Below are 72,089 nucleotides of genomic sequence, written 5' to 3'. Positions count from 1 at the left end.
GGCCGTGATGGGACCCAGTTCCTGAAGCTGCGGGCAGTGGAGGACGGCGGCGTGGGAGCGATCGGATGGGGCTGCAGGAAGCCCCAGGTTTGTATAAAATATTTTTAATTTTACAGTTTTGAGTCCCTTTAAAGGAGAACTGTAGTGAGAGGTATATGGAGGCTGCCATATTTATTTCCTTTTAAGCAATGCCAGTTGCCTGGCAGCCCTGCTGGTCTATTTGATTGAAGAAGTGTCTGAATCACACCAGTAACAAGCATGCGGCTAATCTTGTCATATCTGTCAAAATTGTCAGAAACGCCTGATCTGCTTTATGCTTGTTCAGGGCCTATGGCTGAAAGTATTAGTGGCAGAGGATTAGCAGGATAGCTAGGCAACTGGTATTGCTTAAATGGAAACAAATATGGCAGCCTCCAGATACCTCACTACAGTTCTCCTTTAAGGCCCTTCCACACTGAAATTTTCAATCACAAACAACCCAGAAGCGACCCGGGAGATTATTAAAGCAAAAAAGTGGAACATTCTTAAATGGCCACATCAATCACCTGATCTTAACCCAATTGAGCATGCATTTCACTTGCTGAAGAATAAACTTCGGATAGTAAGGCCCACAACCAAACAGCAACTGAAAGACACTGCAGTAAAGGCCTGGCAGAGCATTAAAAGACACTAAACAGACCTAAAAAATGGAACACTGAACTTACCTGGGGTCTCCTCCAGCCCACGTAGCCTGGCAGGTCCCTCTGTGTCCTCTGGGTCCCTTCCATTCTCCCGCTGGCAAGTCCGTTAGCTACGGGGCCCAGCCGGGAATCGCACACAATTGCACATGTGCGGCCCATCCACACACCCATCTTGATCATGCGCCCGTCCCTGTGAGCCCTCTGTGAATGCGCAATTCTTTCTTTCATGAATACTGCATGAGCTGAGCGTTTCAGGCAACGAGAACGTGACTGAGATGGGGGTGTAGACGGGCTGTACATGCACAGTTGCACACAACTCCTGGAAGGGTTGCCCAACTAATGGAGCCACCAGCATGAGAACAGAGGGACCCAGAGGATGCCGGGAGACCTCACGGGCTACTTTGGCTGGAGGAAGCCCCAAGTAAGTTCAGTATTCCATGTTTTAGGTCTATTCATGGTTCCTTTAAAAAGGAGGAAACCCAGCATCTGGTGATATCCGGCTGTCATTTCCAGCAAAGGGTTTTCAAACAAGTATTAGAAATTAAAATTTTATGTCCAGTTATTTAATTTGTCCAATTACTTTTGAGCCCCTGAAACGAAGGGAATGTTTTAGTTGCCTCACACTTTTCGTTTTGTCCACCACACTGAATTAAAGCTGAAAGTCTGCACTTCATACGGCATCTGAGTTGTTTCATTTAAAATTCACTGTGGTAATGCACAGAACCAAAATTAGAGAAAAAGTTGTCTCAGTCCAAATATTTATGGACCAAACTGTACATTTGCTATGGTCTGTGCAGCTAATCACTCATGGGAAATGGGAAAATACTTTGTTGTTTGTACTAAAAATAGTGCAACCCAGGTTATAGTTTTGATCCCATAAAAGTACTGCAACCTGGGTTACATTTTTGGAAATTGACGTCTGATATCTTAATCAGGGACGGATTTACAATAAGGCACTGTAGGCACGTGCCTACAGACGCCTGATGATTCAAAGGCGACTCACTCCCCTTCTGCCTCTCTCCCTCGTTTCCTATGCAAAGACTCAATCATGGTGCAAATGAGAGGTTTACACATCCAGCTCTCGGCATTCCATTGATGAGATCTCCCTTCAGTTGGGGGCATCTCTAGCTGCTTAATTCTGAGGTTCCTCTAGCTACCTAATGCTTGGTGCACCTCTAGCTACTTAATATTGAGGGTACTTCCGGCTGAAGCTACCTATGGCGGGCAAGGGAAGTAAGAGAGAAGTGACAGGTGAGCCAGCCACACACACTTGCAGTACAGTTCGCTGGGTGTTTGTAGGTTCATGGAGGGCGAAGTCTAAGGTGCCAGGACATCTGTGCCTATAGGCTCATATGATGTAAATCTGGGGCTGATCTTAATGGAAGTGTAACAGTCATATTTAATAATATTACATTTCAAAAAACATCAGCACAGCTCTGTTACAAGTTTATAATACAATTTTGGTGACAATGGATTTTAATTTTGACAAAATAATCATCTTTGAAAGACAATCAGAGGACTTTGACAAGCAGAGAGCTTGCAGTTCTGTTTATGTAGGTCTCCCATTTGCACACTAGAAGGAGTCTATATACAGGTATATACAGTGGAAAGTGGAGCTGAACTCTGAACTTCCTCTCTGCTCTAAAAGATAAGCAACAGCATAATAACCTTTAAAGAAAAACATTTCTTTGTTACAGCTGATACAAATCCTGCAGTAAATGTGCAGCGCATCTACTTCCTGCTTTCATAGAAGCAGACATCCTGTCCTCTTAAATTAGCCTCCGTGCAGTGGCAGTCAGCTGACACAGCTGAGGGATCAAATTACAACTTGTGACTAGACACAGATGAGGGGGAATTAGACCAGCTAAACTCTCTAACTACATACAGGGTGCATTTCTCTATGCTTTCCTTCTGTCCTGTGCAAAAGTTCAGATCTACTTTAAATGGAATGGAGTGTGGCAAAGGTGCCCTGTAAATGCTAATAGTAGAATATACTGTAAAACTGGAACTGCCTTGTGACCTGACTGGCATGTGACCTGACTGCCATGTGACCTGACTGGCGTTGTGTTTTCTGCGGTTCATGGAAAATAGCATTGTTAGTTTTGTATAAAGATAGCACCTCTTCCCTGTAATATATATAAATAGACATCTAGAATGTGGATTCCGGAGACAGCTGTTACTGTAGAATCATCACATGACAGTTGTAGCAGCAGCTTTCAATCCTATAGAACAACCTGACAACATTACACAGGAAATATAACCAGTGACCCCCATTACACCCGGGGTGGTTCTCCCTACGGGAGCTTGCTCTCTTGTTGTCCTTCCTGCATCTTATAATAATTAATAAATCTGCGGAAATCTGACCAATAACCAGTGTTGCACCGACCACCCAACCGATGCCTAACTCAAAATGCCCCCCCACCTGGTGCCTAACCCTACCGAACCCCACCCTCCGCAACAGATGCCTAACCTCAAATTGATGCCTAACCCTAACTTAACCCCCAACCTATACCAAACTGATGCCTAACTCTAACCCTTCCCTCCGCCCGCACTGGAGAAGTCTGGGCATCGCCATAGGCACACATGTTAATTACTGGGATTACTGTTATAACTGGAACTTTAGATGCCTTGTCCACCCAAATAAGTTGTGGGCATCGGGGCCACCTGGTATACAAACTATGGCTGCAAATCTCACTTGCTATTTGCAGCCACAGTTGTATATTGGGTGCCTCTGGCACTGTTTGTCTCTTCCATGAAGAATATAATGTATGTGGACATTTTTTGGTAACACTTCCTACAATGGGAAGGGAATCATCAGATTGTTATTTGGCCAGTATGAGCTGTTCAGCCCACAAGATGAACTCTGACCTGTGGTGTCACCAAGTTCACACGTGGGCCCAGTGCACAATGCGACCCACATACGTACATGTCCCGGGCTGGAGGGTCCACAAGGATAATTAAGGGGGTTTGGCTGGCACTGTTTCGTCAGTTCAATGTTGCATAATTGTAAAAGGCTTCATTGATCTCCCCTTCGCCCAATTAACCACAGACAGAGAACTCATTGTCCTTGTCTCACATAATCACCCCTCACTGCAAACTGTTTATTATTCCTCTGCCTGTTCCACTTCTCATTTATTTTACAGAAATTTCAACAACTTCTCTAACAAAACTTTTCCTTGTAAAGCAATGGCTTCAGCAAATACGAGGAAAGAAAAAAAGAGAGGTTTCACTTTTCTGCACAGGGCATGGCCCACTCCAGATCACTCCACACTCATGAATGAAATTCTAATCAGCCCTGGTCTTCTGGAATGGCAACCTGGGCCACGGCATAAGGGGGTTTATTCACTTGTGTCTTTTTACTGCATTTTTTGCTGAGATATTGTATATTATTACTGATATTTAATTGTAAGTAGCCACTTTGACAATGTTTTTTCTTGCATATTTTCACAAATACACACAAAAATAAGACATCCTAGATCTGAATAAATGAAATATTCTTAATAAATACTTCATTCTTTACAAAGTCGAATGTGCTGGTAACAGAATCACACAAAAATTATCATTAAAAATCAAATTTATCAATTTGAATTTGGCATCACGCTCAAACGTAAAGTGGAAAAAAACACTACAGGCTGATCCAACTTTGATGTAATGTCCTTAAAAGAAGTGAAAATGAGGCTCAGTAGTGTGTGTGACCTCCAAGTGCCTGTATGACCTCCCTACAACACTTGGGCATGCTCCTGACGAGGTGGCGGATGGTCTCCTGAGGGATCTCCTCTCAGACCCTGACTAAAGCATCCACCAACTCCTGAACAGTCTGTGGTGCAATGTGGCATTGGTGGATGGAGCGAGACATGATGTCCCAGATGTGCTCAGTTGGATTCAGGTCCATAGCATCAATGCCTTCGTCTTGCAGGAACTGCTGACGCACTCCAGCCACATGAGGTCTTAGCATTGTTTTGCATTAGGAGGAACCTGGGGCCAACCGCATCCGCATATGGTCTCACCAGGGGTCGGAGGATCTCATCTTGGTACCTAATGGTCAGGTTACCTTTGGTGAGCACATGGAGGGCCGTGCAGCCCCCAAAGAAATGCCCCCCAACACCATTACTGACCCGATGCCAAACCGGTCAAGCTGGAGGATGTTGCAGGCAGCAGAACGTTCTCCACGGCATCTCCAGACTTTCTCACGTCTGTCACATGTACTCAGTGTGAACCTGCATTCATCTGTGAAGAGCACAGGGTGCCAGTGGCGAATTTGCCAATCTTGGTGTTCTGTGGCAAATGCCAAATGTCCTGCATGGTGTTGGACTATAAGCACAACTCCTGCCTTTGGACTTAATACCACCCTCATGGAGTCTGTTTCTGACCGTTTACATGCACATTTGTAGCCCGCTGGAGGTCATTTTGCACAAAGGTGGAGGTAGCGGTCCTGCTGCTGGGTTGTTGCCCTCCTATGGCCTCCTCCACGTCTCTTGATGTGCTGGCCTTTCTCCTGGTAGTGCCTCCATGCTTTGGACACTATGCTGACAAACACAGCACACCTTCTTGCCACAGCTCGCATTGATGTTCCATCCTGGATGAGCTGCACTACCTGAGCCACATGTGTGGGTTGTAGACTTCGTCTCATGCTACCACTAGAGCGAAAGTACCACCAGCATTCAAAGATGACCAAAACATCAGCCAGAAAGCATAGGAACTGACAAGTGGTCTGTGGTCACTGCCTCCAGAACCACTCCTTTATTGGGGATGTCTTGCTAATTGCCTATAATTTCCACCTGTTGTCTATTCCATTTGCACAACAGCATAGAAACTGATTGTCAATCAGTGTTGCTACCTAACTAGACAGTTTGATTTCACAAAAGTGTGATTGACTTGGCTGGAGTTACATTGTGTTGTTTAAGTGTTACCTTTATTTTTTTGAGCAGTGAGTGTATATACATTTCTTTTGTTTATTTTAGGCAATATTTGAATTATATTTGGAACACAAATGAAGCATGAAGCGAGAAACCCCCAGTATCTGTAGAGCTTGCATCCAGAGAGACCACCATGTTCAATCCCCCTTCCCCGCATCCCCGGATACATATGAATTGGCCGCTGGGAGACTTGGGCGCAGGATACAGCCTGTATGGCTCACCCTGCTGCTGCACAAGTTCCCGGCGGCGTTAATTACTATTCCCCCTCCAGGTCCACGTGGATGGTGGGGAATGATGTAATTTGGCTTCCAGCTATTGCTGGCAGCCAAATTAGTGTTTTAAGAGCAACTTCCGCTCTGTCTTCTGACGGCGCCGAAGTTACTCACTGTGCACCGCTATAGCCATAATTCCTATTACGGCCTGTGGTGGCGCCGGCTGCGCCCAAATCTCCTGTGCTGTTATTAAAGCACTTGTCCCCACCCCCTTTCCGGGCATTCGAATCTCACCTGTTCCAGCTGCTCCTGGTCTCATCCCCTCTTTCCCCAGCTGTGCGGTATTCAGTAACGCTGCTGGTTGCAGGGGGCACACAGCAATTTTACCAGTACTACCAGCAGTGAGGTAGTATTGTGTGTGATACCCTGGTACCGTTCACGTTACCTAGGTAATGCAGGCCATACTGATTGCGCAACATGAGCTATCTTAGGCCAGGTTAAAACATAAATCTGCACATTTCTGTTCTGGTCCAGTACTGGCCTGTCCTGTCAGTTTTGAATCCGTTTTCTATCACTTTTACCTGACTGAACCGGAAATGTACACCTTTTATGTGTGAACACAGCCATAGAAACGCGTACAAAACTGACAGGACTGGACTGGAAATGTATACCTTTTATGTGTGAACACACTCATAGAGAAAATAGTCAGGTGTTCACAAAACTGATAGGACTGGACCAGACCAGAAATGTACAGATTTATGTGTGAACACAGGCATAGAAACACACACAAAACTGATGCCAACTGACAAAATCTGACAGGACAGGTCTGGACACCTCTTTTTGTGTGAACCAAGCCTTACTTTTGTTTGTACCAGTTAAATGCTGTGCGCTCTCTGCAGTTTAACCACCTTTTACTGAATACACCCCAAGGTAGCCAGTGAATTATAATGATATCATAGAACAGTGATGGCTAACATTGGCACTCCAGCTGTGACAAAACTACAAATCCCATTATGCCTCTGCCTCCCCGAGTCATGCTTAGAGCTGTCAGTGTATTGCAATGCCTCATGGGACTTGTAGTTCCGCCACAGCTGGAGTGCCAAGGTTAGCCATCACTGTCATAGAAGGTGTGAACTGTTGGTCCACAGAGATTTACCATCAGAAATACCAAAGGACGCAGTGCCGATTTCTCCCACTAGATGAATCTCAATACAAATTTGCTTTGTACACATTTGAAAACCCCTTAAGGATAGAACTTTCATGTAAAGTAATCTCTGATATTCCCATTGTAAGCAATACAGTGTATTTCTGTCTGATCCTGCACACTGCCCCGTTCAGCGGTTTGAACCAGGTCTATACTACAATGCAGAGAAACACACTGGTAGTGCGCTTCAGTACTAACACACAGCCACCTGCGCTTTCTGGTGGGAACTTGCCCCGACAATGATAAACTCAACTCTGCTATGTAATTTGTTTATGCAGCAAGATAATGCACACATACATAGCATTCTTCTATACAGGAAGCAATTGGAGAGGTGTAACTGTGACATACATAGGGCTTCTGTACATAAAGGAACTGGAGATGTGCAATGCACATAATGTTCCAAGATATAGGAAAATTGGAGATAACAATGTGAAATACACCCTAGGCCTAGGGTGACATCGCTGGTCAGTCTGTACAGAGGTGTGTCAGCTAGCTGACAACGTGTTCTGTTGCGATGCTAGGGGGCGCAGGGACAAAGGAGTGTCCTGTGTGGGGGAGCAGCGCAGATAGTGTTGGGCGAACACCTAGATGTTCGGGTTCGCGAACGTTCGCCGAACATCGCCGCGATGTTCGGGTGTTCGCGCCGAACTCCGAACATAATGGAAGTCAATGGGGACCCGAACTTTCGTGCTTTGTAAAGCTTCCTTACATGCTACATACCCCAAATTTGCAGGGCATGTGCACCTTGGGAGTGGGTACAAGAGGAAAAAAAATATTTGAAAAAGAGCTTATAGTTTTTGAGAAAATTGATTGTAAAGTTTCAAAGGAAAAACTGTCTTTTAAATGTGGAAAATGTCATGTTTCTTTGCACAGGTAACATGCTTTTTGTCGCCATGCAGTCATAAATGTAATACAGAGAAGAGGTTCCAGGAAAAGGGACCGGTAATGCTAACCCAGCACAAGCAGCAGAACACGTGATGGAACAGGAGGAGACGCCGGAGAAGAAGGCCACGCTTTTTGAGACAGAACATCCCAGGCCTTGCATGAGGACAAATAGCGTGCGGATATAGCAATGCTTTTTGCCGCCATGCAGTCATAAATGTAATACAGATGAGAGGTTCAATAAACAGGGACTGGAAACGCTAACCCAGGCCAGCAGCAGCAGCAGCACACGTGATGGAAAAGGAGGATGCGCAGGAGGAGAAGGCCACGCTTTCAGACACAACAACCCAGGCCTTGCATGAGGACAAGAAGCGTGCGGATAGCATGTTTTTTGCCGCCATGCAGTCATAAATGTAATACAGATAAGAGGTTCAATAAACAGGGACCGGAAACGCTAACCCATCACAGATGGTCATTGTTCATGTTACTTGGTTGGGGTCCAGGAGTGTTGCATAGTCGTTTCCAATCCAGGATTGATTCATTTTAATTTGAGTCAGACGGTCTGCATTTTCTGTGGAGAGGCGGATACGCCAATCTGTGACGATGCCTCCGGCAGCACTGAAACAGCGTTCCGACATAACGCTGGCTGCCGGGCAAGCCAGCACCTCTATTGCGTACATTGCCAGTTCGTGCCAGGTGTCTAGCTTCGATACCCAATAGTTGAAGGGTGCAGATGGATTGTTCAACACAGCTACGCCATCTGACATGTAGTCCTTGACCATCTTCTCCAGGCGATCGGTGTTGGAGGTGGCTGAGCGAGGTACACAGAGTGGCAGTAAACACAATGCTATATAGTGTGGCTGAGCGAGCAGTGTACTACTGTTCCCAGCACACACAGAGTGGCAGTAAACACAATGCTATATAGTGTGGCTGAGCGAGGTACACAGAGTGGAAGTAAACACAATGCTATATAGTGTGGCTGAGCGAGGTACACAGAGTGGCAGTAAACACAATGCTATATAGTGTGGCTGAGCGAGCGGTGTACTACTGTTCCCAGCAGACACAGAGTGGCAGTAAACACAATGCTATATAGTGTGGCTGAGCGAGGTACACAGAGTGGCAGTAAACACAATGCTATATAGTGTGGCTGAGCGAGCAGTGTACTACTGTTCCCAGCAGACACAGAGTGGCAGTAAACACAATGCTATATAGTGTGGCTGAGCGAGGTACACAGAGTGGCAGTAAACACAATGCTATATAGTGTGGCTGAGCGAGCAGTGTACTACTGTTCCCAGCAGACACAGAGTGGCAGTAAACACAATGCTATATAGTGTGGCTGAGCGAGGTACACAGAGTTGCAGTAAACACAATGCTATATAGTGTGGCTGAGCGAGCAGTGTACTACTGTTCCCAGCAGACACAGAGTGGCAGTAAACACAATGCTATATAGTGTGGCTGAGCGAGGTACACAGAGTGGCAGTAAACACAATGCTATATAGTGTGGCTGAGCGAGCAGTGTACTACTGTTCCCAGCAGACAGAGTGGCAGTAAACACAATGCTATATAGTGTGGCTGAGCGAGGTACACAGAGTGGCAGTAAACACAATGCTATATAGTGTGGCTGAGCGAGCGGTGTACTACTGTTCCCAGCAGCGACACACAATGACTGGGGGGACCCTGGCTAGCGTGGCTGGAGCGCGAACTACCCTGCCTGCCTACCCAAAGCTAAACCCACAGACAAATGGCGGAGATATGACGTGGTTCGGGTATTTATTTACCCGAACCACGTGACAGTTCGGCCAATCAGAGCGCGTTCGGGTCCGAACCACGTGACCCGTTCGGCCAATCACAGCGCTAGCCGAACGTTCGGGGAACGTTCAGCCATGCGCTCTTAGTTCGGCCATGTGGCCGAACGGTTTGGCCGAACACCATCAGGTGTTCGGCCGACCTCGAACATCACCCGTTCTGCAGAACCCGAACAGTGGCGAACACTGTTCGCCCAACACTAAGCGCAGACAATACGATCCTCCGTCGCAGTAGTGAGTTGATCCGCCAGGCAGATTGCTCACGAGTCGGTGGCCGCTGCACTGGTGCCTATCTACTCAGGTGGACATTATCTCCCGCCTTAGTCAGGTGTGTGTGCGGGCCTTAAGAATTAACTGAGCAAGGCTGGAGTAACCTAGACTTGTAATTGCCTAGGTATCTCTTTCTCTCATGGTGTATTCGGTAATCTATGGTTTGGACACCTACCGTACATTTTGGGTGTAAAGTGGGGGTTCGGACTTTCTGCAGGTTATATACCCTGGATGACAGGTGGGTGTGGCCCCGATATGCAAACTGCACATTGGAGCGCGTTTCAGCATGTATAGCTACACGTCCTCGCTCTGGCTTACATCCTCTAGCTTGGCGATGGCGTTCCAATAGCGTGTTCAGAAGCTGGATGGGACACTAGATGATGCAACCCGGAATAAGCACTCTGCACCTGCCGGCATGTTCCAATGTGTACTCTGCATGGGGGGTACAATGGCACATTGGCGGATCGGCCAGTTAACGGGTCATAGCTTTTGGCCTATTTTTTAGACCAAAAGTGGGGAAGGTGTGGGGGTATACGCTGGAGATTTTATCCATACATATATACGGTTAAGTATTGTATTAGCTCTGTTACCAGCTTCTCCAGTGAATTCTGGATTTATGATCCTATCTTTCTAGGCCAGGTTACATTCCTGGGCATATGAGAAAAACACAAGAGGTCTTATCTATTTGTCAGAGATAACCTTACAACATTTTAGGAATTAGCAAACAACCATGCATGCGCTCTTTTGATGTAATTAATGCATTTTAAAGAGGAACTGAAATAAAAAAGAGCTTTGAACATATTGCACCCGACAACATTATACATAGAAAATACAACAATAATCTAATAATATTCTAGCTAAACCTCAACCACTGTTGAAAATATTTAATGAGTGGATTGCTGCATCAAATTCAGGCTGCAACCATCTTGAAAAAAATGCAAATCCATGCAACTTGATTGCATTTGCAAGTCTATTAAGTTAACCAATATATGGTATTATTCTGTTTTGAAACATCAAACCACCTGTATAGTAAGTGATTAGGGATGTAAACTGAGTTCTCCACACAGGAAGTAATTGGTAACACTGATATGTTCCTGCAAGAGCAAAATCATGTGCAATCATGTGACTTAAAGGATACCCGAGGTGACATGTGACATGATAAGATAGACATGGGTATGTACAGTGCCCAGCACACTAATAACTAGCCTGTGTTCCTTTTGTTTCTTTCTCTGCCAGAAAGAGTTAAATATCAGGTATGTAAGTGGCTGACTCAGTCCTGACTCAGACAGGAAGTGACTACAGTGTGACCCCAACTATAAAACACTTTCCTAGCAGAAAAAGGCTTTTGAGAGCAGGACAGAGATAAAAAGGGTCAATAATTCATAGACTTTAGCTCTGGCATACTTCAATGAATGTGTCATTGAGCAAAAACAATAAAACAGTTAAAACTTATAAAAGTACATTTAAACATAAAATAAGTGTGGAATATCTTAATAAGTCATTTTTAGGAGAAGGAAGATAGATACAATCGTTTATTTCATTCGTTTATTTTCACCTCGGGTGTCCTTTAAAGTTAACCTGTGACTTTTTAAAAGGAAAAAAATGAATACCTACCTCGGGACAGAGAAGCCTCTGGATGCTAAATAGGCATTCCCAGTCCTCATACGTCAGCCCGTTCCACTACTAGGACCCCCGAAAAGTGGCCTCCTTGTGCATGCACACTAGCACCATACAACTTGGCCTCCAGAAAATAGTCAAGCCTGATCCAGTCTGTTCTACTGCGCAGGCAACATGATCCAGCCTAGCTTTTTTCCAAAGAAAGATACAATGATACAATGCTATAACATTTGTAGAGCGCTTTCATCCAATAGGACTCAATAGCACATAGATGTGTCTCAGATCAGTACAGGGTTCCAGGCTGGACTGTGTTACAGAGGATATAGTCAGGTGTTCATAATTGCCTAAACAGATGGCTTTTCAGTTTGGACTTAAAGGCCAACTGTAGTGAGAGGTATGTGGAGGCTGCCATATGTATTTCCTTCTCAGCAATATCATTTGCCTGGCTATCCCATTGAGCCTCTGCCTCTAATAGATTTAGCCACAGGCCCTGAACAAGCATGCAGCAGATCAGGCATTTCTGACATTATTGTCAGATCTGACAAGATTAGCTTGGGGCAGAGCAATAGCCATGGGGCCCTGGAGGGTAGGGGGCCCAGGTGGTACTTTATGTATTCACCATTAACTTTCTTGTGTTCCTCCACCCTTGCAGTACTCATGGACTATATGCAATATAGATTGCACGAGAATGTAAATTGCCAATTAACTCATATCTATAGGGTTGGGCAGGTGGCATAGCTAAAGAATGCCTACATTAGAGGGAGGGCCCCATGAATGTTTTGCTATAGGGCCTCATAATCTTTAGCTACGCCACTGGATTAGCTGCATGCTTGTTTCTGGTGTGTTATTCAGACATTACTGCAGCCAGATAGATCAGCAGGACTGCCAGGAAACTGGTATTGTTTAAAAGGAAATAAATATGGCAGCCTCCACATATCTCTTGCTACAGTTTCTCTTTAAATGCTTCCACGGTGGATGGAGATGTCCTGATTGGGTGTGGCAGGGAGTTACAAAGTGTAGGGGCAGCATGACAAAAAGGCTCTGTCTCCAAAGGTGTTGAGGTGGACTCAGAGCTGGAACGGGCCTGCAGACGCTTCAGGGTCACTTCAACTGAGGGCTGTTTTGTGATGTAACAGTTTCAATAGATATTTCTGTCCACCAAAGGCGTAGATAAATATTATGGGACTCCGTTGTCATGGTATAGCAGTTGTTTGTGATATTGGGATAATACAGAAGCATATTTTTCATTTTTCTGTCGGCTGTGTACTATTTCAGATGTGTATGTGTTCAGAAGCCAGCTGGCTTTGGGGTATAATTGGGCACCAGGCTGAAGGAAGCTGCTAATTATATTGTCTGCATGGCCATGTAAAGTACATTAGCATTCAGTGTCAGTGTGTGACACTGGGCCCTCCAGCAAGGAAACAGGTAATTAGGTAACGACCCTCTATTCTGTCCTGAATCTGCTAAAAAGGTGTTGCATTGCTTTGAACGTTGTGTATATGTAAACAGTCAATATACAATCGGGCTGACAGAAGTCTGCAAAGTTCAAAAGTGGGACAGGAACCTTTAAAGTTTGCATATCACAGCCAGCAAGGATATGACAAGCATTTTGTGCGAACAATCTGGGAAATGAAATTAAATCTGGACTTGTACCCCCCGGGCTACAAATCGGACTATATAAGTCAGCCTAGGACAGTCACAGATCATCTTCTCTTAAGAGGTAGCGCATAGCTAGAGATGATTCTGATCGAATTAGAAATTCGTACCCTCCCACGACCAAGTTAGACATCGTACTGGTAACATTTAATTCCCGTTTTTATTTTTGCAAACTGTCTTGTGTGACTTTGTAATTTTTACTTTGTTTTTGTAAATCTTTTTGTACATATTCTTGTCTGCACTGTTCCACTTTGGAATATTAACCCTCTGGGCTATACAATTATATCGCCCAGGAGGGGGCGCAGCACTTTTTTAAAAAATTTTCTTTTTTAAATCATGTAGCGAGCCCTGGGCTCGCTACATGATAGCCGCTGCGCAGCGGCATCCCCCCACCCACTCCGATCGCCTTCGGCAATCAGAGTAAGCAGGAAATCCCGTTTAGAACGGGATTTCCTGCTGGGCTTCCCCGGTCGCCATGGCGACGGAGCGGGATGATGTCACCGACGTCATGGACGTCGTGACGTCAGAGGAAGTCACGATCCACCCCTCAGCGCGGCGGGTAGCGGCAGATCGGCCGCGATTGGAAGTTACACGCAGCTAGCAGAGTGCTAGCTGCGTGTAACAAAAAAAAATTTGGCAAATCGACCCACCAGGGCCTGAGAACTCCTCCTGCGCGACATACCCCGAGCTCAGCTCGGGATTATCGCTCAGGAGGTTAAATATTTATTTAATAAGCCTGACTTCTGATGTACTAACAGCTCATAGCCTAGAAAGAGACTCCAGTGTAATTGGCGTTAGAAGTTCAGTTCCTGATTGTGCCTTGCTACTGTGCGAATGTATTGTGTGTATGGCGTTCCCGTATTTGGCCTAAAGCGCAAAGCTGACCCAAATACGAAAACGTGCAGGCCACTCGACAGCAGCGTGGGAATTGTTGAAGTGTCTAGCAGCAGCTAGTGGTGGCAGTGAGAAGTGTGTTGAGGGGTGACAGCCTTGTGTTAGCTTGAATAAGGCTGCTTCCCCTCGCGATCTGGTCAAACCCTCCTTCGGGAACCGCTTCTGCAGGCGTGCCGCGGGGCCGGTTCCTGACACCCGGGGAATTTTGATGGGGCCATGAGACCTAGGCACTTTTTGAGCAATGCCACCTGCCCCTATGCTATTAGATATAAGTTGACTGGGCAATGTTCATTCATATGCACTGTACACTGCAAACAGTGTATGGACACTGAGATTAGAGTTGGGCCGAACCTCCGATTTTCGGTTCGCGAACCGGGTTCGCGAACTTTCGCGAAAGGTTCGGTTCGCGTTAAAGTTCGCGAACCGCAATAGACTTCAATGGGGATGCGAACTTTGAAAAAAAAAATAATTATGCTGGCCACAAAAGTGATGGAAAAGATGTTTCAAGGGGTCTAACACCTGGAGGGGGGGATGGCGGAGTGGGATACATGCCAAAAGTCCCCGGGAAAAATCTGGATTTGACGCAAAGCAGCGTTTTAAGGGCAGAAATCACATTGAATGCTAAATGACAGGCCTAAAGTGCTTTCAAACATCTTGCATGTGTTTACATCAATCAGGTAGTGTAATTAAGGTACTGCTTCACACTGACACACCAAACTCATCGTGTAACGCACCGCAAACAGCTGTTTGTGTAGTGACGGCCGTGCTTTACTGGTGCGCACCATGGCGAGAGTGCAGGTTTTGGTGGCTTTACAGCCCATATGGTCACCTGGCTGATGTAGCTGAATGACAGAACAGTGACTGTCCAGCTGATCAAATTTGGTCTGACCACAATGAGGCAACGACCTTATTATCGTGGGTGTGCCCCCCGAGACACTCATCTAGGCGCCGGTCATTGCTCCATTGTGATACGCAAGCCCCTTCACCACGGCAAGGTAATGATCACGAAGGGGAATGGGCGCATGTACATGCCTTTTCTTTTGTTGTTGCAGCTGCCCGCAGTGCAGCCAGAAAAATTAGGCAGTCATGTACACGCACCCGAAAAATTATTACAGCGGCCGCTGCTAGCAGCGGCCTAAAAAATTCAGCAATCCGCCTGGAGTCCCGGACCCTGTTGGTGGTGGCGGAGAAGGTAGTCAAGCGGCCTGCAGGCAGACATGCTGTGTGGAGGGACTGGGAGCGACTTAGTCTTCTTGGGGCAGGCCAGGCAGCCAGTCACACGGCGTGCAGGCAGAGATGCTGTATGTGCGGGGACTGACTTAGTCTTGGGGCGGGCAGCAGCCCTCCGGGATCCATGCCTCATTCATTTTGATAAAGGTGAGGTACTTAACACTTTTGTGACTTAGGCGACTTCTCTTCTCTGTGACAATGCCTCCAGCTGCGCTGAAGGTCCTTTCTGAGAGGACGCTTGCGGCAGGGCAGGAGAGAAGTTGGATGGCAAATTGGGACAGCTCTGGCCACAGGTCAAGCCTGCGCACCCAGTAGTTCAAGGGTTCCTCATCGCTGTTCACAGCAGTGTCTACATCCACACTTAAGGCCAGGTAGTCGGCTACCTGCCGTTCCAGGCGTTGGTGGAGGGTGGATCCGGAAGGGCTACGGCGAGGCGTTGGACTAAAGAACGTCCGCATGTCCGACATCACCATGAGATCGCTGGAGCGTCCTGTCTTTGACTGCGTGGACACGGGAGGAGGATTAGTGGCAGTGGTACCTTGCTGGCGTTGTGCCGTCACATCACCCTTAAAGGCATTGTAAAGCATAGTTGACAGCTGGTTCTGCATGTGCTGCATCCTTTCCACCTTCCGGTGAGTTGGTAACAGGTCCGCCACTTTGTGCCTGTACCGAGGGTCTAGTAGTGTGGCCACCCAGTACAGCTCATTCCCCTTGAGGTTTTTTATACGGGGGTCCCTCAACAGGCAGGACAGCATAAAAGACGACATCTGCACAAAGTCGGATCCAGTACCCTCCATCTCCTCTTGCTCTTCCTCAGTGACGTCAGGTAAGTCAACCTCCTCCCCCCAGCCGCGAACAATACCACGGGAAGGTTGAGCAGCACAAGCCCCTTGCGATGCCTGCTGAGGTTGTTCTCCTGCCGCTGTCCCCTCCTCCTCCTCCTCCTCCCCCAAAGAAACACCTTGCTCATCATCCTCTGAGTCTGATTCGTCTTCTGCACACGACTTCTCTTCTTCCTCCTCCTCCCCCCTCTGTGCTGCCGCAGGTGTTGAGGAAACAGCTGGGTCTGATGCAAAATTGGTCCCATGCCTGTTCCTGCCGTAACGGTTCCTGGTCACGCTCATTCGCAGCTTCATCCGCCACTCTACGCACAGCACGCTCCAAGAAGTAAGCGTAGGGAATTAAGTCGCTGATGGTGCCCTCACTGCGGCTTACCAGGTTGGTCACCTCCTCAAACGGCCGCATGAGCCTGCATGCATTCTCCATCAGTGTCCAGTTGTCGGGCCAGAACATCCCCATCTTCCCAGACTGTTTCATTCTACTCCAGTTGTAGAGGTAGTGGGTCACGGCTTTCTTCTGTTCTAGCAGGCGGGAGAACATGAGCAGGGTCGAGTTCCAGCGAGTCGGGCTATCGCAAATGAGGCGTCTCACCGGCATGTTGTTTTTGCGCTGAATTTCCGCAAAGCGTGCCATGGCTGTGTAAGACCGCCTCAAATGCCCACAGAACTTCCTGGCCTGCTTCAGGACATTCGCTAAGCCAGGGTACTTTGCCACAAATCTTTGAACCACTAGATTCATGACATGTGCCATGCAGGGTATGTGTGTCAGCTTCCCCATATGCAAAGCGGCAAGCAGATTGCTGCCGTTGTCGCACACCACGTTGCCTATCTCCAGGTGGTGCGGGGTCAGCCACTCATCCACCTGTTTCTTAAGAGCAGCCAGGAGAGCTGCTCCAGTGTGACTCTCCGCTTTGAGACAAGCCATGTCTAAGATGGCGTGACACCGTCGTACCTGGCATGCAGCATAGGCCCTGCGGAGCTGGGGCTGTGTAGCTGGAGAGGAGAACTGCCACTCAGCCAAGGAGGAGGAGGACAGCGAAGAGCATGTAGCAGGAGGAGAGGAGGTGGCAGGAGGCCTGCCTGCAAGCCGTGGAGGTGTCACAATTTGGTCCGCTGCGCCCTGCTTGCCATCGTTCACCACCAGGTTCACCCAATGGGCTGTGTAGGTAATGTAGCGGCCCTGCCCGTGCTTGGCAGACCAGGCATCCGTGGTCAGGTGTACCCTTGACCCAACGCTCTTCGCAAGAGATGACACCACTTGCCTCTCAACTTCACGGTGCAGTTGGGGTATGGCCTTTCTCGAAAAATAAGTGCGGCCTGGCATCTTCCACTGCGGTGTCCCAATGGCCACAAATTTACGGAAGGCCTCAGAGTCCACCAGCCGGTATGGTAACAGCTGCCGAGCTAACAGTTCCGCCACGCCAGCTGTCAGACGGCGGGCAAGGGGGTGACTGGCCGAAATTGGCTTCTTCCGCTCAAACATTTCCTTCACGGACACCTGACTGCTGCTGTGGGCAGAGGAGCAGGAAGCGCTCAAGGGCAGAGGCGGAGTGGAGGAGGGTGCCTGTGAAGGTGGAAGGGAGAAAGCGGCAGAAGCAGATAATGCACCTGATGGAGGAGGAAGAGGAGAAGGAGGGTGGCTTTGCTTTTGTGTGCTGCTGCTGCTTTTGCTCAGGTGGCCATCCCATTGCTGTTTGTGCCTTTTCTCCAGGTGCCTTCGTAAGGCACTTGTCCCTACGTGAGTGTTGGCCTTTCCACGGCTCAATTTTTGTTGGCAGAGCGAGCAGATGGCTTTGGTCCGATCTGAGGCACACACATTAAAAAATTTCCACACCGCTGAGCCACCCTGGGATGTGGGCACTATGGGGACCTCAGCAGCTGATGCTGAAGGGCAAGTTGGCTGGCTGTACATAGGTGGCAATACATGGTGCCGGACACTGCCACCAGCTGTTTCTGACGAAGAGCTGCCCCAGCTTCTTTCAGCAACTTCTCTCCTCCTCCTACTCTCTGACTCCCCCTCTGAACTGTCCCCCTCTTCATCTCCTCTATTGGGTACATACAGAGGATCCCTATCATCGTCATCATCGTAATCATCCTGCCCAGCTTCGCTTGCCTCAGACAAATCCAAACATGCACCAACATCAGTAGGTCCTTCATCCTCCTTACACGTTACATCCATAATGTTGCCGCGTAACTCAGACATATGAGCTGGTGAAAATTCATCTGGCTGTAACAACAATGGCTGTGCATCAGTGATTTCACCACTAAATAATTCTTGCGAAGTGTCAAATGCAGCGGAAGTGGTGCTAGTAGTAGCACTGGTGGCTGAGCAAGATGAGGTGTTCTGTGTCGCTAAATACTCAACCACGTCCTGACAATCTTGGGAGGTGATGGGACGTGCCTTCTTCCGAGCACTGTACTGTGGGCCAGGTCCACACGAAATTACATTTACACGACCTCGCGCAGACCTGCCGGGTGGCCTTCCTCTGGCTCTGCCACTACCTCTTCCTCTACCTGTTTTGTCCATATCGGGTATGCACGGAGTGGTATATCACACTGCGTGCACTCACGTAGGTAGGTGGGTTCACTTAACTGCACAGGTATGCGCACTGATGCTGTGGGTTCACTGAACAGAACAGGTATACAGTGGCGGGTTCACAGAACAGGTATGCAGTGGCGGGTCCACTGAACAGAACAGGTATGCAGTGGCGGGTTCACTAAACAGAACAGGTATACAGTGGCGGTTCACTAAACAGAACAGGTATGCAGTGGCGGGTCCACTGAACAGAACAGGTATGCAGTGGCGGGTTCACTTAACTGCACAGGTATGCGCACTGATGCGGTGGGTTCACTGAACAGAACAGGTATGCAGTGGCGGGTTCATTTAACTGCACAGGTATGCGCACTGATGCGGTGGGTTCACTGAACAGAACAGGTATACAGTGGCGGGTCCACTGAACAGAACAGGTATGCAGTGGCGGGTTCACTAAACAGAACAGGTATGCAGTGGCGGGTCCACTGAACAGAACAGGTATGCAGTGGCGGGTTCACTAAACAGAACAGGTATACAGTGGCGGTTCACTAAACAGAACAGGTATGCAGTGGCGGGTCCACTGAACAGAACAGGTATGCAGTGGCGGGTTCACTTAACTGCACAGGTATGCGCACTGATGCGGTGGGTTCACTGAACAGAACAGGTATGCAGTGGCGGGTTCACTAAACAGAACAGGTATACAGTGGCGGTTCACTAAACAGAACAGGTATGCAGTGGCGGGTCCACTGAACAGAACAGGTATGCAGTGGCGGGTTCACTTAACTGCACAGGTATGCGCACTGATGCGGTGGGTTCACTGAACAGAACAGGTATGCAGTGGCGGGTTCACTTAACTGCACAGGTATGCGCACTGATGCGGTGGGTTCACTGAACAGAACAGGTATGCAGTGGCGGGTTCACTTAACTGCACAGGTATGCGCACTGATGCGGTGGGTTCACTGAACAGAACAGGTATGCAGTGGCGGGTTCACTAAACAGAACAGGTATACAGTGGCGGTTCACTAAACAGAACAGGTATGCAGTGGCGGGTCCACTGAACAGAACAGGTATGCAGTGGCGGGTTCACTTAACTGCACAGGTATGCGCACTGATGCGGTGGGTTCACTGAACAGAACAGGTATGCAGTGGCGGGTTCACTAAACAGAACAGGTATACAGTGGCGGGTCCACTGAACAGAACAGGTATGCAGTGGCGGGTTCACTAAACAGAACAGGTATGCAGTGGCGGGTCCACTGAACAGAACAGGTATGCAGTGGCGGGTTCACTAAACAGAACAGGTATACAGTGGCGGTTCACTAAACAGAACAGGTATGCAGTGGCGGGTCCACTGAACAGAACAGGTATGCAGTGGCGGGTTCACTTAACTGCACAGGTATGCGCACTGATGCGGTGGGTTCACTGAACAGAACAGGTATGCAGTGGCGGGTTCACTAAACAGAACAGGTATACAGTGGCGGTTCACTAAACAGAACAGGTATGCAGTGGCGGGTCCACTGAACAGAACAGGTATGCAGTGGCGGGTTCACTTAACTGCACAGGTATGCGCACTGATGCGGTGGGTTCACTGAACAGAACAGGTATGCAGTGGCGGGTCCACTGAACAGAACAGGTATGCAGTGGCGGGTTCACTAAACAGAACAGGTATACAGTGGCGGTTCACTGAACAGAACAGGTATGCAGTGGCGGGTTCACTTAACTGCACAGGTATGCGCACTGATGCGGTGGGTTCACTGAACAGAACAGGTATGCAGTGGCGGGTTCACTAAACAGAACAGGTATACAGTGGCGGTTCACTAAACAGAACAGGTATGCAGTGGCGGGTCCACTGAACAGAACAGGTATGCAGTGGTGGGTTCACAGCACAGGTATGCAGTGGTGGGTTCACAGCACAGGTATGCAGTGGTGGGTTCACAGCACAGGTATGCAGTGGTGGGTTCAATGAACAGGTATACAGTGGCGGGTCCACTGAACAGAACAGGTATGCAGTGGTGGGTTCACAGCACAGGTATGCAGTGGTGGGTTCACAGCACAGGTATGCAGTGGTGGGTTCACAGCACAGGTATGCAGTGGTGGGTTCAATGAACAGGTATACAGTGGCGGGTCCACTGAACAGAACAGGTATGCAGTGGTGGGTTCACAGCACAGGTATGCAGTGGTGGGTTCACAGCACAGGTATGCAGTGGTGGGTTCACAGAACAGGTATGCAGCCAGACAGGAACAAGCTAAGCCTAACTAATCTTTCCCTGAGAGACAGTCTGCAGCAGCTCGCCCTACTCTGACTAATGCAGGCACACGAGTGGCCGTAATGGCCGCCGCTGCCTGCCTTATATAAGGGGGGGGTGGGGCTCCAGGGGCTAGTGTAGCCTAATTGGCTACACTGGGCCTGCTGACTGTGATGTAGAGGGTCAAAGTTGACCCTCCATGTGCATTATGGGGCGAACCGAACTTCCGCAAAGGTTCGCCTGCGGGACGCGAACGCGAACCACTGAAGTTCGCATGGAACCGTTCGCAGGCGAACCGTTCGGCCCAACTCTAACTGAGATAATGTCAGAGGGTGAAGAAGCACAGGGACATTAAATAGTGAACACATCAGTTACCACTTGGGCCCCCTCTGCTTCAGGCCCCCATAACAGTTGCTATGGCAGCTATGGCTATTGCTACACCACCTGCTGTCCACATAGCTCTGAGCAGGAAACATCACACTGAATTACACACATTAAATATTTATTTTATGACTGCATCGCACAATTCAATATTATCACTCTCATTATATTATTGCTTCCAGTGGAATAAGGGTGGAGTGGAGTGTAAATATTCAACGTCAAGATACAGCAGTGAGGATAGGTAATCTGAAGTGAAAGAATACACCAGATAAAAGAGTGAGTTGCTGGAGACTAATCACACCAATACAAATATTTTCTGTTATATTTCCAATATCTCTGCTGTTTCCACACCGGTAGCAAGAAAAAAAGGGCGCCGGCTGAGGATGGACGAAAAAGGTTGCCGCCATAGACTTTAATGCAATTATCGTTAATACGGCGAAAAAAGCAGAAGAAAGGACACTGCAATAAATATCGTTAACAACATTAAAGTTTTTGATGGATGTTATCTTTTTAGAAGCTTGCAACATTATAGTTTTTATCATATTATTTTGTTTGTATGTACAGATTTTATGTTATCAAAGATATTGTTTCTATGTGGAAAAGGGTGTTTCTGCAGAGGGAGTGGTTAGGCAACACCAGGGGAAGTAGTTCGGGTTAGGCACCACCCGGGCGGCGGTTAGTTTTAGGCAAAACTGGAAGGGTGGTTAGGGTTAGGCACCACTGGGGGGGGGTGGGGTTAGGGTTAGGCACCACTGGGGGGGGTTAGGGTTAGGCACCACCGGGGGGTGGTTAGGGTTAGGCACCACTGGGGGGGTTAGGGTTAGGCACCACTGGGGGGGGTTAGGGTTAGGCACCACCGGGGGGTGGTTAGGGTTAGGCACCACTGGGGGGGGGGTTAGGGTTAGGCACCACTGGGGGGGGGGGTTAGGGTTAGGCACCACCAGGGGGTGGTTTGGTTTAGGCACCACCAGGGGAGGGTTCTGTGTGAGGGTAGGGTTGGGTTAAGCTGTATTGTTGAATTGCGTAACGATTTTTAGCGTGAATATCTTTTCGTTATTATTTCCCATGTTATAATAACTGTATTTATCGTTAACCAAGTTTGACAACAATGTTTATCGTTAACAGATTTCGTTATCCACCAGCGCCATTTCGTTATCCAGCGGGGCCTTTTTTCATGCACTCTTCCACACCATATAGGAGAAGGTCTTTGACTAAAATAAATACAAACTTGTACATAATACAATGTGAGTTGCATTTGCAGCCTTTTACCTCAGTGGTTACTCAGCTGTAGCTTAAAGGCGGATTCCACCCCACACATCTCAATTAATGGAATCTCCGCTTCACAGTTCCTTACTGTTTCCACCCAACTCAGAGTTAAAGGTGTTCCTGCTGAGTGATAAGAGCGGGAGCCTCATTAAAGCACATGAAGTGAGGGGCATACGGAGGCTGCCATAATTATTTCCTTTTAAAAAATAATAGTTGCCTGCCTATCCTGCTGATCTCTTTGGCATCAGTAGTATCTGAATCACACACCTGAAACAAGCATGCGGCTAATCCAAGTCAGACTTCAGTCAGAAACATCTGATCTGCATGCTTGTTCAGGGTCTATGGCTAAAGTATTAAAGGCAGAGGATCAGCAGGATAGCTAAACAATTTGCATTGTTTACCCTTTTTCCGACCGCTCCACACCAATTAGCGTGAACGCGGCGGCAGCCCCAGGACCACTCCATGCCGATGTAAAGCTAAGGGCAGGGATTGCAGCAGATCGCGGGCGCATGCCCGCTGGAATGACAAAGCTCCACTCCGCCATCGCTCTCCCAGTGACGCTCAGAGACTGTTAGAAACCGCCATCTAATAAGACTGTACAGAGCTGCGATCTAAGGCAGCGCTGTACTGGGGATAGCCATGTGACACAGCTGTCCCCTTGGGCAGCAGGGCAGCGATCCGGCTAAAGCCTTTGACAGACGATTGCGCTGATTGGCTGGCTGGGGGTGGGGGGGAGGGACTGGGAATTTTTTTTTTAAGTAAATTTATAAAAAAAAAATATTTACCAAAAAATAAACATTGGGGGAGCGATCAGACCCACCAACAAAAAGCTCTGTTGGTGGGGAGAAAAGGGAAGGGGGGGAGGAATCACTTGTGTGCTGAGTTGTGGAGCCCTGCAGCAGGGCCTTAAAGCAGCAGTGGCCCATTTTGTAAAATATGGCCTGGTCCTTAAGTTTTTAAAAGCAAATAAACATGGCAGCTTCCATACCCCTCTCACTTCAGATGTGCTTTAAAACTTACACAGCAGGTGTGCAAGACTGCATTAGAAAAGGGTTACTTTACACCTCCCTCACCCAGGCATGTGCATGCAGAAAATAGCATGTTATGGAAATAAGCCCAAACACTTCCAGGTAGGAAAAGCCAACAGTACCTGCAGAAAATTGTTCCATGTTTCCTTTCCTGTCCTCAAATTCCCCCATCGGCAAGCATGGGCCTTCCAAAGATTACAGACAAGGTTTAGTTGGTGCCGCATCTGCGTGAGTATGGCTGCACCTGCGCAGTAAACTGGAGCCGCTGGTGCATGAATGGTTCAGCTGGAGGGTCTGTGAGCGGCAACAGGGGACCAGAGGAGAGAGAAGCCTCATTAGTAGGGATGGCAATGCTTAGAAGAACTCGTGGAGAAGTATGTGATCAGCTTTGTCAGCTGATAGATTTCTAAGGCTCTGATTTGTTGTCATTTATGGTCATGGTCATGTGTTAAACCAGGAAGCCACCACAGCAAATCAGAACCTTATAAATCTATCAGCTGATCAGACTGATCACATGCTTCTTCATGAGTTCTCCTAGGCATTGCCACGCCATCCACACATTAGGATCCAGTGGCTTCCGTCTCCTTAGGTAAGTATGTGATTCTGAGCTCGGGTTTTCTTAAATCCTCCCCACAGACAGTTGTCCCATTATAGTGACTAGCACCCTCCGGTCATGATGACAAAGTTGTGTTCCCAGAATAATGCTGACCACGATCACAATCGCTTTCAGTGATGATTACACTTCTGCTATTAATGTTTCCTGTCTGACGCAGAGAGGAGCAAGTGGGTAGAGTTTTATCTACTTCCCTAGTAGAATATATTACTTTCTCTGTAGTTGCCTAGTTCAGTTCTGAATGAAAAAAAAAAGTATTTTTAATACAAGTTTGGAACATCATTAGGGATGGGTAGATAAGCATGACAGTTGGATACAAAATAGACACAGAAAGATCAGTTTATCCTCAGTCTGAGTTCAAGATAATGATATTCTGAGCTCAGTTCTGTATTCAGTAATATGGCTAGGAGCTGTTGTCTGATGTCAAACTTAAAGTTCATCTATAGTTATAATGCATTTACCATGCACTTACAGAGAATGTGTAGTGAAAAAACGTGCCCCTAGGGGGTAGTTACCTCAGGAGAGGGAAGCCTCTGTGTGCTAATGAGTCTTCCCTCATCCTCCTAACCACCCTTGATCCAGCACTGTCCCTCATACATTCCCTTACATAATGTAGCAAGTGTTTTATTAAAGTAAACCTGACATGGCGGCAAAGCAAAAATGTACACATACCTGGGGCTTCCTCCAACCCCCTTCAGCCTGATCACTCCCTCGCTGTCCTCTCCCACTTCCTGGATCTTCAGCAGGGCCGGGCCGAGGCAGAGGCTGGAGAGGCTCCAGCCTCAGGGCGCAGTGTAGGAGGGGGCACACAATTCATTCAGCTGTCATTTCCAATTGTGTTTGAAGCAGAAAGAAATAAGAAAAGGGGATACATGGCAGTGACTGCAAGCCAGATAACTAAAGATTAAGTTGTTGGGGGCCCTGGGGCACCTATTAGTCTAATAGCAATCAGTGTGTGAAGGCTGGGGTGGGAAGGATGGAGGGGCGCACTTTGCTGTCTCAGCCTTGGGTGCTGAAGGACCTTGTCCCGTCTCTGATCTTCAGTTACAGCTCCCGGTAACTTTGGGAGTCAAGGCTTACTGCACATGCGCGGCATGGCCACATGTGCCCCGCCACGCTCTTGTTGCCAGGAGCGCTCAGTGCTTGCTCAGTACTACCGCGCCTGCGCTGACTGGACCCAACTGGCCGAAGTTACTGGGAGCTATAACAGCATGGATATGGAGATCCATGAGGCAGAAGAGGACAGCGAGGGAGCGATCAGGCCGCGGGGAGCTGGAGGAAGCCCCAGGTATGTATGATTTTTTTTTTTATTAATTTCAGGTACACTTTAAATAACTTTTGTTATGTTTATGGATTATTTCCATGACAAACACCGGGCCACATACAACAGTATTAAGTAAGTTCGGCTCATCGAGTTTCCTTAACCTCCCTGGCGGTAAGCCGATCCGCCGCTATACCCGTCGCCGCAGCCGCCACCCCCCCCAGACCCCGTGCGCTGCCTGGCCAATCAGTGCCAGGCAGCGCCGTGGGGTGGATCGGATTCCCCTTTGACGTCGATGACGTCGGTGACGTCATCTCGCCCCGTCGCCATGGCGACGGGGGAAGCCCTCCAAGAGATCCCGTTCTTTGAACGGGATCTCTTGATCTCCGTTCGCCGGCGGCGATCAGAGGGGCTGGGGGGATGCCGCTCAGCAGCGGCTATCATGTAGCGAGACATTGTCTCGCTACATGAAAAAAAAAAAAAATTAAAAAAAAGGTATTTGCTGCCCCCTGGCGGATTTTAACAAACCGCCAGGGAGGTTAAACAAGAGAACCAGTAGGGATAGTCAATGAGATGCAAATTATTCCTCTAGATTGTAAGCCATGCACCTCCATTACTGTACACCCATGCTATGCATCTGAGTGAACCTAACTTGCTTAATCTCCATGCTCCCCTCCAGTGATTGATTAAGCATTACCTTGTACTCATACTATGCTGTGTGATCTGGTTTTTGTTGTATTCCTGTATTGTCATATTGCTGTATGTCACCCCTAAATATTGTCTGTAACCTAAACTAATGTCCAGCGCTGCGTAATATGTAGGCTCTTTATAAATACAATAAATAATAATAATAATTTCAAGTTGATGCAGGATTATGCAAACTTTGCATTCAAATTTATGCCGATTGAAAATGGACCAATTACATTTTACTGCAGCAAGATATGATTGGGTCATTTTCAAGCTGCATAAATGTGCATACAAAATATGCATAATCCTGCATCAACTCAAAATGATATGCCTCTCACTGACCATTCCTAATAACCAGCAGAAAAGGACTAAACAAAATGCAAAACTTTGAGAGGTGTGACAAAAACACAAATTTACACTGATCCATAAGATCGCAATAAAAATTCATGTGCTCAAGATCCTTTTAAAATGCTTTGGAAAGGCAGGACAGTAACTAAACCCAGACTCCTGTCTATACAAGTCCATAAAGTAACCCTTCATCGCAGCTTAAAGAGACTCAGAGATGAGTCTCACTGCAGTTTTTTACTTTTCCAGGGCTTCCTCCAGCCCCATAAGCATAGATGTGCCCCTCGCCGTCCTTCGCAGTGCCGCCGTTCTCCCGCAGTCAACCCCCCGGTAAGCGGCTCAGTCTGACTGAGTAACGTCAGCAGGGGCCTTCTGCGCTTGCGCAGATGTTCCGTGCATGCGCAGAAGGTCTGCCGCTGAAGTCACTGAGCTGCTTACTGGGGCTCACCGCGGCTGAACGGGACATTGTAGGAGGACGGCGAGGGACATAGCCATGCTTATGGGGCTGGAGGAAGCCCCGGGTAAGTAAAAAAAAAAACAACTATAGTGAGACTCATCTTTGAGTCTCTTTAAAGGACAACTATAGTGAGAAGTATATGGAGACTGCCATATTTATTCCTTTTTAAACAATACCAATTGCCTGGCTACCCTGCTGATCCTTTGCCTCTAGAGCTACGTACAAACATGCGACAACGATCGTTCGTTGTGAACGACGAACGAACTTTTAATTGACGAAAGAACGACCTAAGTGAAGTAAGTTTTTAAAAGTGTGTAACGATCTGATCGTTAGAACGAACGTTACATCACGTAAAGCAACTATTGTGCTTGCGCATAAAAATGAAAAGTTCCATGGAGAAATAGCGAAATGGGCATGTCAAGCCTAGTACGAACGACCATTTCCAACGATGTACTACTTTTGCAAACGATCGTCGTTGGAAAAAATTCGCCAAGCTAGATTGTTCTTTTTTAACGATCTAGCTCGTCCGTCATTAGACTTAATGGTCGTTGGCTGCTTTTTTTTAAACGATCGTCGTTTGAAACGATCGGGGAACGATCGTTTCAAATGACTATAGTCACATGTGTGTACGCACCTTAATACTTTTAGCCATAGACCCTGAACAAGCATGCAGCAGATAAGGTGTTTCTGACATTGTCAGATCTGACGAGATTAGCCGCATGCTTGTTTTTGGTCTGGTTCAGACAATACTGCAGTAAAATAGATCAGCAGGACTGCCAGACAACTGGTACTGCTTAAAATGAAATGAATATGGCAGCCTCCATATACCTCTCACTACAGTTGTCTGGCTGTGTCCTGCTGATCCTCTGCCTTTAAAGGGAACCAGAGAGGATCAAATATACATACCTGGGGCTTCCTCCAGCCCCATACGCACGGATCGCTCCCACGCCGCCGTCCTCCACTGCCTGGAAACGCCAATACCGGGTCCCGTCATTACCGCCAGTCGGCCGGCGGACGCGTCCAATTCTCTGCATCACAGTGGGCTCCCTCCATACAGGTACGCGTGCTGCTGCCTACTGCGCAGCCGCATGCGTACGGGTATGGAGGGAGCCCCTGTGATGCGGACAATTGGCCGCGTCCGCCGGAAGTGACGGGCCCGGTACCGGCGGATCCAGGAAGCGGAGGTTGGCGGCGTGGGAGCGATCCAGGCTTATGGGGCTGGAAGAAGCCCCAGGTATGTATAAACTCTTTTTCTATTTTAAAAAATCATTCCTCTCTGGTTCCCTTTAATACTTTTAGCCATAGACTCATAACAAGCATGCAGCAGATCAGGTGTCGCTGACATTATTGTCAGATCTGACAAGATTAGCTGCATGCTTATTTCTGGTGTGATTCAGACCCCGCTGCAGGCAAATAGATCAGCAGGGCTGCTAGGCAACTGGTATTGTTTAATAGGAAATAAATATGGCAGCCTCTACATACGGTACAGTTCACTACAGTTGTCCTTCAAATAAAATCCTACGCAGGTCTGCATGGATGTGTCAGTCTGCTGTAATGACTTGAGCAATGCAAGGCATGCAAAGAGAAACAAAACATTTTTCCTGTTAATTTTAAGAAAAATTATAGCTGACTGCCATCTGAAACAAAAAGGTAATTTTTAATAAGTGTAAATTACAAAATGGCTGGTATAGCACTGATCAATGATAGATCACTTTGTTATTAGTGAGCGAGCATGGACTCTCCCGTTAAAGTGCTGCAGCAGATGGTACAGATTCATCCATCCGCAGATTAGTTTGCTACCCAGACATCTATATGATGTTTAATTATTTTGCATAACACAGGTAGCTATACATATATTCAAGGATGTACACTTGTAAAGTAAACTTATCCTATCAGATGGCCATAGCCTCAATCATGCCCACAAAGGCTATCATTCATAAAAGAGCTGTCGGTAAGGGGAATCAATGCGGGAAAACACCGCTGGCGGTGTTTTAGACTTCTGGGTGGGCATTCATAAAAAAGTATCCATGTGCGGTAGCAGTGCGGAGATTCCCCGAACCAGGCTGACGGTAGGCTTGCAGAGACACGGAAGCAGCCGAGTTGATACATTTCTCCGTGTTCCGCTCTGCTGCAGCTGCCTGGGAGCAGTGGCGGCGCTACACTGGGGCTTACCCAGGCTTCAGCCCCAGCTGTCAACTAGCCAGCCCCCCCTAAAGCCACCCCGCGGGCTGCGGCCGCCGCAAGTCAGTACTCGCGGTTCAGAAGAAGGAAGGAAGAGGGCTAGCCTGGCTGTCAGAAGGAACCCCGCCCCTGCCCGGGTAATTATACAGTCTATCTGTATACAGAGGTGCCACGCACCGGCAAGGGAACGTTCGTGGCTCATTTGTGTCACGTGACGACGTCCGTCATGTGACATGCAGCAGTGTGCAGCGTGTTGCCTGGCCTGGCCTGGCCTGCCCGTCCACCCGCCCAGCTTCAGAGGCAGAGCAGAGAGGCTTGCTGCTATTCACTCCGACGGCGCCGGGGACTCATTCCAGCCACCAGACTGTCACTCACTACTAGTGACTCACTCACGGAGACGCAGGAGGACCTCCATCGACAGCTCAGCAGAAGGAGGAGGAATCAAGGTGGGTTACTGTGGGGTGGGCAGCCAAGCCAACTTGAATTATTATTTTTTTATATGTGATGCTGATGTGAGCCTGGGGCCCCCAGCCCCCTACCACCAGCCAGACCTGAGCTGCCCCCCCTGGGGCCTCCAGCCCACCATCACCAGCCAGGCGCCTCCAGCCCAGCCCACCACCAGGCAGACCTGAGCTCCCCCCCCCCTGGGGCCCTCAGCCCACCACCAGCCAGGCCTGAGCTGCCCCCCCTGGGATCCCCAGCCCACCACCACCAGCCAGGCGCCTCCAGCCCACCACCAGCCAGACCTGAGCTGCCCCCCCTGAGGCCCCCAACCCACCACCACAAGCCAGACCTGAGCCTGAGGCCTCCAGCCCAGTCCACCCCCAGGCAGACCTGAGCTGCCCCCCTTGGGCCCCCAGCCCACCACCAGGCAGACCTGAGCTGCCCCCCTGGGGCCCCCAGCCCACCATCAGGCAGACCTGAGCTGCCCCTAGCCCACCACCACCAGCCAGGTCTGAGCCTGGGGCCTCTAGCCAACCACCAGGCAGACCTGAGCTGCCCCCAGCCCACCACCAGCCAGGCCTGAGCCTGGGGCCTCCAGCCCAGCCCACCACTGCCTCTTATGTGCATTTACTGGTGAAACGCTGTCTCATTATGTGCATTTACTGGTGAAAGGCTGTCTCTCATTACATGCATTTACTAGGGAAACACTGTCTGTCAGTATGTGCATTAACTGGTGAAACGCTGTCTCTCAATACCTACATTTACTGGTGAAAGGTTGTCTGTCATTACGTGCATTTACTGGTGAAACGCTGTCTCTTATGTGCATTTAGTGGTGAAACGCTGTCTCATTACGTGCATTTACTGGTGAAACGTTCTCTCATTATGTGCATTTACTGGGGAAATGCTGTTTGTCATTATGTGCATGAACTGGTGAAAAGTTGTCCCTTATGTGCATTTACTGCGGAAACGCAGTCTGTCATTATGTGCATTAACTGGTGAAAAGCTGTCTCTTATGTGCATTTACTGGGGAAATGCTGTCTGTCATTATGTGCATGAACTGGTGAAAAGTTGTCCCTTATGTGCATTTACTGCGGAAACGCAGTCTGTCATTATGTGAATTAACTGGTGAAAAGCTGTCTCTTATATTCATTTAATGGGGAAACTGTCTGTCATTACATGCATTAACTGGTGAAAAGCAGGCTCTTATGTGCATTTACTGCAGAAACACAGTCTGTCATTATGTGCATTAACTGGTGAAAAGCTGTCTCTTATGTGCATTTAATGGGGAAACGCTGTCTGTCATTACGTGCATTAACTGCTGAAAAGCTGATTCTTATGTGCATTTACTGGTGAAAGGCTACCTGTCATTATGTGCGTTTACTTCATTTTTTTTTCCATGTAACTACGTTAGCTGGTACAACTACATTACAGTTAGCCCCGCCCACATGACATCATGACCACGCCCAATTTTTCACACGACGCAAATTCTCCCCCCCCCCCCCAAGCCCGGCCTGCCAGCTCTCGTGCCCCCTTTGAGCCCCCCCAAAAATCTGAAGCTGGAGCCGCCACTGCCTGGGAGGTCTGTGTGTCTCCATTCACTTACATTGGTATCGCCACATCAGAGGGAGCGGTACTTCCCGACCTCACACCGCTTACGGTGATCTTTATGAATTAACATTTTGCTACATTTGTTACGATAATCACCACACAAGGCAGTGATTTATCACTCTGCTCGGTAGTGTCATTTTTTCATGCGGAAAGAGCCTTTATGAATGCTGACTTTGCCGAGTGTTCGGTAAAGTCAGCTGTTTTATGCATTTCCGCATGCGGAAATGCTTTATGAATGATAGCCAAAGGCTGCTGGGTGTATTGACAGAAGCCAAAGACTCCTCCAGGAGCACTACTGCCTCCCTCCAGCTGTTGGCAGTGTTTGCAGGTGAGTGTGTGAAGGTTTAACTGTCTTTGCCAATTTGCTGGCCACACCCCCTTTAGCACCTCACCTTGTTTTTTCTTAATTAAAAAAAAAAAAAAAAAAACCTAGCTACAAGTAGAAGCTGATCCTACTCACAGTAGACAAGATCTCCTAAAGGGCGATGCTCTGCTTCAAACACAGTATATACACAATACTACTGCTTCTCTTTTTTTGTATTTACATTAATTTCAATGCAAAAAGTGTTCATCCCTGACAGCCTACAAACTACTGCAAGTGCTTAGCCCCCCATTCTCTATGGCATGGTTGTAATGGTAACCATAGCTGCTGTTATAGGACCCTGAAGCAAAGGCAGCCCAGTGGTCCTCATTGTGGTTGCTACCCTACAGTGGCTGGATAATGTAATGGTTACGGGCTCTGCCACTGGCACATGAGACCTAGGTTTAAATTGTGACTCTTCCTATTTCAGTAAGTCAGCACCTATTCAGTAAAGAGTTCTAGGGCAAGATTCCCTAACATTGCTAATGCCTACTGAGTGCGCTCTAGTGGCTGCCTCACAAGGGCTTTGAGACCAACAGGAGAAAAGCGCTTTACAAATACTGGAGTTATTATTATTACCCTCTTTATGTTTGTATTTTTCAACCTTGTGACTTTTCTATGTCTGTGTCCATATATTGTATGCCCAGTGAATGTGAGTGGCATGTCGACCTATCCATGGGGTGGGGGAAGTTGTCAGTGCTCAAGAGTACAGTACTTACGGTAGGTTAAGAACCCCATCAAAGTTTGCTGCAGGGGTTACAAGCTTTCTAGCTATGCCACTGGCCTGTGTGGGCAGAAGCAGGTATTGGGGGCCTCTGGGTATAAAGGCAGGCTATGGACAGATGTCAGGATAAGTGTGCTTTTATACATAGACTCGTCCTTTAAAACAATCTCAAACAAGTTCATAGCACAAAAATTCATTATTTTGTGTTTGTAGAAAAAGAATACTTTTCTATCTGGTAATCATCATCGCACATCTGTGTCCCACAGGGCTGAACAGAGCACAGGAAGTCCTGTTCAGACTCCTCCTCTGACACCTGGTAATGCACAGAACAGTAGGTTCAGTAATCGGCTTCTGGGGACAACACAGAACTTCCTGCCGTGAGGACAGAAGCCTCATATACCATATGAGTTATAGACAGAGCTGCAGGCACAAGGCTATAGGAACGTCACATCATCCTGAGACTGCACCCAGCGCCAGTGGGCATCGTACTCCAGCTGGATCTTATTGGCCAGTTTGTGTTTGTCTACCTCCACTCGGCCATTTTGGCCAGACTTGGCTTTTGGCTTCTCTTCAGAGGGTCTGACCTCCACATCTGGTTCTGCAGCAAGTTTTAAAGGGCCGTTTGGCATTTGTCCAGATAGGGAACTAGATGAAAAAACATGCGGCCGGGAAACCTTAGATTTATCAACACTGTTCTGGTATGAGGAACTGTCTGCCCGCTCCAGTTTTGGCAAAGGGTCTTTCTGCTTGTCACCATCCTGCTCGGTAGCAGTCAGTGGAGCCCCATGGCGGTATGGGGTAGAGGACACAACTGGCTCACTTATGCTCAGACTGTACTCATCCATATCATCAGCTAGTGTGTCCAAGTAGCTGCCAATGGAGATACTGTCCAGCTTGTCAGTGGGGTCCTGTTGGCTGTTCCAGCTTCCCCGGCGAGATGTCTCCTGACTCTCTGCCAAACTGTATTGACTGCTGGTCAGACTGCTGCAGCGACTGGTCAGATTCCCACGTTCCTCCATGATCCACTTCACTGACTCGATGCCCTCATTCACTGCCAGCAGCTGCTGCAGGATCTGCACATCAATTGATCTCAGGCATGCCTGTAGACAGGAAGAGAGGAGATATGATTAGGGTGGCAGGAAAAAAAAGCTACAAGCACTCTAAGACTTTGACAGATATTCAAAAGTGTTACCCCAAAAAGCCAGTTGGGTAACTGTCTACTATTTTGCCTCTGATAGCTATGCAAGCTTGATGAGGCTAGCTGAAAAGCTGCATGTAGTCTTCTATGGCAGTGCTCCCCAACCTTGTCCTTAAAGTGTACCCGAGCAGAGGCTCGGGTCAAAAAGTAAATACTGACCTAAGAAGAGGGTAACCTCTGGATCCTATAGAACAGGGGTAGGGAACCTATGGTTCGGGAGCCAGATGTGGCTCTATTGATGGCTAAATCTGGCTCACATTCAAATCGGTGGGGGTGGATTCACTAAGATACACTGCTCAAGCAGCACAGCTTAGTGTGGCAGCACAAATAAAATTTTCAAAGTAATCCACGCTACTGCTGTAGCATGCACTACTAACTTACTCATGCTACCCCAAAACAAACAGACCCTGTCAGGTCCAGTGACTTTGTAGGACAAGATCCCTGCACTTATGACAGGCAGCCTATTGGGCCAATCAAAGTGCGGGGATCTTGTCCTAAAAAGTGAATCAACCCCCAAATCAGCTACCTAATTGTACAAGCTGTTTGTTGGTATTTCTCCTGTCTGGCTCTCTGGGAAATTGCTGATATTGCTGAAACCTAAGAGAAGAGAAGTCTGACACTTCCGCTGCCTGGCAGATCAACTGCATACACATCACCATGGCAGCAGGGACTTAAGCCCTACTGTCCCAGTTTGAAATATATTGTATGGCTCTCACAGAATTACATTTTAAAATATGTGGCGTTTATGGCTCTCTCAGACACAAAGGTTCCTGACCCCTGCTATAGAGGCTTGCCCCGTCATGGAGAACCCCCCCTTCTCCAAAGACTACCGGCAATCACATTAGAGACGTCTTCCTTTACAGCACGGTTGTACTGTGCCTGTGTAGTAAGCCAAAGCTGCTTGTTCACAACAACCAATCATACTCTCTCTCTCCAGCTGTGAGTGCCGCTCACAGCAACACATCAGACTAAAGGTGTCCATTAATGATACAATACCACAGCCGATCAATAGTTTCCAATCATAGCGCTTATCAATCAGAAATGATCTATCTTGTCCATTAACGGCCGAAAGTCCGCTAACCAAGTAGATCAAATTAATGGAATAAATTAGTTTTTTTAGAACAATCTGATTGGTCAGGGCTGTTTTTGGCTGTTAATGGGCACGATTAGAATAGTAGAATAGATAGTAGAATTAATGGGTAACTTAAGCAGAGACCATACGTGAAAAATCAAGTGCGATTTCATGCAATTCGAGATCACACATAATGATTCTCTATGGGACACAGATTTTCATAGAGAGCTTTGTGTCCCTGCAGAATAACATCGCACACTGTGTGTGATTCTCAGATTTCCTGGAAGCCAATGGTGGCTGAGGTGAGCATTAAACACAAACTATATGCGAGAAGTCATCCACAGAAAACCGTGGTTGTTTCCCACAGACACAAGTGTAGTCCTTGCCATACCCTTTTCAAATGTCATTGCTGTTCTCGGTAACAATTCAGACTATTTCTCTTGAGCTGTTGTAGGAAAATAGTAATTAGCTGCTGTGAGCAACACAGAGAATATGTTGGTTGGTACATTCACTTATCCATAAAAGACTAATAATCTCCCAGGAGAAAAAAATATGGCTTGCTGACAAAAGTTATGCAAATTGTATGTGGCCCTGAGAGGAATCTGGTGATGGGAAGACCTGAGAGGACTCTGCTCAGGGGAAGACCTGAGAGGACTCTGCTCAGGGGAAGACCTGAGAGGACTCTGCTCAGGGGAGACCTGAGAGAAAGACCTGAGAGGAGTCTGTTGAGGGGGAAGACCTGAGATGAGTCTGCTCAGGGGAAGACCCGAGAGAAGTCTTTTGAGATGACCTGAGAGGAGTATGTTGAGGGGTAGAGGAGAGGAGTCTGAGGAAAAGTCATGAGAGTTGTCTGAAGGGAAGGCTTGAGAAGAGTCTGTTGGGGAAGACCTGAGAGGAGTCAAATTAGGGGAAGACCTGAGAGGAGCCTGCTGGTAGAAAACTTGAGAGGAGTCAGATTAGGGGAAGACCTGAGAGGAGTCTGTTGGGGGAAGACCTCAAAGAAGTCTGTTGGAGGAAGACTTGAGAGGTGTCAGATTAGGGGAAGACCTGAGAGGAGTCTGTTGGGGGAAGACCTTAGAGAAGTCAGATTAGGGGAAGACCTGAGAGGAGTCGGATTAGGGGAAGACCTGAGAGGAGTCAGATTAGGGGAAGACCTGACAGGAGTCAGATTAGGGGAAGACAAGACAAGACAAATAACATTTATATTGCGCTTTTCTCCTTGCGGACTCAAAGCGCCAGAGCAGAGCAGCAGCCACTAGGGCGCGCTCTATTGGCAGTAGCAGTGTAAGAGAGACTTGCCAAAGGTCTCCTACTGAATTAGTGCTGGCTTACTGAACAGGCAGAGCCGAGATTCGAACCCTGGTCTCCTCTGTCAGAGGCAGAGCCCTTAACCATTACACCATCAGAAGTCAGATTAGGGGAAGACCTGACAGGAGTCAGATTAGGGGAAGACCTTAGAGGAGGCGGATTAGGGGAAGACCTGAGAGGAGTCAGATTAGGGGAAGACCTGAGAGGAGTCAGATTAGGGGAAGACCTGAGTAGAGTCTGTTGGGGGAAGACCTTAGAGAAGTCAGATTAGGGGAAGACCTGAGAGAAGTCAGATTAGGGGAAGACCTGAGAGGAGTCAGATTAGGGGAAGACCTGAGAGGAGTCAGATTAGGGGAAGACCTGAGAGGAGTCAGATTAGGGGAAGACCTGAGAGGAGTCAGATTAGGGGAAGACCTGGGAGAAGTCAGATTAGGGAAAGACCTGAGAGGAGTCAGATTAGGGGAAGACCTGAGAGAAGTCAGATTAGGGGAAGACCTGAGGGAAGAATGCAGCAGTATATTTTTTCAACAACAGAAGGGTTACTATATTCTCTTGTCAGAGCTCAGCAATAAGTGCCTCACAAAGAACAGGCCTTGCCAACATTATTATGTCTTTTATACTCAACAGTATTATGATGTGAGGGGGCATCTCTCTCAGCCATGTCTATAATGCATTACACAGTCACAGCTTCAGTGTGAAAGTCATCAGAATGTAATCAATGAAATGGTTAATCTGAAGCCCCCTTCCCTCCCCTTCTCAGATCACTAATGAGCTTCTATTCTGACTTCACTAGGATTAGCAGCGGATTGGTAAGAGGTGATGTCACAGGGAAAGGGGGTGGGCTGCAGGGAGATTCAGAATATATTCACTTTTACAGGTTATGCATAGGGTCACACATGACATCATAACAATGCATGTATAATATGAAGAAGCAGCTGTAGTGGTGTGATTGATATTAGACAAGATTACTAATTTTGTCTAAAGCCTTGTAGGTAATCTTCAGCCAAGACAGTGACTTTGGGCCATCTAGCCTGGGGAATCTAGTGTGTGTGCACAGCTGCCCCATGACTGTGTTAACCTGTGAATAAACGCATAAAAGTGCTCTTTTGTTGTCCTGTACCACATGATGCCTTTCACTTGTTTGCCACCCATCTTCCCTCATCTTCCCATCTTCTTTCCATAGAACAGCACATGTTGATCACATACATGCTTATAGAGAGTCCTGTGCTGAGCAGTGTGTGCAATCACTACACTAGACAGCCTTGAGCTCCAGATTGGGAGCAATAAACAACAGACTTGCCGTACACAGAATGAGGCATTTGGCAGATTCAGCAGATATTTAGCAGATCTATAATCTGCATGACTAGACTGGCTGCCTGTAAGGAAACCTGACATGAGAACAATACAGAGGCTGTCATCTTTATTCTATTCCTGTTTTTAAAAATGCCACCGGTCTGCCACATAGCTGATCCTCTGCCAATCATTTTCTGAGGCACTGAAGCCCCTTTCACATGGATAACTTATAGCAAATCTGAAGCTAAAAAAAACCTTAAGGGCTGGAACCCACAGGAGCGCTTTTGGCAGCGCTGCGATACGCTAGCACTTTGCCAAAACGCTGGGCTAATGTTAATGGATGGGGCAACTTCCACAGGAGCGTTTGCGTTTCCCAGAAACGCAAACGCAGGACGTGCAGCATTTTGGGAGCGTTAGTGCTTCAATGTAAAGTATTGAAACGCTAGCGGAAACGCTCAGCAAAACCTAAACTGAGTGGTTTTGCTAGAGTTTTGCGGTTCAGCACACTGTAACAAAATGAAAAATAATTCACAGGACCAATCAGGATAAAAACGCGAAACGCAAAACGCTACCGCTGAGCAAAAAAATACAATGTTGCAAAACGCGACCGAAAACGCGCATGAATCCGTTTGCAAACCGCTCAGACAAAACGCTAGCGGTAGCGTTTCGCGTTTGCTGATTTCAGTGGGTTCCAGGCCGATGAGATAATGAATTGTATGTGTAGTACAGATAATGAATAGAACATTAGTAGCAAAGAAAAGAGTCTCATATTTTTCTTTTCAGTTATATAACATTGCATCATACTATTTGCAGTTTAGAAACCACACACTGTCATTTAAGCTTTAAATAATGACCCTTTGAGCTTTCCTGCGGTAAATCCTTATCTTAAGCTGTCTCTCACTGTCTCTTGGCTGTTTAAATGCTTCAGAAAACAGGACTGTATTCGACAGGGTGGCTCGAATAGCTCAGAGAAGCTCTTTTGCATAGTTTTGAAGTTTTTGAACTCTTCCTGCACTGGAAAACAATGTTAGACTCCTTTCTTTATTATAAATGTTCTATTTCTTAGCTGTAGTACACATATTATTCACTATCTCATAAAATAAAAAAAAAGATTTTTGCTTCGGCCTTATTCACAGTGGGACGTTGCGTTGTAATTCAACGTTAAAAAGTCACAATGCAGCTTTACAAAACAACCCCAAAAAACGGGGTAACGCGCATTAACCGCCTGGGCGTCACGGACAAACTCAGCTCGTCCAGTAACGCCGCGGTGGATTGCTCATGCCCTGGTGGGCCGATTTGCATATTTTTTTTTTAAAACACGCAGCTAGCACTCTGCTAGCTGCATGTTTTTCCGCTCGCCGCCGATCCACCGCTACCCGCCGCGAAAGAGGGCCCCCCCGCAGACCCCTTGCACAGCCTGGCCAATCACCGCCATGCTGCGCTATGGGGTGGATCGGGACTCCCCCTGACGTCATGACGTTAATGACGTCGATGACGTCAGTCCGATCGTCGCCATGGCGATGGGGGAAGCCCTACAGGAAATCCCGTTCAGAACGGGATTTCCTGATGGGTATTAATGCCGGCGGCGATCGGAAGGGTGGGAGGGAGAGAGCAGGGAGGGGGGAATCATGTAGCTAGCGTTAGGCTAGCTACATGAAAAAAAAAATTCGATTAAAAAAAACCTCCCGCGGCCATGCGCCGCGCGTAAGCAAAACGCCAGGGAGGTTAACGCTGCGCTACCGTAGGTACAGTAAAGCATACAGGCACTGAAAAGTATGCTTTCCTGTAGCTGGTAACGTGTGCGTTTAGAGGTAAAAGCACTGCAGCATTTTATATATTTGTTATATGTAGTACTCGGTTCCTTTTAAGCTGGCCATTCTTTATTCAGTTAGTGTGGGAGATCATGCATCTAGTCATAATTTTCCAGGTATTGTTTGTTTATCTCTTCTTTTCACCATAATAGCCTGATATTGATCTCACCACTGCAACTGCTAGCTTTGTATTGCCTGATTCACTGCTCAGTCATGCTGCTGGGACCCACAACTCCAAATGCCCACTCCCACCCCACGTATTTCCTGTGGTTCGAAACAGAACTAGCATTCCTGATCTGCATATGATTCATATCCCAATTGTGTATCGTCTAAAAATGCCATAAATTCAATAGATTCAAGGTTTATATCAAATCGAATAGACTGCCAAGCTCTAATAGCGTGTGTGTGTGTGTGTGTGTGCATGTGTGTGTGGCCACCTTTAACCACTTAAGTCTATCTGGACGGATATATCCGTCCAGATAGACTATGCTGCTGCAGCGGCACTGTGCGCGCGAACGTGCGCGCTCCTGCTGCCTGCCATTAGCCCCGAGATCAATGAATGGGGATATAGCTCCCATTCATTGATCTATGTCCCCGGCAGAAAAACTGACGGCCTCTTATCAGAGGCCGCAGTCTTTCTACAGCAAAAAAAAGTTTCCCGTCCTCCTAATGCTTCCTGGAAGTGAGATCGTTCGCTTCCAGGAGGACTATTTGACTGTGGCCATCTTGTGGCCAAATAGTAAAACTACACCCACATACATTTCTTATAAAATAGATACATTAAATTGCATTTAAAATTAACCGTTTACCTCCCACACCAAAAATTAATTAAATAAAATTAATTTAAAAAAACAACAACAAAAAACAACAACATAAATAGTTACACAAGGGTCTGAACTTTTTGAATATGCATGTCAAGAGAGTATACTACTATAATTTTTTTAGTTATAAGCTTGTAAATAGTGATGGACGTAAATTGAAAAAATGCACCTTTACTTCCAAATAAAATATTGGCACCATAAATTGTGATAGGGACATAATTTAAACGGTGTAATAACCGGGACAAATACAATACATGGGTTTTAATTACGGTGCCATGTATTAATTTCAAACTATAAAAACCAAAAAAATGAGAAATAATGATTTTTTTTCATTTCTTTCTTAATCTTCCTGTTAAAATGGATTTAAGATAAAATAATTCTTAGCAAAATGTACGACCCAAAGAAAGCCTAAATGGTGGTGGAAAAAACAAGATATAGATCATTTCAATGTTATTAGTAGTGATAAAGTTATGGCGAATGAATGGGAGGTGAAAGTTGCTCAGATGCATAAGGTGAACAACACTGTAGGCTGAAGTGAACCCTAATTAAGTAACACAAAAAAAAAAAAAATCACTTACATAGGCTTCCCCCAGCCCCTGCAGACGTTCTGTGCCCACGCTATCTCAAACTGATCCTCTGGTCCCTGCAGACGGCTAGTGTCAATTTCAGTGCGCCTGCACAGCCCTGGCTGTGCGAGTGCTCGATCGTGCTCCCGCATCCATGGCCGTCCAGCGGCCTGGACTTCACCTGTCGGAGTGTACGGAAACTACGTCTAACCTAAAACCTTCTTGCCATAATTGGGTTTCCAGCACCTAAAGATGGGGTTAGTGAGTGCAGCGGTTTCCATCCTTTGTTTCATTTGAAGTAAAATTGACAGTGTCATAAAAAATGGCCACCTATAAGCCAATTTCCACATTTCCCTTGTATTACACATTATTTTCTCAGTAATAACAGGTTCTCTTTATCACATTTCTCAGTCTTCATGGGAATGGAATGTGCAGCTGATTGTTTTTTCTGTCTTGTAGATAAAAGGCCATACAGTGTATCATAACGAAACTAGCTAACCTTGAGTTACAACATACTATTGTCCATACAAATACCGTACCTATGAAATTATTAATGACTAACAAGCTTGCCTACTTAGATATTGATGTACTCATGCAGTATTGCATGTTCCAATAGTTAGCTTACATATTGTGTAAGTACCCAATCAGGGTCTGTGGCTGGATAGTGTACTGGGTAAGGGCTCTGCCTCTGACACAGGAGACCTGGGTTCAAATCTCGTCTCTGCCTGTTCAGTAAGCAGCACCTATTCAGCAAGAATACCTTGGGCAAGACTCCCTAACAATGCTACTGCCTATAGAGCGTGTCTTAGTAGCTGCAGCTCTTGTGCTTTGAGTCCACCAGGAGAAAAGTGTTCTTGTCTACCTTGACAAGACACAGAATAAATGTTCTGTGTCTTGTCAAGGTAGAAATAATTATCTGTAATTTATTTCAAAGTGTTTATATCTTACTGGCCCATGCCTTCCTTGTGCAGACGTTGCTATGATTCAGTGTATGTCTCCTGTACAGTAAATAAACCTATACTGTACATCCAAGAGAACAGTGACATTGCCTCCTCCAGCACTGGATCTGATCTATTCTCCTCTGGGGCAACCACCCGCTGATAGGCGGGTGCAATTGTCGTAGCCTGTGAGCACCCACACGCAGCTGCAACACCAACTACATGAATGGAGGTTGGCTCTCCGCTCCCTGCCACAGCGTATGCGGAACAGGTTGAGCTGACTTGCTGACCACCAAGCACGGAGGCCTCACGACTGGTACTGCTGACCCTGACCTTCTGTGGGGGACCTGTTCGGAATAGCCCGGAGCACTGGACGACTGAACGGAAGTATACTTGTGTGGTGAGACACTAAAATGCCGGCTGAAAAGTAGTTTATGTGCTTGCAAGCTGAAGACTAACATTTACGCTTACTGTTGCTGCAATCCTCTCCCCCTCTCTGAAGAAAGGGACATTGGTACCGGTACCAGAAGGGGTGTATGAGTGCCTATGCATGCATGGTGAGTGGATGTTGTGGTGTGTTCTTTATGGCTACTTTTAATTGTTTTTAAAGCTGTTCTGCCAACACATATGCCAAAACCTAAATAAAGTTCGTTTTCTATTTTTGATACCCAAGAGGGACCTAGTTATCATTTTTCTATTTTTAGCAACCACCCGCTGTCACTCACTTCTGTACTACTGCTGTGGGATGACGTGAGAAGACCAGGATGGAGGTAAGTTTCAAGTTGAAGAGGACAGACCAGAATTGGAAAAATAGAATGTAAGAATTCGGGAGCCTCCCACTGCTCCTTCGCTATATCACGGATTACAAGTGTTCCTTATTGCTCTGAAGCAGCTCCACGTATTACATAGTAACTGACAATAGTAAACACACAGAGCTATTTTCTCCATCACACATCCGTCTGTTTGCTCCATCTGCTGCCTCATCTATCTGGGTGACAACAGAATGTCACTTGCCGGCTGCCCTGGCTCCCCCTTCCCCTTCTTCCTCACAGACGGCATAATTCATTCTAAATTTTTTTTTGAATAAATGGAGTTATCATCAGTGGAGTGACAGAACAGCCGGCTCTGAGATGACCTGGAGCTACTCTAGGAAGGCTGCTGGTGGGGTAGTATGTGTGTGGTGTGTGTGTGAGTGGGTGTGTGTGTACGTGTGTGTGTACATTTGGGGGGTCTTTCGAAGGGTTCTGGATGAAAAAGGCTGGAGAACGTTAGCTGGGAAGTTTGGATCACGTCTTCCCGACCGCTAATATCCTCCGCTCCATCTGGAAACACTGCAGCAGCGTGAGAACATCTGGATACAGAACTTCCTGCCTAATATCTGCTTATTAAACACAACACCCAGAAACACAGCATTTCTCAGTGGGGATACATGCATTGCTTCTTACTACAGTACAACCTCTCCATCCATTAGACATGATGGGGCCCCCTAGCAACATTATCACATGGCTCCAAGCCATAATCATCAAAGCCATTCCAATTAGTAAAACTGCAGCTCATTAATTACTGACACTGGCACTTCAGCGGGATTTGCATGTTTAATATTCAAATACCCGCAGTGACTGACATGCTATCGTTGCCTAGGCAAAACATTCCATAGTCAAGCAGTGCTAACGGCTCTTTCACACCAGGGCAAATTTGCTGCATTTTAATGTAAAGTTGATACTTTGCGTTTAACCAAGGTAAAATGAAAGTCCATAGACGCGGTACGATGAACCAGGAGCTTTTAATCGTCTGCGTTTTCCCCGTCGGGTTCAATTAACAGCTACGGCCGCTGATTGCGTCGCACCGCAGCATCCCGACGACACGCCGCAGGCTATACAACGCGTGCAGGAGAACGGCTCCTGCACGCGTTGTCTGGTGTGAAAGAGCTCTAAGGACACAGATCACCTGCACAGACTGCTATGGGTTTATTTACGCCTTGCTCTCCCTCTCTGCATCAAAGTATTACAAAACAGGCTTTCTTATTCTCAATCATTCATGTGGAACTAAACTATAAATTTATACTAATCAGATTGCTCACTCTCCCACTTATGGAGGGGACATTGAACTTATGAAATAAAGCTATTTAAAATGAAGTCCTCAGTGCCTCTGACATCAGCCCCTGAACACAAACGAAATAAAAAAAAAATACATACAATCACATTTAAAAAGAATCGTAAACAAGTATGGGAAAGCACATGACGGTTCACCACGTTTTCCTGACCACAATCAAATTCCCTAGTGCAGTGATCTGCAAACTTGGCTCTTCAGCTGTTAAGGAACTACAAGTCCCACAATGCATCTGCCTTTATGAATCAGGACTGTGGCTGTCAGACTCCCGCAATGCATTGTGGGACTTGTAGTTCCTTAACAGCTGGAGGGCCATGTTTGCAGATCACTGCATGGAGGCAGACAAATGGTTAACATCCTGCAATGCATTGTGGGACTTGTAGTTCCTTAACAGCTGGAGGGCCAAGTTTGCAGATCACTGCATGGAGGCAGACAAATGGTTTACATCCTGTGTATACAAATTAGCTGAGGCTGCTGTGACTAATGAATTTCTGTGCTGACACAGCTGAGAGATCAAATTACAATTGTGATTACTTGCAGCTGAGGGGGAATTAGACAGGCTCTTCACTCTAAACACAAACAGGGTGGATTAATCTATGGTTTCCTTGTGTTCTGTGCATGAGCTCAGGTCTACTTTAATTTCAGTTAGTGCCTGCTAATCATACAGGTATGAGTGAGTGAGTTTGTTTAGGAAGAGGGTTGATGAACCACATTTTTTGTAAGGGCCCGTTTCCACTACCCATCGCACGTGGTTGCGAGACGTGCGACGGCACTTCCTGGTCTGTGAGTACACAGACAAATCAAGGCTATGGGATTCTGCCTCCCGCACAAAAAAAATGCAGCAATGTCATCTGAATTGCTAAAGGAAGCGTTTCGGACAGCGGCGGTGGAATCAGCCCTTATGGCAGAGTTTCCCCGCGCGGTTTGCTTGCAGAGAAACTCTGCGGATTTGGCCCGATTTGCACAGCAGTGGAACCGTCCCTCGATGCAGAAACCCCATTTGACACAAAAGGGCCACAATAGGGCACTCTGATTACTAGGCTATTATGAGGTATACTAAGATCTTGTAGCTTTAAAGAGACTCTGTAACAAATTTTTCAGCCTTAGTTCTTCTATCCTATAAGTTCCTATACCTGTTCTAATGTGCTCTTGGTTACTGCAGCCTTTCCTAATTGCACTGTCTCTGTAATAAATCTTATCTCCTTTCCTCTGTTGTGTCTGTCGGGCTAAGGCTTGAATGTGTGGAATGTGCAGGGCTGCTTGTGATTGGATAGAAGTGATACACACCCTCTGCAGGCCCCCTGCACACTCTGTATTACTCACACACTCTGCTTATGTGAGCCTATCACAAGCTGGTTAGTTTGTTTGTAAACACTGCCTAAAACTGGCAATTACAAGCCAGGTTTGCAGCAGAGAGTGGCAGAAACAGCACAGAGGGGCCCAGGAGAACATAATGAATAGAATGGTATGCTTTTTGCTGTAAAAATTTTAGAGTACAGATTCTCTTTAAAGGATACCCGAGGTGACGTGACATAATGAGATAGACATGGGTATGTACAGTGCCTAGCACACAAATAACTATGCTGTGTTCCTTTTTTTCTTTCTCTGCCTGAAAGAGTTAAACATCAGGTATGTAAGTGGCTGACTCAGTCCTGAATCAGACAGGAAGTGACTACAGTGTGACCCTCACTGATAAGAAATTCCAACTATAAAACACTTTCCTAGCAGAAAATGGCTTCTGAGAGCAGGAAAGAGATAAAAAGCATCAATAGTTCATAGATTTTTGCTCTGGCATACTTCAATGAATGTGTCATTGATGCAAAAACAATAAAACAGTTAAAACTTAAAAAGTAGATTTAAAAATAAAATAAAACTGTGGAATATCTTAAAAAGTCATTTTTAGGAGAAGGAAGATGGATACAATTGTTTATTTCATTAGTTTATTTTCGCCTCGGGTGTCCTTTAAACAGTGACGGGATTCTACAATTGTACGAGGAACTTAATAACTTTCTCTAGGCCAGGTTTTCAGAATTATTTATATTATCTGATAATCTTCAGGCTGAGAAAGTCTGACTAAATCAGGCCAAAAGTCTTGTGTGCAAAAATCAATCAGAATTTTTATTCAAGTGCGGATATTACCTAATAATAGACAAGGCCATATAATGAAAAGTCAATAAGGTAAACAATTGTCCCATTGGAATCCAATCTCCCCCCAACACCTCCCCTCCCTGGTGGCACACAGCAATCTGGTGACTGAATGACCTTGCAGCACACAACACACACGTGTCAACTGCAACAGGCGGGGAGCACAGCTGAATCCACACTGACCACACACATATACTGACTACACTAATAGGGTCAGGAACACACAGGCTGTATGGGCACTGATCTGATTCCACTATGGCATGAAGAAGTTTCATTAAGGATAGGTTATGGGACAGAAGTGAATAATATGCAGGGGGCTATCTTTAATCTCTGTTTAAAAAAATGCCAGTTTACCCGCAGTCATGATATCTGACAGGCACACTTGGAACAAGCCAGCCACCAGTGAGATCATAGCCAGGGGTGTACCAGCTATGTGTTCACTTGTATTCTAACGCTGGGTACACACTATGAAATTTTCAGGCAGATTTACTGTCAGATCAATTTCCAACATGTCCGATCTGATTTTTTGATCCATTTCTGACATGTTAAAAATAATGGATCTGACTGTAAATCTGCCAGAAAATCTCATAGTGTGTACCTAGCATAAGTGTACTTAAAGTGTACATGAGATGAGTAAAAAAAAGTTTTATACATAGCTGGGGCTTTCTTGAGCCCCCTTCAGCCCTAATTCACATTATAAATCGCCAGCGCTATCGCAAGCACTCAGCGATTTATTGCGCGATTTTGAAAGTGCTGTTAGAGCGATATTCACTTAGAAAAGCACTTTTCGAAGCGCTTTTGTGTAGCGGTTTTTTTTTTCCACTTCCTGACGTCAGTCAAGAAGTAAACTGTGTCCCCCCGGAAATATATAAATACAATGTATTTATTCTTAAAAGTGCTGGGGAAATCGCTATACAAAACACTTTTTCAAGTTCTTAGCGATTTCCCTATCCTTTCTATTGAATCGCAAACACTGAAAATGGTGCAGAAGCCATGTTTGCGACTGGATAGAAAGCTCATCGCTTATGTGAGAACACTCAGACTCAGATGGCCCAGTAATTTTGCAAGTCAGCGCCAGTTTGCAGAGATACAGTCTAGTCATATGTGCTTCCCCATCACACTCCCGCGGCCGGTAGGGTAATGGGGTGTGCGATGGGATGTGCCCTAAGCCCAGTACGCCCAGACTTGCAATGTTACCGGGATCCAGGCGGCGGAGGAGGATGGTGAGGGACTGATCAGCCTGAAGGGGACTGGAGGAATTCCCAGGTATGTATAAAACTTTTTTTTTTTTTTTTTTACTTAAAGCCAGTTGTATGTGGTGTAGTGTTAGTCATGGAGAGAATCTGAAGACATAACAAGAAAATATGTTTTGGTAATACCTGTATTGACCAAGGGCCCGTTTCCACAGTGATGCAAGGTGTAAAAAAAGGTAGCATGTCGTGCGATTTTTCCCTGCATGCGAATCGGACAGCAGACTGTTGATTTCAATAGACTGTTTCCCCATCAGAATTGCATGAGACATAACGGGCCCTAACTGTACAAGATTTCCTTGCAAGCTTTCAAGATACAGTTCTGATCTCATTCTGAAACTTAAAAGTGACCCAGAGACAACAGATATTAAAGATTTTTACTTCCTCCAGTCCCATAAGCATGGATGCGTCCCTCGCCGTCCACTCGCGTGCCTCTGTTAAACCGCGATCAGCACTCGGTATTCGGCTCAGTCGGGCCCAGTCTGACTCAGTGACGTCAGCAGGGGTCAGGTCTGCACATGTGCAGAAGCCCCCTGCTGACGTCACTGAGCCAAATACCGGAGCTGATTGCCGCTTAACAGAGGCACGCGGGAGGACAGCGAGGGACACATCCGTGCTTATAGGGCTGGAGGAAGTCTCGGGTGAGTAAAAAAATCATGAATATCCATCGTCTCTGGTACACTTTAAAAAGTTTCCAAAGCTTGCAATGAAATCTTGTACAAGCCAATAAATGTATTACCTAAACAACTTTTGTTTTTATGCCTTTGAAGTCTACCTAAAGTAATATAAAAGTGAATAAACTAAAGAGGTCACCATGAAGTTTATTAACTAGCGATAATGTGCTCAAGCATCGCAAGATAACACAAGCAAGTGCGCGCTACATGTGGTCCTGTTAGCGTTAATGTAGTAGCAGCTGCGCTAGTGAAGTGTCGCAATCGTGCTACCATCACATCACTTCAAAAGATAAGTGCATGAGCACTACGCTGACAGGACCGCACGTAGTGTGCGCTTGCTTATATTAACTCGCACTGTTTGAGCGCATTATCACTAGTGAATCAACCCCCATGTACTGTACTGTACTAGGCACAGTAACAATATCCCTCCACCTCAATATCACTCTATAAACTTATGTTGAAACTAGTGTGACCAAAGCCCTTTTAAAAACGCTCTAGGTCTGTCATCGCCAGGTGCGCACTCACACGCTGCGCGCCCGACCGCTCCCCACGTGTACATGCACGCCCACTCAGCTGGCCGGCCTGTTCCAACGGTTGTCAGTGCAGGACATGCGCAGTAGCGCAAGAGCACTGACACAGGGACAGGACGCAAGGACACTTGTATATTATTAGGTAGGATGTCTGGTAAAGCCAACTATGTGGGCAGTTGTGTCTAGCTAGTGACCTGGTTGCTGATATTTGATATGATGTAAGTCTCTCCAATGTCTGTTCTTCTGACGTGAGTGATAGTGAAAATTCTGCAGCTTCTGGCATTTGGAGCATCTACATCTCCTTGCTCTCTAGAGCGAGGAGGTGACACGGCATCAGGGGGCGGGTCCAGCTCATGCGCTTTAGCTCCACCCTCCTTGCACACACACCAGTGTAATGTCGTAATTACCAGGGCTGTGGAGTCGGAGTAGTGGAGTCGGTGTCGTGGAGTCGGGCAATTTTGGGTGCCTGGAGTCGGAGTCGGGAAAAAATGCACCGACTCCGACTCCTAATGAAGTTGTAACTGTAAGTAAAATAGAAAATATGATAAAATGTTCTATTTCTCAGATAATAGTCATTAAAAATAATGTATATATACAGTATATATATACAGTAATAGCTGTGCTTAGTTCACAAAAATGAAATAAACCAATCAAAATTAGTTACTTGTGCTGCTTCAATAAAGCAGTCCCCGTATTTTTAAGGTCAGATATAAATATCTGATTGTGACTGTATATATGATGTGTACACAGAAATCTCTTATATATACTAAATAACATCTATGCTGTAAGAATAAAGCCTGATGTGTAGCTGTGTCACTAATAGAGATGGTCAATGAGATGGAAATAATTCTGCACTGATGCTGATTTATGCAAATGTATGCACTCTCTTTGCTGATGAAATGAAATAATTTGATATGTTGTTAAAATTTGGTTTGGCGACTACAAATTAAAGGGTACCTGAGACGGATGAAAAGTAAAGTTTTATACATACCTGGGGCTTCCTCCAGCCCCCTTCAGGCTAATCAGTCCCTCGCTGTCCTCCACCACCCGGATCTTCTGCTATGAGTCCTGGTAATTCAGCCAGTCAGCGCTGTCCGGCCGCATGCCGCTCCCACAGCCAGGAACATTCTGCACCTACGCAATAGTGCTGCACAGGTGTAGTATGCTCCTGGCGGCGGAGTGTGTGCATGTGCACTACGCCCGACTGGCTCAAGTACCTGGACTCATAGCAGAAGATCCAGGTGGTGGAGGAGGACAACGATTATCCTGAAGGCGGCTGGAGGAAGCCCCAGGTATGTATAAAACTTTAATTTCATCTGTCTCAGGTTTACTTTGTTACACAGTAGTACTATACTCTACATATGCACTCCCCACAGAGCTGCAGGGAATCCACTGAAAATGCTGTGCACATTGAACACAGAGGTGTTGTCTGTCACCCATAAACCTTGTTCAGATTGTGCATGAAGAATGTGTAATAGAGGAAGAATCTCCTCATTCCCCTGCAGAGTACCTGCACATCATTCTTACATGTACCCACACTTACATTGCCTAGGGCCTGATAGATGTTCTTTGTTCCGGTTTGTACCTTTTACAAGTACTCTTACCAAGGACTAGTTTTAGTCTAAAGGGAATAAATATAGTAGTCTAGATATCCTTCTCACTTCAGTTGTCTTGTAAAATTCCTAAGCGTTGGCAGTTAAGAGACGAATTTCATGTTACATACTTTTATTCAACAAAATTGTAATATGCAAATTAGAGGAGTCGGAGTCGAGGAGTCGGTGGAATCCTAAACTGAGGAGTCGGAGTCGGTGGATTTTTGGACCGACTCCACAGCCCTGGTAATTACACAGCAAAGCATAGGACTGCAGAAAATCAGCATGTTGGACTTTGTTTGAACCACATAGGGTGATGCTGTGCCGGACCAGATCTGGGAGAGGCGCCCCTGCAACAAGACCAAATGTGCCCATGTAATATTTACATCGCGTGGCGCAGCGGCGGAGGATGGGGCCGGTGACGATCAAAGTGTCAGACTTAGGCTAGGCCCACACTGGTCCGTTGCAGATCGGATCTGTTTTAAATGGATCCATTTTTGTAAACGTTTTTTTCCCTTCAACCCCCCCCCCCCCAAGTTTTTCCTAAAAATGTTTTGTTTGCAGCATACGTCTCCAATCCGTGGAAGCGTATGCCCAGGGAGAGGCAACCGCCATGCTGGAGTAGTATAGCAGACAGGACAGGGGTGGCATCTGTCAGTGGTGACGTCCCCCCCTCCTTCACCTGGGTCCCCCTGTCCCCGCTACCCCTCCAGCTAGTTGCAGCAAAACTTGTTAATGTATGTATAGTGGAAGCGAGTGGGGAGCTTACCTTCTCTCCCCTTCCTCAGCTCGCCGCATCACTGCCTGCAATGCCGCCCTCTATACTTCGGAGGGCGACATTGCAGGCAGTGCCGCGGCAAGGGGAGGAGGTAGGAGGAGAAGGTAAGCTCCCCACTCGCTGCCGCTATACATTTTAACAATTTTGCCGAGACTAGCTGGAGGGGTAGCGGGAACCCAGGTGAAGGAGGGGGGGGGGAATATCCCCCCTCAACGCTGCCACCCCAGTCCTGCCTGCTCTACCCCTCCAGCAATGGCGACTGCCTCTCCCCCCACAGGCTGTGACACAGAAACGGAACCGTTTCTGTGTCCAAAGATGCCTGTGTAGAGGGGGATCTGTTTTTCCACTGCCCTTCACTACCCCTCCGTGTATGCAGGACCGATTACAATCCAAGAAAATGCAGCAAATCTGGACCGTCCGTTCAGGTTTTTAAAACAATCCCCCTGAACGTAGACGGATCCGTTTTTTGTTTTTTTGTTTGAGTGAAGGCAGCTTCTATTTTCAACATTAGTATCTGTGGCTCTGTTTTTTTGATTCGGGCTGAAAAACTGAGCCACGGATACGTTAACGTACCAAGTGTGAACCTAGCCTTAGTCCGATACGTTTATCTGAATAGAGTGATGATGTGCCGGATTTTATCCAGAAACAGCCATTTTTACTATGTCGGACATTGAAGCTTAGCCAAGAAATACCAACGTTGGACACAGTTTGACATTGGAGCGGAAAGAGTTAAGGTTTGGAAGGGAGAGAAATTAGGACAGTTGGAGACAGAGAGAAGGAAATGATGGAGAAGGGCGGGGAAAGGGCGAGAATGTTGCAGATTATAATCATCAGCTCCAGTAGGAATGTGGATGGCCCAGTAGGCAATGGATGATGCCACCATGACACACATCTACGTGACAGAAGGAAGAGTAATTATGAAATGAGAAGTCAGTCACAGCAGCATGAAATGTTATGTGAAAACAATATCATGTGAAGTGTACATGCTGCTATATATCTACTGATACCTAGATTCTCCACATGTGGTACACTCACCCCAGGGTACTCATATTGGGCTTAGGGGGTACCTGACAGTATTGCAGTCAAATCAATATAGTAAGTAGTATGCGGCACCGGCGGGGATCGCCGGATGTCGGATATATGCGCTTGCTGGTTGCTTGAAAAAACCGGCCTAAAAAGCATAAACCTCCCCCTAAATACTAAGTACTAGCAGCCTTCCTGCACCTAGTGGACTGCTATCGACTTTACGGCTTCCCCGTGCACGCAAGCTGGTGTGTCACCTGACCCCGTATTAGGTCAGGTGACACACAGACTTGCGTGCACGGACGCCAAAGGCCGCTAGGAGCTGCAGGAAGGCTGCTAGACATCGCTGGAGGCTCAGTAAGTATTTAAAAAGCCTCAAAACCCACTGAAAACAAAGTCCCTCTTGTCCCTCAGGCATGCCGGTTAGTTAAGACTTCCAATTCCCTGAGTTCCTGATAACGGGGGCTTTGCTGTACAAATAAATATTTTAGATAATTATAAGCATTGAGGAATGTTTGTGATGCATTATTTCACAATTATAGCATACTCCTAATAAATATATGTGTCAAGTGGTACTTTTGATGATGTTAGTCATAACATGGAATACATGCTCAATTAAATAAGTTGGAGAAATGCAGGCTAAGGCCTCTTGCACACTGCAAGCGATTCAGATTCAGATTCCGCTTTTTAATCTGTCTTTCCTTCCGATTCTGATTTGCAGTTTGCTCCCTGCACACTGCAAATCGGAATCTGAATCTGATGTAAAAACTGATTAAAAAGCGGAATCTGAATCAGAATCGCTTGCAGTGTGCAAAAAGCCTAAGGCCTCTTTCAGACTTACGACTGAATGTGCGCTTGTTGGTTAGTTCAGAGTCCCGTCTGCCGCCCACAAGCGCCATTTGGGTGCAATTAAAATTCAGCCGGATAGCAGCATTTGTAACACCAACATTTGTAAAGCGCTTTTCTCCCGTAGAATTCAAAGCACATAAGCTTGGCTCAGACCGATAATTGGTTCATTGGTAAATTGTGGTACAGAGAATTCTACAAGTCCGCAAATGCCAGACTAAACAGGTGGCTTCTCAGTCTGGATTTGAATAGCTCCAGGGATGGGGCTGTTTTTACTGGGGGGAGGGGATTCGAAAGGATAGAGGTATCATGACAGAAAGCTCTGGCTCCAAAGGTTTTGAGGTTCACTCTGGGAGTGAACAAGTTTAAGGATCCTGCTGATGTGAGGTTGTGAGAAATTTGGTGAGGGTCTGGTTTCAGCAAGTCCTTCATGTATCCAGTGCCTAAATTGTGTAAGGATTTGAACGTCAACAGTCCAATCTTGAAGAGTATTCTCCTTTTTACAGGTATCCAGTGCAGGAAGCGAAGAATCTGTGTAATGTGATGGCGTTACCCGGCAACAGAAAGACGCAACATGTCACTTCTGACCACGCTCAGATGTGACTCCATGGAGAAGCCATTTGTCTGACACTGGTACTAAGTACTAACAAGTGCCCAGCTGGTGCAGGACAGCAGCTGACAGGCGTCAAATTCACTGCCTGTCAGCTGCCGGGCTAAAAGAAGCCTAACACATGCAATTTGTATTGTCCAAGCTTTTCACACTGAAGGAACATAGACAAGCTTATAATGCAAAAGTATAAGTAGGTCAATCGTTAGGTGCCCGTGGTGCAGGAACCAGGCAGGGTTTGTAGTACCACTGCACAGGTTAACATTGGAGCACTAAAACTGTACAACAATATTAATATGTTTCAGCATGTGCAATAAACGTAGTTGGTCTGCAATGACAGAACACAGCATGCAGGGTGACAGATGGGTCAGTGGCATGCTGCAGCCCTCCAGGAGGGGGGATGGGGGGCAGACAGCATGTGCCAGGGACAGACAGGAAGAACCTGCTATGCAGCCACGCTTCAGTGACAGGGCCTGACGTCACCAGTCTGTGTGATTACAATGCAAAGTGTAGAAAGCCAGTGCTTGGATTACAGCCTAAACAAATGACTCCGCGGTTAACCCCTGCATAGCTGGAGGGCACAGAGAACAGCTACATTAAATCAGCGAATCATAGTTGGAGTTGGAGGTGGGGGGAGCTGTGAGAGGCCATGGCAGACAGGTGGCAATGTAGTAGTGAACTAACTATGACAATACTGTCTGTTTGAATAAGCCCTCGGGGTGATAGAGTGAGGAGCTATAAGGTTGACAGAACTTCTATTGCAGGGATCAGCTTCAGTTGTCCTTTAAAGCAGAGCAACTCTATCGGTCCAACCCGCCCCAATCAATATCTTTCGTTCGGTCCAATCAACCAATTCAATTGATTTTGGCTGAAAATCGATTGAGTCAGCATGTAGGGGCATTGATTTCTTGCAGATTCATCAAGTCGGCAGAAAATCAACAGGAACAAGCAATAGGTTTATGGCCACATTAAAGGACAACTGAAATGAGAGGGATATGGAAGCTGTCATATTCATTTCCTTCTAAGAAATACCAGTTGCCTGGCACTCCTGCGTCTCCTCTGCCTCTACTTTACCCTGAACAAGCATGCAGCAGATCAGGTGTTTCTGACATTGTTGTCAGATCTGTCTAGATTAGCTGCATGCTGGATTCTGGTGTTATTGAGACACTACTGCAGCCAAATACATCAGCAAGGCTGCCAGGTAACTCGTATTGTTTAACAGGAAATAAATATGGCAGCCTCCATATTCTTCACACTTCAGTTGTCCTTTAAGCCACTACATAACAATGGGTAAGTCCCTTTCCCCACACATGCATTGTTGGTCGTGTTTACAGCAATGGACAGTTTGTGATACACACAAAGGCATCAGAAGTACATAGACTGCACTGTCTGATGTTTCCAACCATACATTCCGTAACACAACATCTGGTTGCATGCAATTTTGCAAAAACGCTCTAGAATCCCATTCATTATAAATGAATGGGAGCTGATATGGCCACCACCAGCTTCATGGAGAGAATGTGACCTCAGGTAAAATTCCGTTTGCCAGGCTTTCCCTTCTACCATTACCAGAACTCGTGGGAGGTAAACCAGAAATGGACATGAGGATAACCAGACTTGTACACTATACTATATAGTTTTCTGATAGGCTGATCTGTACTTCCAAACGGATGTTGGCAGTGCAGGCGGGGTCCCCAGCACTCACACTGCTTGGGCTGATCTATGCCAGGAAAACTAAATCATTCCTTTCACAAATGTAATCAGTTCCTGGTCAGCCCCTGCTAACTCTGTCTCCTGAAGAGCAAAAAAATGAAAGTCAAGTTTTAAGCTAATCTACACCAGTTACATTCCTAAACTGGGAAAATGACAGCTGGAAGCTGACTAGTTGCCTGGCAACAAGAACACTTTTTCTTTAGAACAGAATTCATTGAAGAAGCCCTTCATGGTCAGAGGTCAGTGTGAGAGCTATGCCAGGGTCACCCCAGTACAAGCCATAATGTCTGCTAGTGACATATTACTGGTGGACTTACATAAAGCTTTCCCCATATTATACACATGTGTAGTATGTAGTGCATATAAGACATACAATGCATGCCTACAGTACTGTATATACATTTTACTGCATGTTATAGTATGCAAATTGTATTGTCACACTGTCATACTGTATGCATTGTAAACACTGTGTATTACAGCCATACTGTGAATATAAACACACCAGGGATAGATAGATAGATAGATAGATAGATAGATAGATAGATAGATAGATAGATAGATAGATAGATAGATAGATAAGCTAGTGTATGCATACATAGTGCTGCAGTGTTCCAGATCACACACATCTGCAGTGCCACATACAGAACACACGATCTGCAGACATATGGGGTCCTATATATAGCAGGAGATGGGGATTCAGCTGCTTTGCAGCCACACATGCTGCAGTCTCCTGACTGCTCACAGGACAGGAGTATATGACATATATATACCTCTATACATTACAGTGGACAGCAACTACAGCTCTATAGATCAGCTTAGATGAGTTATCTCTGCTCTCATTGATAATAAGCTGCACACAGTATATACAATACAGCCGCAGCGTACAGCTGTATGCCCCCTGTATAGGATAACGTGGACCCAGCCCCCTCCCCTCCAGCATAGAGTCCCCCAGGCAGGGTACCGTACCATCTCTAGGCGCAGAGCCCGGATCTTGTCCCCCAGTCCCCGGCTAGCACCGTCCTGAATGGGGTTCTCGCACTCCCCGGGCTCCTCTTTCATCCATCTCAGCAGCCCTTCTGGGGTCTTCCTGCCCAGCTTGGTCTCCAGATCCCGGAGATCCGGGGGGCACTCCGGCACATCCATCACTGGCCGGCACCCTGCTTGCACCCCGGATCTCCTCCACCTGCAAGAAGGACTCCTCCCCTAACCGGGCCAAAGCTCCGCAATAGACGCCCATTAGGCGGCAACACCAGAGGGAAGCAGCAGGGGGCGCACCAGACACTCCTCACTCACAGGACACTGTTAACACAGCTGACACTTTGTGACAAAATACTGACAGCTTACTGTTACAGCACACCAAGCACTGTAATGAGAGAGGCTGACTTATGTGGCCATCACGACCTATCGTTCCCTATAACTTGTGCAGACATAATGATGACCACACATAATAATAAACCTCAAAACGTTTGGAGAAGGGAAAAAGGGACATTAAGACATCACACCTTTAATGATTCTCCAATGCAGTGTACCCTCCTTCCCCTGTACAGTTTCTAGCGCCCCCTCCCTCCCCTATACAGGTCCCTGGTGTGTAGTGGTCCCCTCCCTCCTCTATACAGAATTCCCTGGCGTCTAATATCCACCCTCTCCTTTCCTCCCCACTACAGTTCCCTGGTGTCTAGTGGTCCTCCCTCCCATATACAATTCCCTGGTGTCTAGTAGTTCCCCTCCCCTATATAATCCATGGTGTCTAGTAGTTTTCCCTATCTCCCCTATGCAGTTCCCTGATGTCTATAGCCCCCCTCCTTCCCCTGTGCAGTTCCCTGGTGTCTAGTGGCTCCCTACTTCCCCGAATCACAGTTCCCTGGTGTCTAGTAGTTTCCCCCTCTCTGGCCTAGTGCACACCAGAGCGGTTCGGCTGCAGTTTGTGATCCGCTTGCGGGTGTGGATCCACTAGGGTAATGTATTTCAATGGGCTGGTGCACACCAGAGCGGTAGGCGTTTTGCAGAAATGCATACTACCGGGCTGCTGCAGATTTTGGATTGCGGATGCGTTTCTGCCTCCCGCAATCCAGCTACACAAAACCGCAAAACGCTAGCTGAAACGCTGCAGAAAAATAAGAAAAAGCGTTTCAAAATCTGCTAGCATTTTGCGGATCTGCTAGCGGTTTTTGGTGTGCACCAGGCCTCTCTCCTTCCCTCTTCTGTAGAGATTGGTGCAGGGAAGTGAGATTTGGTAAGTAACTCACCTCTCTCCATGGTTCCAGCATCCATCAGTTAGGCCTAGTGCACACCAGAGCGGTTCTGCTGCGGTTTGCGATCCGCTAGGGTATTGTATTTCAATGGGCTGGTGCACACCAGAGCGGGAGGCGTTTTGCAGAAACGCATACTCCCGGGCTGCTGCAGATTTTGGATTGCGGATGCGTTTCTACCTCAATGTTAAGTATAGGAAAAACGCAAACCGCTCTGAAAAACGGCACTTCAGAGCGGTTTGCTAGGCGTTTTTTGTTATAGTAGCTGTTCAGTAACAGCTTTACTGTAACAATACATGAAATCTACTACACCAAAAACGCTTCACAAAACCGCAAAATGCTAGCTGAAACGCTACAGAAAAAGAAGAAAAAGCGTTTCAAAATCTGCTAGCATTTTGCGGATCTGCTAGCGGTTTTTTGTGTGCACCAGGCCCTACAGCCTGGGTGATGTGGCATGATCTGAACGGGAGCCGCATTACACGATCTGTCATTTCAGCCGACTTGACCTGTGGCTGTGATCACTCAGCTACTGCTCTCCATTCTGCTGCTTATATGCTCATAGGGGGTGCCACGGTCGGAAGACGAGGCTATACTTCCCAACCTGGGTCAATCTCAGCAATATCGTGACAGTTGGGATGCATGCATACTAGTGCGAGTCCCATGCCCCCACTCATGTCAGTGTGGCAACCATGATTCCCATGAGTGAGTGACCACCATAGCCACCCCCACCATAATACACACCCACTCATAGCGTCATAACAAGTATAGCTAGTCCTCTCCCCATAATTAGTGCTGCAACCATGACAACATCCCCTCATAACATAACAAACACCCCCTCGCCTTACAAGTACAGCCAGCATAATGCTGGGTACCCACAATGCAATTTCGTGTCAGATCTTTGGGTAATCTGACAGGACGTTGCATCGTGTGTACATGTCCAAACCGCTCCTTCTCAAAAGCAGGATTGATTTTCCGATGATGCCTTCCCAAAATGTATTCCGTTATCGATCAGGAGTTGATTGGACCTGTCGGAAAAAATTGGTTTGATCCCGTCAATCAGACGGGAAGTTGTATCATGTGTCTCCAGACTGCAGGATAAGACAACTTTCCTCGAAGTGCAGCTACAATTAAAACCTTCCTTCCCCCTCTTGTGGACACCCAAGCAGGAGGTTGCATTGAAGAGGAGGACCTAGAACTGGAAGAGGTCAAATACTAGCACCACTCCTGCACTCATCTGCATTTATACAGGCCTCAAAACTTCCTCTCTGCTCTAAAAGATGAGCAACAGCATAATAACCTTTAAAGAAAAAACGTTTTGTTACAGCTGATACAAATCCTGAAATAAATCTGCAGTGTGTCTACTTCCTGCTTTCCTGGAAGCAGACACAGGGTTAACATCCTGTGTTTACAAATTTGCTGCTCTGCCGAGATTCCTGAGCTGACACAGCTGAGAGATTAAATTACAGTTATGATTAGTCACAGATCAGGGGGAATTAGAGATTTTAGACAGGCTAAACTCTCTAAATACATACAGGGTGCATTTCTGTATGCTTTCCTTCCGCCCTGTGCTTGAGTTTAGGTCCACTTTAGGGGAGCATTAGCTACTGGAGGAACACCATAGGTGGTCTACTGTAAGAATGTGGGCCTCATAGGCTGCTTCCCCCCTTAGTTATCCCACTGTGTGGGAGTGCACCAGAATATATCCAGTACAGTGCTAGCAGGCATAATTATTATTTTCACCTGTAATTGGTGCAATCAAAACTGAGAGAAACAAGGAGCATACATAATTAACAGCAGTGAATATACCAGTTCCAGCTTTACTTGTGGGATTTACTACAGGAATGGCCCTGGGTTGACGGGATCACTGTGGTTTTTGCAGGCTGGTTCTGTTAGGAAAAGTGTGAACAAACCCTGGAGTATTGCACTCTCACTACAATCACACTCAAATACAAGCAAATAAACATACACAAAGCAAAGTACAAGGCTAAACCAATCACACCAGATGGAAGTCTGCAATAAAGGTGCCCATTATCCTCTCACACAATTCCTGCACATTCACATTCTACTTGTGGGTGTGTTTTCATTTATGTGTCCTACTCAGGAACTGGAAAGAACTGGACCAATCTGTAAATTCTGGGTTACGTCTTTCAGTAGGCCAAAATTGTTTGTAATGATTAAACCGAATTGCCCATTTACTCTACTGAAAGTTGGTATGGGCATAAACAGCTCAATGCCAGATGTTGCCTGACTGGTACCCTGATTGAGGAATAGTGATTGCACTACAGTGATCAGTTTTGTAGCAAGAGTGTGAAGATACTGCTGCCGGGTAGTGGTTTTGTACTGTCCAATGCAGAAGGAAAAGTAGCACTCCGCTTTTAGCTCTGTAGCAGATTACTTGATGCCTAAATGGATTGGTGCAGGTTTCTGGAGGTCCCTTCACAATGGGAGTGGAGATCCTTCGGCCTGTAGAAAGGGGGAGAGACCGGGAGCTCAATAGTGTAGTAACGTCAGGTGGATTGTGTATAATTTATACTCACAAGGATGGGTTGCAGTTCTGCAACCACCATATAGGCATGCAGAAAAAAAAACGTTTCCGCTCGGTATCCCGGAACCTTCTGGAACAGGGTGGTCCCTCTCCTCCTGTCGGCTTTTCCACTGGTATGACATATACAAGTGGGAAGTGCTAGCACCCCTTTTGGGGGTGTGGGATTAAAAGGTGCTCTTGCCCCACACGACTTCTATTTAAGGTTACTTGTTTTGTACTGATCTGAGGAAGCAGGCTGAGACCCGTGAAACGCGTTGTCTACAATTAACCACTTGATAATAAAGACTCCTTACGTTATCTTTGAGTGAGTCTACTTTGGTGGTAAGAAACCTCTTTTTATAATACCATACAGTAATATACTCAGACCCATTAGTAGAAAACCTGGGCGCCTCCCCAAACCTTTTTAACAGTTGATGCCTAAGGCTAGTTTCACACCAGGACGTTGCGTTTTAGGGGACGTTATGGTCGCATAACGTGCCCCTAACGCAACGCCTAGTGCTCTCTAAGGTTGACGTCAGAGTGAGCCGCGTTGTGCAGCTCACTCTGGCGTCCGTGATGCGTACTCTTGTGCGCATGCGGCATCACGTGGTCCCGCCGGCCAATCGCTGCACAGAGCGACCGCTCCAGGAAGTAAACACTGCACGTCACTGAGTGCAGTGAATATTAATTAGCCATGTGCCCGGCCGCTCTCCCCTCCTCCCCAACATGACTGAGCATGTGCAAGCAGTCTAACGCGGCTCTGCCGCTTAGAAAGTACTGCATGCAGTACGTTGTTTGGTGGCGCAGCGTTACTATGTAACGCAACGTGGGCACTGTGAACAGCCCATTGATTTTTCATTGCTGTGCAGTGGGGTGCGTTACAGGCTGCTCTAACGTGCGCCTGTAACGTCCCACTGTGAAACCAGCCTAAATGTTCTCAATGTATATTGTAGCGCCCCAAGAGGTCTTTTTTTTTTACACAATAGATAGAGGTTAGTCTTGATGCCAGTGGCTGCTAAAGCTTCAAATTTTTTGACGGGAAAGGAATGGGGGGAGCACAAAGGGGACGATGGCTGGCTGGTGGGGCCTTTTTGGTTAATCAAAATTGATGTTTGTATGGCGAGCTCTAGATATATTTTTTGCCCAAGGGCTCATTCACACGATGTGCTGTGCTGTCAGTTTTGACGCACTGCTCATGGTGTGCGATCCACAAGGTAACATAAAAGTCCATAGACTTTCATGTTTCCACTCACAGTACAGCTGTGCACTTCCATGCGTTGCAATGTAACGCTTCTGGAGCAAGAAGCGTTACATAGCGCCAAGTTTTTTATTACTTGGACAGCAGACACTCCAATATTTTTTTTCCTGAGGAAGCTAGTTTCTCTGGCGAATAGCGTCAGTTTATTTTTTCAAATGTGAAAAGAAGTTGTTTTGAAACTAGACTTTTCGAGCCCAACTACTACTGCCTGCCTTTTAGGGCCCTTTTCCACCTGCAATCGCTAGCGTTCATGCTGAACGCTAGCGATTGCTGAATCGCAAAACCGTCGATTCCCCCGACGTTTGCGGCCGCGATTTTGCTATGCTATGCACTGCATAGCAAAATCGCGGCAATTATCGCTCCGCTGCGCGTTCGCGTTCCCGACAAAAGCGAATCGCGGTAGTGGAAATGACCTACCGCGATTCCTATGTTAAAAAGCAAACCGTAGCGATTGTAAAATCGCTAGCGGTTTGCGGTTTTGCGATTCAGCCAGCGCAAACGCGCTGGTGGAAAAGGGCCCTTAATCTGCTTTTAGTGTATTTTATCCTTTGTTTTTTTGATCGCTGATACCTGTGAGAGATTTATGGCCACATCACATTGTATAGCATAAAGTGTTAAAATACTGGTGGTTTGAAGGATTCTCTTTTTTTATATTTCTCCTGAAATGTAATTCAGATCAATTCAGATCATTAGAAAGTGTTGTATCACTTGCCAAATCAGCCTGTGTTGGACTTGTGTATGGCTAGCATAACACTCCTTTCTGGAAACTTTCCATTGTGCTGTTAGAAGAATAAGCATGTCAGTGTTTATCTCATTCTTCCAACTGGCATGCAATTTTAATTCATAGTCAAATTTAATTCAAGTCGTTCATAGTTTGAGTAGTAAGCCAGGCATGAGTTTGGTAATGTAATGGGTACAGTGGCCTAGCAATAGGGGGTGCAAAGGTTGCGACCGCATCGGGGCCTTTGGGCCAGAGGGGCCCTCACTCAAACATGGTATTAGATCTCTGTTGGTCCTGTGCTGGTAATAATCACTTCTATATGCTTTGAATTGTAATAATCATTAACGAGCTGTTCCCCGTCCCCTTCTTGCACCTCTGACACTGTAGTTGCCATTGGCAGGTTTTGGTGCACCGCATCAATTGTTGTGTATAGAGTGCTTGGGGGGGCCCAATGAAAAACTTGCACTGGGGGCCATAGCTCCTTAGCTATGCCACTGAGTGGGTAGTCAGACAGGTAGAAGTCTGGCAACAGAGCAAGAAGTCATACAGTCTAGGGTTAAACAACACAGCTGGTAGTCTTTTCTCAGTATAAGGGCCAGTGCACACCAAAAAGCGCTAGCGTAAAAGCAAATGCTTAGCGCTTTTGAAGTGATTTTTTAAGGCAATTCTAGGCATGTGCCTACCGATTTTCTAAGCGTGCCTAGTGATTTTTGGAGCGTTTTGGTGTAGTGTTTTTATATTTTGTTACAACAGAGCTATAACTGAACAGCTTCTATAACAAAAACGCTTGGAAAATTGCTCTGATCTATTCCTTTTCAGAGCGATTTTCCAGTTTCCTATACTTAACATTGAGGCTGAATCGCCTAAGAAATCAGCAAAAATGCTGCAGAACCCGCGTTTGTGTTTGGGAAAAAAGCACATGGCTCTGGTGTGCTCCATCCCATTCAAATACATTAGCCAAGCGATTTTTGAGGTGCAAGTGTTTTAAAAAGTGTTTAGAAGCGCTCTTGGTGTGCACCAGCCCTGACTCATTAGCAATATAACTCCAACATCCTTCAGACCTCCCCCCAACAGGACTCAACTATCATTTATAATTTGCCTTAAAGGGAACCTGAAGTGAGTAAAATTATTTAAAATAAACACACGACGTAGCTGCAAATGAATATTACATACTAACCTCACCATCAGTTCCTCTCAGAAGCTCACCATTTTCTTCTTACAGTGATCCCTTCCAGTTCTGACAAGATTTTGTCAGAACTGAAATATACCAGTTGCTGTCAGTTATATATCAGCAGCTGTCAGTTACAACTGAATGTGCAAGGTAATGCCCGTGTTTCCCTATGGCTCAAGTGATATTACAGTTTAACAGTGTGCTGACCTGGAAGCTGTTTTGGGGTACTGGCCGTTTTTAAAATAGAGGACGGAGAATTCCATTGATCACAGTGGATAAATGGGACGCAGGAGAGGAGAAAGGGAATGAGGAGTACACAGGAGGTAAGTATGACCTGTGTATGGTTATTTTGACTTTTTATTTTCAGTTCGGGCTCTCTTTAAGGCACGTACACACATATGGGGACTGTCCCACAGGGGACAGTTTGAGACGGAGGCCTAGTGCACACCAGAGCGGTTCGGTTGCGTTTTTAGGAACACTTGCGGCTGAGGAAACGCTTGGGTAATGTATTTCAATGGGCTGGTGCACACCAGAGCGGGTCAGTTTTAGCTGAAACGCAAACTCCTGGGCTGCAGCCTTTTTTGGATTTCGGAGGCGTTTCTGCCTCCAATGTTAAGTATAGGAAAAACGCAAAACGCTTGATAAAATGCCAGATCAGAGCGGTTTTCCAGGCGTTTTTGTTACAGTAGCTGTTCAGTAACAGCTTTACTGTAACAATATCTGTAATCTGCTACACAAAAACGCTAGGCATGTTTAGAAAATGTCTCTAAACATGCCTAGAATCGCTCTGAAATCTGCTCCAAAAACCGCTAGCGTTTTGCGGATCTGCTAGCGGTTTTTAGTGAGCACTAGGCCTGAGTACTGTACAGAGGCGTTGTTAGCCTAGTCTCTTTCTGAACAGGAAAGGGGTGGAGTCAGGGCTCCTCACTGCAAGGGAATGCAATAATAACTGGTGAGTAATTGAAACAAGCTTCAATCTTGATTTTCCATGCAACTCATCGCCGATTTAAAAACTGAGCTAATTATGCCCAGTAGCTGCTGATTAATAAGCTGGCATCTTGTTATCGGTAATTAACCTTGCAGATAGAGAGCTTAACTGGCTACGTTTCAAGTCAGTGGAAATTTGCATTGAAAATCGGAATTGCAAATAATTTCTATCCAGTTATATCCAGTATGGCTGATTCCTATTCTTTGGCCAAACTAGCTGCTAAAAATGGAGGGAACCTATACAGAAATTATCTGTTTGCATAAACCATCTGAAGTATATAAGAAGCTTCCTGTTTTATCGGGGGGGAAAAAAAGTCCCCTCAGATCAACTTAATTAAGAAGATGGAATGAAAGTGAAATTTCCCTTCAGTGCCCTCTCCTGATATACTCTGTGCTGCTGGAGGATAGAGTTGTCCCAAACGTTTCGGCTGCAAACTTATTTGAGCGAACACCGCTTTATGGCGAGTACGACCCGCCCCTATACTACATCATTGGGCTAAACTTTGACCCTCTACATCACAGTCAGCAGACGCATGGCAGCCAATTAGGCAGCACTCCCTCCTCGAGCCCCCCCTTTATATAAGGCAGCAGCGTCGGCCATGATCTCACTCTGTCTGCTGCTGTAGTAGTGAGAGAAGGGAGAGGTTGCTGCAGAAACATAGGGAAAGCTTAGTTAGGCTCTTGTTAGCCTTGCTGATACTTATTGCTAAAAAGCACAACCAAAACAGCTCTTTTGAGAGCTAATGTTCTTGTGATGCGTTTTTTTTTTTTTTTTTTTTTTTGTGGCCCACTGATACTTGCATATACAGCCCTGTCTGACGCAGCTGGCCCTTGCTAATTGCTATACTGTGCCAAGGCCCAGCATATTCAGTACCTACCTTTTCACTGCACCTGTGTGTGTGACTGCACATATTATACAATTAGTCAGTACCTTTCACTGCATCTGTGTTTGACTGCACATTTGTGCCATTGACACTGCATATTACAGCCCTGTGTGTCGCAGCTGGCCCTTGCTTATTGCTATACTGTGACAGGCCCAGCACAGTTTGTGCATACCTTTCACTGCACCTGTGTGACAGCATGCAGTTTTATATACCAGTCACTGCATACCTGTTCACTGTATATGTGTGTGTGACAGCTGCACATTTGTTATACCAGTCCGTGCATACCTTTCATTGCACCTTTGTAACAACACGCAGTTTTATGTACCAGTCACTGCATACCTGTTCACTGTACCTGTGTGTATGAGACAGCTGCACATTTGTAATACCAGTCACTGCACCTGTGTAACCACACATTGTTGTACCAGCAGTCACCTTTTCACTGCACCTGTGTGACCGCACATTGTTGTACCAGCAGTCACTGCAACCTTTTCACTGCACCTGTGTAACCGCACATCGTATTAGACAAGTCAGTGCATACCTTTCACTTCATCCCTCCTAATATGGACAAAACAGCAGGCAGAGGCAGAGGCAGGCCACCCGGCAGGTCTGTTTGAGGTTGTGCTGTCATGATTTTGTGCGACCCTCGACCAAAGTACAGTGTTCAGAAGAAGGCACGTGCCATTAACCCCCAATATTGTCAGGACGTAGTTGACTATTTAACACACAGAACACCTCATCTTCCTCAGCTTCCGCAGGGAAGCATGACATATCTTCCTCCTCCTGCTCTGATTCTGGCACCCCACTTAACACTCAGTCGGCAGCCATCACCAAAGTGCCATCATCCCAGGGCTCAGTGGTGTGGAAATGTTTTTGTATGTCTGCCTCAGATGAGAGCAATACCATCCGTACTCTGTCACCGAAAATTGAGCCATGGAAAGACCAAGACCAAATACTTTACGAAGGCACATGATACTTTACGAAGGCACATGATTACAAAGCACAAACTGCAATAGGATGACCACCTGAGGAAGAGCAGCACACAAAAGCAAAGCCACACACCGCAGTGGAAGATACCATCACACAATTATTTCTCAAAGAAGGCAATACCCAAAACTGTACCGTGATGTTGAAAGGCAAGTGGTGTCATCTATGGCACACGGCATTGTGTCAAGGGTCCATCTCACCACGGATGCCTGGCCTGCAAAGCATGGTCAGGCCTACCCGAAGACAGTCCCCGCACACAGCATCTCTGCCTACACACCGTGTGAGTGCCTGCCCCAAGACTAAGTCGGTCCCCACACAGCATCTCTGCCTGCAGGCCGCTTGACTGCCTTCTCCGCCACCACCAACAGGGTCCAGGACTCCAGGTGGATTCCTGAATTATTAAGGCCGCTGCTAGCAGTGGCCGCTATAATAATTTTTCTGGTGCGTGTACATGCCTGACTAATTTTTCTGGCTGCAACAACAAAACAAAAGGCATGTACATGTGTCAATTCCCCTTCGTGATCGTTACCTTGCCGCGGTGAAGGGGCGTGCGTATCACGATGAAGCAATGACCGGCTAAATGAGTGTGTTGGGGGGCACACCCAAGGTAATAAGGTCGTTGCTTCATTGTGGACAGACCAAATTCGATCAGCTGGACACTCAGTCACTGTTGTTCTGTCATTCAGCTACCTCCGCCCGACCATATGGGCTTGAAAACCGCCATCGCCTGCACTCTCACCATGGTGCGCAGTAGTCCAGCACGGCTGTCATTACACAAACAGCTGTTAACGGTGCATTACACAGTGAGTTTGGTCTGTCAGTGTGAAGCAGTACACTAATTACACTCCCTGATTGATGTACAGGGAGTGCAGAATTATTAGGCAAATGAGTATTTTGACCACATCATCCTCTTTATGCATGTTGTCTTACTCCAAGCTGTATAGGCTCGAAAGCCTACTACCAATTAAAGGGAACCAGAGACGCCGCAATGGTAAAAAGAAAAAAAGGTTTTATACATACCTGGGGCTTCTTCCAGCCCCATAAGCCTGCATCGCTCCCACGCCGCCATCCTCCGCTTCCTGGATCGCCGTTACCAGGTCCCGTCACTTCCGGTGGATGCGGCCAAATGTCCGCATGAGCAGGGGCTCCCTCTATACCCTTACGCGTGCGGCTGCGCAGTATGCAGCTGCACGCGTACGGGTATGCAGGGAGCCCCTGTGATGCGGACAATTGTCCGCGTGCTGCCGCCGACTGGCCGAAACTATGGGACCCGGTACTGCCGGATACAGGAAGCGGAGGAGGGCGGCGTGGGAGTGATCCCTGCGTATGGGGCTGGAGGAAGCCCCAGGTATGTATAATATCTTCTTTCTGGGGCCTCTGGTTCCCTTTAAGCATATTAGGTGATGTGCATCTCTGTAATGAGAAGGGGTGTGGTCTAATGACAACAACACCCTATATCAGGTGTGCATAATTATTAGGCAATTTCCTTTCCTTTGGCAAAATGGGTCAAAAGAAGGACTTGACAGGCTCAGAAAGTCAAAAATAGTGAGATATCTTGCAGAGGGATGCAGCACTCTTAAAATTGCAAAGCTTCTGAAGCGTGATCATTTAACAATCAAGCGTTTCATTCAAAATAGTCAACAGGGTCGCAAGAAGCGTGTGGAAAAACCAAGGCGCAAAATAACTGCCCATGAACTGAGAAAAGTCTCAGCAGCTGCCAAGATGCCACTTGCCACCAGTTTGGCCATATTTCAGAGCTGCAACATCACTGGAGTGCCCAAAAGCACAAGGTGTGCAATACTCAGAGACATGGCCAAGGTAAGAAAGGCTGAAAGACGACCACCACTGAACAAGACACACAAGCTGAAACGTCAAGACTGGGCAAAGAAATATCTCAAGACTGATTTTTCTAAGGTTTTATGGACTGATGAAATGAGAGTGAGTCTTGATGGGCCAGATGGATGGGCCCGTGGCTGGATTGGTAAAGGGTAGAGAGCTCCAGTCCGACTCAGACGCCAGCAAGGTGGAGGTGGAGTACTGGTTTGGGCTGGTATCATCAAAGATGAGCTTGTGGGGCCTTTTTGGGTTGAGGATGGAGTCAAGCTCAACTCCCAGTCCTACTGCCAGTTTCTGGAAGACACCTTCTTCAAGCAGTGGTACAGGAAGAAGTCTGCATCCTTCAAGAAAAACATGATTTTCATGCAGAACAATGCTCCATCACACGCGTCCAAGTACTCCACAGTGTGGCTGGCAAGAAAGGGTATAAAAGAAGAAAAACTAATGACATGGCCTCCTTGTTCACCTGATCTGAACCCCATTGAGAACCTGTGGTCCATTATAAAATGTGAGATTTACAAGGAGGGAAAACAGTACACCTCTCTGAACAGTGTCTGGGAGGCTGTGGTTGCTGCTCCACGCAATGTTGATGGTGAACAGATTAAAACACTGACAGGATCCATGGATGGCAGGCTTTTGAGTGTCCTTGCAAAGAAAGGTGGCTATATTGGTCACTGATTTGTTTTTGTTTTGTTTTTGAATGTCAGAAATGTATATTTGTGAATGTTGAGATGTTATATTGGTTTCACTGGTAAAAATAAATAATTGAAATGGGTAAATATTTGTTTTTTCGTTAAGTTGCCTAATAATTATGCACAGTTGCCTAATAAATAGCTAAAACTAAAAACAAACTAAAAACTACTTTCAAAAATATTCAGCTTTGATATTAATGAGTTTTTTGGGTTCATTGAGAACATGGTTGTTGTTCAATAATAAAATTATTCCTCAAAAATACAACTTGCCTAATAATTCTGCACTCCCTGGATACAAATGCAAGATGTTTTAAAGCACTTTAGGCCTGCAATTTAGCATTTAATGTGATTTCTGCCCTTAAACCCTGCTCTGCGTCAAATCCAGATTTTTCCCCGGGACTTTTGGCGTGTATCCCACTCCGCCATGCCCCCCTCCAGGTGTTAGACCTCTTGAAACATTTTTACCATCACTTTTGTGGCCACAATTAGTGTTTGTAGTTTTGAAATTTTGCCTGCCTATTGAAGTCTACAGCGGTTCGCGAAGGTTCGCCGGTTCGCAAACTTTTTTTTGCATGTTCGCGTTCGAGGTTTGCAAACCTAAAATCGGAGGTTCAAGATAACTCTACTACTCTGCTCATTTCATTATCTACTGTCCTCTTCTGATATACTCTGTGCTGCTGGATGCCTCTACTACTTACAGTATAATTGTCCTCTCCTGATGATATTATTATTCATTTATAAAGCGCCAACATATTCAGTGGCGCTGATATACTCTGTGCTGCTGGAGGACTCTGCTCCTTCCACTATAATTCTCATCTCCTGATATACTCTGTGCTGCTGAATGACTCTGCTCCTTCCACTATAATTCTCCTCTCCTGATATACTCTGTGCTGCTGGAGGACTCTGCTCCTTCCACTATAATTCTCCTCTCCTGATATACTCTGTGCTGCTGGAGGACTCTGCTCCTTCCACTATAATTCTCCTCTCCTGATATACTCTATTACTCTGTGCTGCTGGAGGACTCTGCTCCTTCCACTATAATTCTCCTCTCCTGATATACTCTGTGCTGCTGGAGGACTCTGCTCCTTCCACTATAATTCTCCTCTCCTGATATACTCTGTGCTGCTGGAGGACTCTGCTCCTTCCTCAATAATTCTCCTCTCCTGATATACTCTGTGCTGCTGGAGGACTCTGCTCCTTCCACTGTAATTCTCATCTCCTGATATACTCTGTGCTGCTGGAGGACTCTGCTCCTTCCGCTATAATTCTATCTCCTGATAGACTCTGTGCTGCTGGAGGACTCTGCTCCTTCCACTATAATTCTCCTCTCCTGATATACTCTGTGCTGCTGGAGGACTCTGCTCCTTCCACTATAATTATCATCTCCTGATATACTCTGTGCTGCTGGAGGACTCTGCTCCTTCCTCAATAATTCTCCTCTCCTGATATACTCTGTGCTGCTGGAGGACTCTGCTCCTTCCACTATAATTCTCCTCTCCTGATAGACTCTGTGCTGCTGGAGGACTCTGCTCCTTCCACTATAATTCTCCTCTCCTAATATACTCTGTGCTGCTGGAGGACTCTGCTCCTTCCACTATAATTCTCCTCTCCTGATAGACTCTGTGCTGCTGGAGGACTCTGCTCCTTCCACTATAATTCTCCTCTCCTGATAGACTCTGTGCTGCTGGAGGACTCTGCTCCTTCCACTATAATTATCATCTCCTGATATACTCTGTGCTGCTGGAGGACTCTGCTCCTTCCTCAATAATTCTCCTCTCCTGATATACTCTGTGCTGCTGGAGGACTCTGCTCCTTCCACTATAATTCTCATCTCCTGATAGACTCTGTGCTGCTGGAGGACTCTGCTCCATTCCACTATAATTCTCCTCTCCTGATAGACTCTGTGCTGCTGGAGGACTCTGCTCCTTCCACTATAATTCTCCTCTCCTAATATACTCTGTGCTGCTGGAGGACTCTGCTCCTTCCACTATAATTCTCCTCTCCTGATAGACTCTGTGCTGCTGGAGGACTCTGCTCCTTCCACTATAATTCTCCTCTCCTGATAGACTCTGTGCTGCTGGAGGACTCTGCTCCTTCCACTGTAATTCTATCTCCTGATATACTCTGTGCTGCTGGAGGACTCTGCTCCTTCCACTATAATTATCATCTCCTGATAGACTCTGTGCTGCTGGAGGACTCAGCTCCTTCCAGTATAATTCTCCTCTCCTGATATACTCTGTGCTGCTGGAGGACTCTGCTCCTTCCACTATAATTCTATCTCCTGATATACTCTGTGCTTCTGGAGGACTCTGCTCCTTCCACTATAATTCTATCTCCTGATATACTCTGTGCTGCTGGAGGACTCTGCTCCTTCCACTATAATTCTCCTCTCCTGATAGACTCTGTGCTGCTGGAGGACTCTGCTCCTTCCACTATAATTATCATCTCCTGATATACTCTGTGCTGCTGGAGGACTCTGCTCCTTCCACTATAATTCTCATATCCTGATATACTCTGTGCTGCTGGAGGACTCTGCTCCTTCCACTATAATTCTCCTCTCCTAATATACTCTGTGCTGCTGGAGGACTCTGCTCCTTCCACTATAATTCTCATATCCTGATATACTCTGTGCAGCTGAATGACTCTACTCCTTCCACTATAATTCTCCTCTCCTGATAGACTCTGTGCTGCTGGAGGACTCTGCTCCTTCCACTATAATTCTATCTCCTGATATACTCTGTACTGCTCTGCACTAGATGTGAAAGCCCCATAGCAATATCATTGCACTGATTTATATAACGCCAACATCTTCCGTGGCGCTGCGACAGTCTCTTCTCTTGACATATTCTGTGCCAGAAGATCCTACTTTTTGCACTTACTCTCATTGCCAGGATTACTGTGACTAATGTCTAAATATAGGCAATAACATCAGTGACGACTCCTGGATGTACCATTTGTATAAAAATAGCACATTTATCAAAAGATTCAGTGAGGGGTGGAGAGTAGGCGGTAGTGATTACTGTGCTAGTATTGCCTGAAATAATACACTCATCCTGAGCAGGCACAAATGCCCCCTTCCCAATGTTATTATTTGGAATTTATATAGTGCCAACATCTTCTGCAGCGCTGTACAGAGTATATTGACTTGTCACATAACTGTCCCTTAGAGGGGCTCACAATCTAAGCCCACCATAGTCCTATGTCAATGTATGTATGGTGTAGTGTATGTATCGTAATCTGGGGAAAATTTAGGGGGAAGCCAATTAACTTATCTGTATGTTTTTTGGGATGTGGGAGGAAATCAGAGTGCCCGGAGGAAACCCACACAGACACGGGGAGAACATACAAACTCCTTACGGATAGTGTCTTGGCTGGTATTCAAATCAGGGACCCAGTGCTGCAATGTGAGAGCGCTGCCGCTAACCACTACGCCACCTTGCTGCCCCCCAATATGCCCCAGATGCAGGAAGCTAAGAATTGGATCACAGTTCCACTTAGAGCCAGTCCACACTAGGTCCGGAAACGTATCCGTGGCTGCGTTTTTCAAACCTGATGAAAAACGGAGTCCCGGATACTTATTTTGAGAATAGCAGCCAGCCTCACTCAAGTAAAAAACGGATCCGTCTGCGTTTGCGGGGATCCGTTTTCAAAACCTGAACGGAAGGTCCGGATCTGCTGCATTTTCACGCAATGGATCAGGACCACGGATACACGCAGGGGTAGTGAAAGTAATGAGAAAACGCATCTCCACCTCCACAGGCAAAAAACGGATGTTAAAACGGATAGCCTGAGCTTTATGATTGGCCCAAAAAAATCCTCCCACTCCTTCCTAATGATGGAGACGTTTTCTGTCAGGGAAAAACCTGAACGGAAACTGATGCAAAACTGATGCACTTTCATCAGTTTGCAGTACGGTGGGTACTTCCCCTGATCCGGACTGCAGTGTCCGTCCTGCAACCGGGTCTAGTGTGGACCCACTCTTAGGGGTTTCTCACATTGATCCCTCATTACAGCCCCTACACAGAGTACAGCTCACTGCTGAGAATTTGTTATATGGCCACATCATTTGGTGTTGCTTGCAGTACCTATAGTCAGGTGACGGGACAGTGTGATGGGTGTCTAGGATGTCCTGGGGTCGCTGGCAGACAGTGTGGTCAGATGCAGACAGGACA

The 72,089-nt window shown here is 46.6% G+C and overlaps 1 protein-coding gene across 1 annotated transcript; it reads right to left on the bottom strand.

Annotated features, from left to right (window-relative positions):
• Nucleotides 1-28,657: 28,657 nt before the first annotated feature.
• Nucleotides 28,658-55,808, bottom strand: LURAP1 (leucine rich adaptor protein 1). Its single transcript, XM_068242535.1, has 3 exons — nt 55,578-55,808; nt 31,217-33,437; nt 28,658-29,157 (listed from the first exon to the last, which is right to left on the bottom strand). The coding sequence occupies exons 1-2, from the start codon at nt 55,752-55,754 to the stop codon at nt 32,772-32,774; spliced, it is 843 nt and encodes a 280-aa protein (XP_068098636.1). The 5' UTR covers nt 55,755-55,808; the 3' UTR covers nt 28,658-29,157; nt 31,217-32,771.
• Between the last annotated feature and the right edge of the window lie 16,281 nt (nt 55,809-72,089).

Source organism: Hyperolius riggenbachi, chromosome 6 (genome assembly GCF_040937935.1).
Source record: "Hyperolius riggenbachi isolate aHypRig1 chromosome 6, aHypRig1.pri, whole genome shotgun sequence".
NCBI lineage: Eukaryota > Metazoa > Chordata > Amphibia > Anura > Hyperoliidae > Hyperolius > Hyperolius riggenbachi.
The sequence above is the reverse complement of the archived record's forward strand: the minus strand, read 5'-3'. Positions and strand labels throughout refer to the sequence as shown.

Bases quoted from the DNA above. Each gene is read 5' to 3' on its own strand.
- LURAP1 (XM_068242535.1), bottom strand. From the start codon at position 55,754: ATGGATGTGCCGGAGTGCCCCCCGGATCTCCGGGATCTGGAGACCAAG. The intron at 33,438-55,577 runs GTACGGTACCCT...TCCTGTCTACAG, and splicing joins GGGCTCTGCGCCTAGAGATG to GCATGCCTGAGATCAATTGA.